The sequence below is a fragment of the Bombina bombina genome, chromosome 3, assembly GCF_027579735.1.
Source record: "Bombina bombina isolate aBomBom1 chromosome 3, aBomBom1.pri, whole genome shotgun sequence".
Classification (NCBI taxonomy): domain Eukaryota; kingdom Metazoa; phylum Chordata; class Amphibia; order Anura; family Bombinatoridae; genus Bombina; species Bombina bombina.
In genome coordinates, this window is record NC_069501.1 from 480046648 (window position 1) to 480116024 (window position 69377).

General features: G+C 40.7%; 1 protein-coding gene across 2 annotated transcripts; it reads right to left on the minus strand.

Moving 5' to 3' along the window:
* Nucleotides 1-27803: 27803 nt before the first annotated feature.
* Nucleotides 27804-59879, minus strand: MRM1 (mitochondrial rRNA methyltransferase 1). Of its 2 annotated transcripts, none has more exons than XM_053706815.1 (6): nucleotides 59782-59879; nucleotides 49606-50439; nucleotides 45733-45826; nucleotides 44650-44767; nucleotides 42529-42648; nucleotides 27804-27943 (listed from the first exon to the last, which is right to left on the minus strand). In XM_053706815.1, exons 2-6 carry the CDS (start codon nucleotides 50403-50405, stop codon nucleotides 27906-27908), a joined length of 1170 nt encoding a protein of 389 aa, XP_053562790.1. In that variant the 5' UTR covers nucleotides 50406-50439; nucleotides 59782-59879; the 3' UTR covers nucleotides 27804-27905. The 2 variants fall into 2 exon arrangements, with proteins under 2 accessions (XP_053562790.1, XP_053562791.1); XM_053706816.1 differs by having other exon boundaries at nucleotides 59795-59806.
* Between the last annotated feature and the right edge of the window lie 9498 nt (nucleotides 59880-69377).

Here is a 69377-nt window from a genome sequence, read left to right on the forward strand (position 1 = left end):
ACTGCCCGCAATTTGTAAGAAAAATGTAGTCAATCAGAAAAAAAGACTAAAACCCCAGGTAAGAAAAAATATTTCTTAATATGTTTATTTTCCCCAAATATGAAACTGACAGTCTGCACAAGGAAATACATGAACCTGACTCATGGCAAATATAAGTACAATACATATATTTAGAACTTTATATAAAAGCATAAAGTGCCAAACCATAGCTGGGATGTCTTAAGTAATAAAAACATACTTACCAAAAGACACCCATCCACATATAGCAGATAGCCAAACCAGTACTGAAACAGTTATCAGTAGAGGTAATGGTATATGAGAGTATATCGTCAATCTGAAAAGGGAGGTAGGAGATGAATCTCTACGACCGATAACAGAGAACCTATGAAATAGACCCCCGTTAGGGAAATCATTGCATCCAATAGGTGATACTCCCTTCGCATTCCTCTGACAGTCGCTGTACTCTGAGAGGAATCGGGCTTCAAAATGCTGAGAAGCGCATGTCAACGTAGAAATCTTAGCACAAACTTGCTTCACCACCTCCATAGGAGGCAAAGTTTGTAAAACTGAATTGTGGGTGTGGTGAGGGGTGTATTTATAGGCATTTTGAGGTTTGGGAAACTTTGCCCCTCCTGGTAGGATTGTATATCCCATACGTCACTAGCTCATGGACTCTTGCCAATTACATGAAAGAAAAAGGGTATTGCAGGATGCCTCAATATCGAGGCATCACTGCAATACCCTGAAAGCGACTGGAAGTGATCACGCTTTTATCATCAAATTTCCTTTGTTCTCTTTGTATTCTTTGTTGAAAGCTTAAACTAGGTAGGCACTTATGGTCATTTCTAAGCCCTTGAAGGCTGCCTTTTTACAGTGTTTCACAGTTAGACAGTGCTAGTTCATGTGTGCCATACACTGTGCTCACTCCCATGGAGTTATGCAGGAGTCAGCACTAGTTAGCATAGAGATAAGGGGGCAGTCTGCAGAGGATTAGATACAAGGTAATCACATAGGTAACAAGTGTATTGATATAAGTGTTGGGTTATGCAAAACTGGGGAATGGGTAATAAAGGGATTATCTATCTTTTTAAACAATAAACATTTTCAAGTAGATGGTCTCTTTGTAAGTCATAGTCAGCAAACATGCACCTAGATTACGAGTTTTTGTCGGTAAGGCTATGCGAGGCTAACGAGCCTTTTTTTCTCACCGCTCACTTAAGCCAACGCTGGTATTACGAGTTTTCTTCAAACCGGCGTTAGCCTCAGAAAAGTGAGTGTTGAGCAAAATTTGGCTCCACATCTCACTGTAATACCAGAGTTGCTTACGGTAGCGGTAAGCTGGCAAAACGTGCTCGTGCACGATTTACCCATAGGAAACAATGGGACTGAGCTGGCTGAAAAAAAACTAACACCTGCAAAAAAGCAGCGTTCAGCTCCTAACGCAGCCCCATTGTTTCCTATGGGGAAATAAATTTTATGTTTGCACCTAACACCATAACATGAACCCCGAGTCTAAACACCCCTAATCTTACACTTATTAACCCCTAATCTGCCGTCCCCGCTATCGCTGACACCTACATTATATTATTAACCCCTAATCTGCCGCTCCGGACACCGCCGCCACCTACATTATACTTATGAACCCCTAATCTACTGCCCCCAACATCGCCGACACCTACATTATAGTTATTAACCCCTAATCTGCCCCCCCAACGTCGCCGCAACTATATTAAATTTATTAACCCCTAATCTGCCGCCGCCAACGTCGCCGCCACTATAATAAATTTATTAACCCCTAAACCTAAGTTTTACACCCCCCTAACTTAAATATAATTTAAATACATCTAAATAAATTTACTACAATTAAATAAATTATTCCTATTTAAAACTAAATACTTACCGATAAAATAAACCCTAAGCTAGCTACAATATAACTAATAGTTACATTGTAGCTAACTTAGGATTTATATTTATTTTACAGGCAACTTTGTATTTATTTTAACTAGGTACAATAGTTATTAAATAGTTATTAACTATTTAATAACTTCCTAGTTAAAATAAATACAAATTTACCTGTAAAATAAACCCTAACCTAAGTTACAATTACACCTAACACTACACTACAATTAAACTAATTACCTAAACTACCTACAATTAATTACAATTAAATTAAACTAAATTACAGAAAATAAAAAAAAATTACAAGAATTTTAAACTAATTACACCTAATCTAATCCCCCTAATAAAATAAAAAAGCCCCCCAAAATAATAAAATTCCCTACCCTATACTAAATTACAAATAGCCCTTAAAAGGGCCTTTTGCGGGGCATTGCCCCAAAGTAATCAGCTCTTTCACCTGTAAAAAAAAATACAATACCCCCCCAACATTAAAACCCACCACCCACACACCCAACCCTACTCTAAAACCCACCCAATCCCCTCTTAAAAAAACCTAACACTACCCCCTTGAAGATTACCCTACCTTGAGACGTCTTCACCCAGCCGGGCACAAGTGGTCCTCCAGAGGGTCCGAAGTCTTCATCCTATCCAGCCAGAAGAGGACCTCCAGACCATCAGAAGTCTTCATCCAGACGGCATCTTCTATCTTCCTCCTTCCGGAGCGGGTCCATCTTCAAGACATCCGATGCGGAGCATCCTCTTCATCCGACGACTGAATGACTGGTCCTTTAAGTGACGTCATCCAAGATGGCGTCCCTTGAATTCCGATTGGCTGATAGAATCCTATCAGCCAATCGGAATTAAGGTAGGAAAAATCCTATTGGCTGATGCAAACAGCCAATAGGATTGACCTCGCATTCTATTGGCTGATTGGAACAGCCAATAGAATGCAAGCTCAATCCTATTGGCTGATTGGATCAGCCAATCGGATTGAACTTCAATCCTATTGGCTGATTGCATCAGCCAATATGATTTTTCCTACCTTAATTCCGATTGGCTGATAGGATTCTATCAGCCAATCGGAATTCAACGGATGCCATCTTGGATGACGTCACTTAAAGGACCAGTCATTCAGTCGTCGGCCGTCGGATGAAGAGGATGCTCCGCGCCGGATGTCTTGAAGATGGACCCTCTCTGGAAGGATGAAGATAGAAGATGCCGCCTGGATGAAGACTTCTGCCGGTCTGGAGGTCCTCTTCTGGCCGGATAGGATGAAGACTTCGGACCCTATGGAGGACCACTTGTGCCCAGCTGGGTGAAGATGTCTCAAGGTAGGGTGATCTTCAAGGGGGTAGTGTTAGGTTTTTTAAGGGGGGATTGGGTGGGTTTTAGAGTGGGGTTGGGTGTGTGGGTGGTGGGTTTTAATGTTGGGGGGGTATTGTATTTTATTTTACAGTTGAAAGAGCTAATTACTTTGGGGCAATGCCCCGCAAAAGGCCCTTTTAAGGGCTATTTGTAATTTAGTATAAGGTAGGGAATTTTATTATTTTGGGGGGCTTTTTTATTTTATTAGGGGGATTAGATTAGGTGTAATTAGTTTAAAATTCTTGTAATTCTTTTTTTATTTTCTATAATTTAGTGTTTTTTTTCGTAATTTAGTTTATTTAATTTAATTGTAATTAATTGTAGGTAGTTTAGGTAATTAGTTTAATTGTAGTGTAGTGTTAGGTGTAATTGTAACTTAGGTTAGGGTTTATTTTACAGGTAAATTGGTACTTATTTTAACTAGGAAGTTATTAAATAGTTAATAACTATTTAATAACTATTGTACCTAGTTAAAATAAATACAAAGTTGCCTGTAAAATAAAAATAAACCCTAAGATGGCTACAATGTAATTATTAATTATATTGTAGCTATATTAGGGTTTATTTTATAGGTAAGTATTTAGTTTTAAATAGGATTAATTTATTTAATTGTAGTAATTTAATTTTGTTTTATTTAAATTATATTTAAGTTAGGGGGGGTTAGGGTTAGATTTAGGTGTTAATAAATTTAATATAGTAGCGGCGATGTTGGGGCGGCAGATTAGGGGTTAATAAATGTAGGTAGGTGTCGGCGATGTTAGGGACGGCAGATTAGGGGTTAATAAAATTTAACTAGTGTTTGCGAGGCGGGAGTGCGGCGGTTTAGGGGTTAATACATTTATTAAAGTAATGGCGATGTCCGGTCGGCAGATTAGGGGTTAAACATTTTAGTTAAGTGTTTGCGATGTGGGGGGGCCTCGGTTTAGGGGTTAATAGGTAGTTTATGGGTGTTAGTGTACTTTTTAGCACTTTAGTTAAGAGTTTTATATTACGGCGTTAGCCCATAAAACTCCTAACTACTGACTTTTAAATGCGGTAGGAGTCTTGCCAGGAGAGGGTCTACCGCTCACTTTTTCAGGCGATCGTAATACCAGCGTTAGGAAAATCCCATTAAAAAGATAGGATACGCAATTGACGTAAGGGGATTTGCGGTAAGCTAAAATCGCGGAAAAAAGTAAGCGGTAATCCCGCTCCTGCCTGACTCGTAATACCAGCGGGCGTTTAAAAGCAGCGTTGGGACCCCTCAACGCTGCTTTTTAAGGCAAACGCAAGACTCGTAATCTAGCCGATGGTTTCCAGAGACATATTTTAATCTCTCCGTTTAAGGACAGATTAATTTGGTCCTGGTCTTGACACTATCAGTTCCACTGTGACTTGAGGAAACATAAGGGAAGAAGTAGAACAAATTGTTTTGTTTTTTCTTCCTTTTGTCAATCTAGGAACATAAAATCTTCCTTGTCCTTACAATGACCTGAATCTTCTTTCCAGATCGCCCTGGAGATTCAATACCAGTTGAAACAAGGCCAAGCAATCTAAACACCTTCCTCCTCTTCCAAATCAGCGTGAAGGTATGACCCCAATCCAGATTCTTTTTTGGTAGGGGGCAGTTTAGTCCTTTCTTAGAAGGTATGGTCACAGTCTGGGTTATAAACATAGTTAACATACAAAGAGAAGCTCACTCACAGGAACGAACAACCAGCTCAATAACATTGTTAGCCTTTTCTATTGCGATTTACCACCTGCAGCTTTTTAGTCCAGTAATGCTTTTTACAGAGTAGAACTTTCCTGTAGTATATCAGTCTGGTCCCACCTATTACACTCAGTCCAGGGTCGAAATACCAGGCAATTCCTCTCTGAACAAGGAACACAGCAACACCAGATAATCATTTTGGCCTTCATTGGGCCTCGTCAGTGAGGTGTAGTTATATTTCTCTAAGCACACTGAGCAAGGAGTCCACGTCTGGTTGCCCTTTTTTCCTTTAGGGAGACTGGAGTTGTCATGTTCCTTGTTCAAATGAGAATTGCCTAGTATTTCGGGGCTGGACTAGCGTTACTCGGCGGGATCAGACTGATATACTGCAGGTTGTATTTCATATACTGACATATTTATGATTAAACATATCATTGTTATAGTCTAATACATATTCATCTAATTTAAGCTTATAGCGCCCCCTATCAAGAGATATCCTTTATTGACTTCTCGATTACTTAGCAATGTAAACACAGCCAGCAGAAGAGATTATACTCCCAGTGGGATGTAGACGAGATAACTGATAAAATTATAATTTCCCATTGTTCTTTGGTTTAAAACAAATATATAGGAATCATGTGTGTGTACACAAAGTGATAACACAATGAGATCTTATTTTACCTGCAAGCTAAACCCATTTAAATAGGCTGTGGTTAATGCATTACAGCCCATTCTACTAGGTCAGTTTTCACTTCTTGGGTGTTTAAAAATGAGCCTTCTATTGCTCAGATTTGCAAAGCAGCAACTTAGTCTTCTTTATATACTTTTACTAAGTTCTACCATTTTAATGTTTTTGCCTCTTCGAAAGCAGCTTTTGTCAGGAAAGTCCTACAGGCTGCAGTGTCTGGTAAATAGCTTACTGCCTTTATTTTTGGACTCAACAGCTTGGATATTAGATCCCAGGATCCTTGTGTACTCTCACCAGGTACTCTCTTCATAGCCTTGGAATAAAAGCCTTTTGAAATTGATGATACCTGGTGTGGCTGCATTCATTTTTCCATTATCTACTATTGATGTTGGCAGACATCTGTGGACTGCACAATAATTTTTCTGTTGAATGTGCTGGATTTTTCTCTTGTTTATCGTGGACTCTCACCACCATAAATTATATTTAATTTATTAGGTAAGAGTGTATATATATACCAGATGAAACAAAAAACTTGTATGGTGCTGGACAGGGACCTATGGGAGCTGAGCGCTGTTACCAGTCGCAGCATGCATATACCAGAAATGTCCTTAGATGCATATTTTGTGGCCCTAAATAAAAGCCTTAATTCATCACATGTGTAGCTTTATATATACATGGGAGGTAGTACGTTGAGCCTTGAAAAAACCACTGTTAGTAATGGTAGCTGAGTGCTATAGAAACTGTGCCAAAATATCTCAATAATACTGCTCAGGTAAACAATCCCATCCGGTGTTCAATTTATTTAACAGTTATACTGCCAAAAGTGTCCAGGTAATCTGTTAACCTGCAATGCACTATTGGCACTAATATATCGAGCGTACCAGGTCTACAATCAACAGGCTATATCCATAGACATACATATACTGATGGAAGTTACTGCAATAAATATTAAGCAGTATCACATATATTCAGCTGTTGACACCGTATATAATATTGTTACTCACTGCACCGGCAAACAATCTCGTCCGTTGTTCAATCCGCTTACATGATAGTTACTGCGGCTGTCCGGGTAATCTGTTTGCCTCCACTACAGTGCGTTCAGTGTGATGCTCCAATGTAAACTTCATGCAGCTCGGTAAGTGATAGACCGCTATACCCTCTTTGAATCCTCTTGTCACTTTTGCTCCAATGTTGATGTCAAGTTGTGCATATCTCAGCTCCTCCAAACGCTACGTAGCTCTGATCTGCGTGTCATGTTCACAGCTATTCATCTGCTATTCTATGCAGTTATTGTATTAACTCACTTGCAAATAGTACTGTTTCTTTAATAGTCTGACATCCAGCCTATAAAAGGCCTCCTCCCACACTACTCTTTGCTTGGTATTGGATTGTAGTTTGCATTGTCTGCACTCCTTCCCAGCCTCCTTTGAAGCATCCTCAGAACTCTCTGTTCAGCTACGGAACTCTAAGCCGCTTGTCAGCTGTTTCACTAATCCCGGAAGTATCAAGAGCGGTGACGTCACACGCGAACCTTTGCCGCATCTCGTGGACTGAGTCTGTTTGCTCGCACTAAGTTCTTTCTCCTGCAGTTAAGCTTTAACTGCCCAGGTACCTCATTCAGCCACTTACCTGTTATATGTTTCAGCAATATACACTTAAATACATTATATTACACTGTGATCGATCTACTCAGTGTCATACTAATTACACCTCAGTTGTTATATTTTTCTCTGTGTTAACACCTTTTTCATTGGTGACTTGTTGTGCTTATGCTGCTGCATTTATTCAGTGATTTATTCACATGTGGCAGCTATAGAATATCCACAGCATCCTTCACCAACTATTAAACTGCATTGATTAACTGTGGGTTCTCACATTACATATATTGTAATTGATGTTACCACCCAAATAACAATCTCTGCAAACACACTTACTAAAATTACATTTATCTCAGCAGCTGTGGTTCACTTAGATACTCACTTTTATTTCAGACATCACAGAATACCAAGCCTGATTAAAAACATGATTCAGACACTCACTCATAAGGTGGAATTGCTGACAGATGGGCTGAATACTTTAAAACAAGAAAATAATGCTCTTAAAGCTTATATAAAGGACTTTGTAGAAACAAAATCACGTTTCCAGGAACCTCAAGTTAGTTTACCTGACGTTTTTACAGGTGACAGGAAAATGTTTAGGGATTTCAAAAATGCCTGTTTGTTGCTTTTTACTTTAAAGCCCTATACTTATCCCACAGACAGAATCAAAGTTATGACTGCTATTTCCTACTTAAGAGCTGAGCCTAGAAGTTGGGCAAATAATTTCCTAGAAAGCAATGATGATATCCTCAATTCTCTGGATTCTTTCTTCTCTGCTTTAGCTCAACTGTATGATGACCCATACAAACAGTTGACGGCTGAAACAGCTATGAGATCTTTAAAGCAGAGGAGAAGGGATGTGGAGGATTATATAGTGGATTTTAAAAAATGGGCAAAAGACACACAATGGAACAATTTAGCATTAAGAAACCAGTTCCGGCTGGGACTTTCAGATGCTATAAAGGATGAACTCTGTCGCTCAGATCTTCCACCAACCTTGGAAGAGTTGATAAATTTAAGTATTAGTATTGACAGGCGTCTAAGAGAGAGACAAAGTGAAAAAACTCCCCATGACAGCAGTACTAGAAAATCACCGTCCACAAGCTCCACCTATACTGCCCAAAAGTCTACCAGTGAGCCTATGGAGATTGGTTTTCTTAAAGGGCCATTAACCAACCAGGAGAAACTCAGAAGACGCACACAAAATTTATGTATGTATTGTGCCTCTGATGAACACCTTGTACACTCCTGTCCAATCCTACAGAGACAAAAACAGGGTAAGGCTTCTCTACCATATCATTCCATTAAAGCTGCTAGTAATTCCTCTTGTTACCTTAACCTATCCCTTTCATTGCAGTGGGACCAGCAACGGGCCAACGTCACAGGGATTCTTGATTCTGGTGCTTCTGCCTCATATATAGGTGTGAACTTCACTAACATAAATAAAATACCACTGATTAAAAAAACGTCTCCTGTACCTTTAAGGGGAATTGATGGGGAGGTATTGCCATCCGGTCCGGTTATATTTGAAACCATTCCACTTCTAGTCTCCACCCTAGACCACCATAGGGAATACATAACATTTGATGTAATTACTTCCCCTGCCTTTCCTGTAATCCTAGGTTTGCAATGGTTACGCTTACATGACCCCCACATATCTTGGTCCACACTTAGTTTACAGTTCACTTCAAAGTACTGCACTACTACCTGTTTCCCTACTCTACTGTTACAACCAGCTTCTTCTACTCAAGAATTTACTATTCCCCAGGAATACATGGACTTTTCGGATGTCTTCAGTAAAAAAGAATCCGAGAATTTACCACCCCATCGCCCATATGACTGCCCAATTGAGATCTTACCAGGTGCAGTCATACCCTGCGGCCATGTATTCCCTTTATCCAAGCCAGAGTTACAACACTTAAAAACTTATCATGATGACAATTTAAAGAAGGGGTTCATACGTCCCCCAACTTCCCCCGCAGCCGCGGGTATGTTCTTTGTCAAGAACAAGGACGGGACTTTAAGACCTATTGTGGATTATAGGCAACTGAATAAAATCACTATACAAAAACGCTATCCCTTACCCCTCATTCCTCAATTAATAGAAAGGCTTGAAGGATCAAACATATTCACTAAGCTAGACCTAAGGGGGGCTTATAATCTCATCCGTATGAGGGCTGGGGACGAATGGCTGACGGCGTTCCATACTCGGTATGGCCTTTACGAGTACACCGTCATGCCATTCGGCCTTTGTAACGCCCCAGCCACCTTCCAACACTTCATTCATGATATATTCAGAGACATTCTGGATGTCTTCATTGTCATTTACCTGGACGACATTCTGATATTTTCAAAAACACCTTCTGAACATGTGAACCATGTCAGACAGGTACTCTCCAGACTACGAAGTCATTCCCTTTATGCAAAAGCAGAAAAATGCATATTTAACTCGCATAACATTACCTTTCTAGGTTATCAGATTTCTGAACATGGCATACAGATGGACAACACAAAAATACAAACCATACTCAATTGGCCCAAACCCACCAACAAAAAACAAGTCCAAAGTTTTCTTGGTTTTGCGAATTTTTATCGCAAGTTTATACACAACTTTGCCTCAGTTGCAAAACCGTTAACTAACCTCACAAAAGATAACAAATTTCTTTGGACACAAGAAACACAATCCTCCTTTGATCTTCTAAAAAAGAAGTTCACATCAGCACCAATACTACGATATCCTAACACTCAACTACAGTTCATACTAGAGGTTGATGCTTCTGACCTGGCAATTGGAGCAGTTTTATCTCAGAGAGAACAGTTACAAAAACCACTTCATCCTGTTGCTTATTTCTCAAGATGTCTAACTATACCCGAGTCACACTACCCAGTTGGCGATAAAGAACTTCTAGCCATAAAGGTAGCCTTTGAACAGTGGCGACATCTACTCGAGGGAGCTACATACCCAACCATAGTTTACACAGATCACCGTAACCTACAATACTTGAAGTCTACCAAAACTCTTACAGCCAGACAGGTTCGTTGGAATCTTTATTTTTCTAGATTCGATTTTCTTATAACCTACAGACCCGCTGCGAAAAATCGGAAAGCAGACGCACTATCACGATTACCACCAAAAGATTGCTACACCCACTCTCCCCAGTCTGTGATACCTGAAGACAAATTTCTACTCTTTCTAATAGATTCCATTCCCTTATTGCGCCGAGAACAACAAAAGGATACAACAAAACCTCTTCATTTATTACAACTAAACTCTGATGCCCTATACCATCACCAGGGTAAATTATATGTACCTTCTTCCATAAGAGCAACTCTGTTGCATTCTGCACACGATTCTCGATTAGCTGGCCACAGTGGCATTGTTAAAACGCAGGAGATGATAAAAAGATCATACTGGTGGCCCAACATGACCAACGACATCTCAGACTATATTAACAGCTGTTCAGTTTGTGCCACTTCAAAACGAACAAAACAGTCACCCTATGGATTGTTGCTACCAATTTCTACACCCAACAGACCATGGCTTGATATCGCAATGGACTACATTGTTGACCTACCCAGATCTTCTAATAACACCACCATAATAGTGGTTGTAGATTTGTTTAGTAAAATGATACATCTCATTCCATATCATAAATTACCAACAGCTGCTGAAACCATACAAGTTCTCCTTACCCATGTTTTCAAGTTACATGGATTACCACAAAGGATTCTCACAGACCGCGGATCGCAATTTACCAGCACTCTTTGGGCAGAATTCTGTAAATCATTTTCGATTGAAAAAAAGCTCTCATCATCATATCATCCTCAGACCAATGGTCAAACCGAAAGGTGTAACCAATGGGTTGAACAATTTCTACGGACTTACTGTCATTACAACCAGGAATCTTGGTCAACTCTACTCCCTTACGCGGAGTTTGTCTTCAATAACACCATCCATGCCACAACTAAGCAAACACCGTTCTTTGTTAACTATGGTTATCATCCATCTTTCCAACTATTACCAGGAAACGACAACTCAGTTCATATCAGCGATTTAACCCAAACTATTGCTTCAAATTTCATCACTGTACGTAATGCAATTGAGGAAGCCAAACGGATACATAAAAAATATGACATGAGAAGAACCCCTGCTCCACATTATTCCCTTGGAGACCTTGTCTGGTTGTCTACCAAGAATCTGCGCATGAACACTCCGTCCAAGAAACTCTCTCCATTATATATAGGACCTTTTCCTATCATCAAAATCATCAATGACAATGCTGTGCGTATTCAACTGCCTATTAACCTCAAAATACATCCGACATTTCATGTCTCCCTCCTGAAACCATACCGGACTGTTCGGGGGGGCTCTTCCCAACAACCTCTACCGCAGGTATCTGTTGACCCTAACATCGAATATGAGGTTCACTCCATTCTAGATTCCAGAATCTACCGTGGCATCCTGCAATATCTTATAAGGTGGAAGGGGTATTCAGAAGAAGATGATTCCTGGGAACCTGCCAGTAATATCTCGGCCCCTCGACTCATTTCTCGGTTCCATCAGAGGAATCCTGATAGACCCCGTTCCTGAGCCCCGGAGTGGCTCCTTGAGGGGGGAGTCCTGTCATGTTCACAGCTATTCATCTGCTATTCTATGCAGTTATTGTATTAACTCACTTGCAAATAGTACTGTTTCTTTAATAGTCTGACATCCAGCCTATAAAAGGCCTCCTCCCACACTACTCTTTGCTTGGTATTGGATTGTAGTTTGCATTGTCTGCACTCCTTCCCAGCCTCCTTTGAAGCATCCTCAGAACTCTCTGTTCAGCTACGGAACTCTAAGCCGCTTGTCAGCTGTTTCACTAATCCCGGAAGTATCAAGAGCGGTGACGTCACACGCGAACCTTTGCCGCATCTCGTGGACTGAGTCTGTTTGCTCGCACTAAGTTCTTTCTCCTGCAGTTAAGCTTTAACTGCCCAGGTACCTCATTCAGCCACTTACCTGTTATATGTTTCAGCAATATACACTTAAATACATTATATTACACTGTGATCGATCTACTCAGTGTCATACTAATTACACCTCAGTTGTTATATTTTTCTCTGTGTTAACACCTTTTTCATTGGTGACTTGTTGTGCTTATGCTGCTGCATTTATTCAGTGATTTATTCACATGTGGCAGCTATAGAATATCCACAGCATCCTTCACCAACTATTAAACTGCATTGATTAACTGTGGGTTCTCACATTACATATATTGTAATTGATGTTACCACCCAAATAACAATCTCTGCAAACACACTTACTAAAATTACATTTATCTCAGCAGCTGTGGTTCACTTAGATACTCACTTTTATTTCAGACATCACACTGCGTGAGAGCACCATAGGTCCCGCCTCCGGATTCCTCAGCTGTGATTTGCGGCTCTCCCTTGCTGTAGCTCAATGAAATAGAAGTGGAGATACAAAAGAACGGGATGGAGTCCCTGTGCTCCACAATAAATATACAAAAAAACAGTCCCACTCCGTTTCTAACAAAGAGCTCAAATGAAAAATAATAAATCCAAGGTGTCCCAATAAAGTTAAAACATAAAAAAGTTTGTTGAGGACATTAAAAGGTAGGCAGACTATATAGAAAAAAGCAGGGGTGAACAGGATGAAACCAAATGATAGTCTGACCGGTTTCGGTCAAAGGGACCGTAATCCTAGACAGACTATCATTTGGTTTCATCCTGTTCACCCCTGCTTTTTTCTATAGAGTCTGCCTACCTTTTAATGTCCTCAATAAACTTTTTTATGTTTTAACTTTATTGGGACACCTTGGATTTATTATTTTTCATATGAGCTCTTTGTTAGAAACGGAGTGGGACTGTTTTTTTGTATAAGAATGTGTATATATATATTTATTTATTTTTTATATATTTATATTAAACAGAACATGTGGATGCTTGTTTACTTCTTTATAATGGCCACCCATAACTCACAGGTGTTTTTTCCTCCTAATTAAAATTTTAACAGATGGTACTTCCACTCACATGCTGTACCACCTGCCTAATATAAAGACAGGTGAGCTTCACTATGGAACATTGACACTACAGAAAAACGAACACCATTATGCGCTGAGCAACCAATTTATTTAAGTAAAGAGGTTTCCACAGGGGATACTAATCAATGCAAAATATTATGTTTTGGACACTGATGAGCCTGCACAACATTGCAGAAGAAAATGTTTAGTGTCCCTTTAAGGTTTTCATAATTGGGCATTACACTTTCGTGAGAAAGAGTAGACAATTCAGAAACTCTTGGGGGGGAAGAAATCGCTAAAAGAAACAAAACCTTCCAAGACAGAAGCTAAATATCTAAACAATGCATAGGTTCAAAAGGAGTAGCTTACAATACTGTTAAAACTAAATTGGTGGGGTGGAGCCAGTCACCAGACCGGTAGGATGCACACTACATGAGCTCCCGGTCCTAACATTGATTTTAGGGGTAATTAGTAGCCTTATATGCTGTTCAGAAGCCCTGCTGAAGACCCCAATATGAATTCTTTCTTACCAGCGCTACAGATTAAGACAGAGTCTAAGCAGTAAATCTACTTCTAAACCAAGATTTTTGAGACGGCCACGAGGATACAAAATTTAGATGCGGCCAATAAAAGCTCAGAGGTAGAACTAATGAGATGTACAGTCCGCAGCACCTAAGCTAGTATCTCTATCCCATATCTAGAGAGCTGAGCAGGTTGAGCTGCTTCGAACATAATATTAAAGGGATACTAAACCAAAAACTTTTCTTTCATGATTCAGAGAGAGCATGTAATTTTAAGCAACTCTCTAATTTACTCCAATTATTAATTTTTCTTTGTTCTCTTGCTATCTTCATTTTAAATAGAAGGCATCTGAGCTGAGCCAGACAATTTTTTGTCTAGTAGCTGGACAGCATTTATCCACCAAACAGCAAGGACAACCCAGGTTGTGAAGCAAAAATGGTCCGGTTTCTAAACTTACATTCTTGCTTTTCAAATAAAGATAGCATGAGACTGAAGAAAAATTGATAATAGGAGTAAATTAGAAAGTTGTTTAAAATTGCAATCTCTATCTGAATCATGAAAGATAAAATTTGAGTTTAGTGTCCCTTAAAAATTGGTTCTGTGTGCCTTAAAAAGCAAAATGGAGGCCGTGGTAGACTGAGAAAAGAAAGTTTTGGGTATTCTTGAGACTTCCTTTCAGCAACTGGAATTGCAGCTGCTCAGTGTGCTAACAGAGCCAAGACCTAGCTGCAAGCCAACTACATGGGATAAACAGGGGCATGGAGTTCAAAGGGATGCAGACTTTACATTAGCTGAGACCGCTGACATTCACACAACCATAATTGAAGACCTGCACTATTCTGCAGAGGAGCACATGCAGACAGTTGCGCAGAGATCGCAGAAGGCGAGACACCAGGTATTTACCTTTTTTCATGCCCCTCAAAACTCCCGGCCGTCTGATCGCAGTGGAGGCGATTTGGTGACATTGAGGCTTGAATTGCAGGGAGGCCCACTGCAGCATTCTTCATATACTCTAGAGGGAGATCCACGTATGCCCCGAAATACTCTCGACAGTGAAATAGCCCTAGGCCTAGTTGCAACTAAGATCATGCCATTACTCACCCTGAAGACAGATTGGGGAGACTGCCCTGGGGCCGCTGAATGGCTTGACTTTCACCTTAAGGGCTCTCCCTCTTCCAGCATTTCTCCCGCTCCTACTACAAGCCGAAGAGGAATAAGCTGTTTCCAACATAGCGGACCTTACCTCCACACCCTCTGGCAGAAAGGTGCGCAAATTGAACCGCTGATCTCAACTTACCTTCCAATACCCTAAACAGTATAAAGGCTATTAGCTGGATCCAAAAGGTGTTCTTTCAAGTTGGTGGTGGACTAATTATATGATACTCTCCATCTTATACAGCCCAGTACAGTTGACTCATGGTTACCTATCAGTTTATATTGTGTGACGTGTGCAGTTGTTTATAGACGATGTTTATTTTAATAGGGACTAATGCACACATTCAGACAGACAGACCTCTCCTATTATTATGATTGAAAACCATTATATATGTAACATATATCTGCATATACCCCTTATATGTTCCTATTTCTACAAAGTAACCTGGGAAAACCTAAATTAGCACTGTGTGTTTTGCTTTAAAGAGATTAGGGGAAGCAGTACGCCTGCTGGTTGACAGTGTAGTGAAAGGATGTTTTCTAGTTAAACTTTGCTAATATAATTTAGGTTTGGATGGTATTAATATGCAATGTAAACTTCAGCTATTCTTTTGGGTCTAAATTAGGTTGTTATAATTAAACCCTTGGCTTTTACATTTATTATAGGTTTGTTACCACGCTGCCAGCAGCTGAGGCAGTGTGAATCCTCAGTCAAGTCAAGGCTTATTTTCCTAAATGCTATAAAAGATAACCATATGAAAAACGGATTATATATCTGACAATTGACCCGCAACATATATACAAAACAATACCAGTCTATTTTATACACTAGCTGAGCACCATTTATACAGATACCACCTAATATATAAGTTGATATTATACCGCTTTCATTAACACCCAAATATCCATCTAATACCCTCACTGAGTGTTACATATAGTCTCAGGGACATAAAACTAGTCTCTAGACTAATAAAAAATAGCTACCTGAGTGCTTGCTACAAGAGGAGAATATAGCTACTGTTATTATTGATACCGTCACGAAACTGTCATAAGTTCAATGGGGTTACTCTCTCTAAATATCACAGGTAATGAACCATATTATAGCATTCTATAGAAGATCTCATTATATAATTGTGAACATTAGCCTAAAAACTCTCCGACCTGCCGAGTGATATCTTACATCATTTAGCTGCTTAACATGTTAGATCCTTGCAGCAAAATCACGAGTTGATAGCTATACAGGTTAGATTTAAAAGGTAAACTAGGAGGTTCTGACTTATCTAGTGGCTGTACTTATTCAGTGTTGGCTTAGGAGATGATTTTGGACGTCAGAGCTGAAATGAGTATTTAATACATTTATAATTCAATCCAATAAGGTATATGCCCCCTACTAGTACTTTATAGTCCAGTTGCTAATATATAGTTATGTCAGCTCCCATAGTGTATGACCATCAACTATATTTCCCCCCACATTGCTTACTGGATAAGCTTAGGAAAATGCATCCTACGAAAATCCTATTTTACTCTTTTCCCTGTCCCCCTTCAATTCCCCCTAACTCAATGTTAAAGTTAGAAAGGTCCACAAGAGATCCTTAACCACTACTCAGGGATAACGTTCTATAAGTTCTTTAGTTATAGTTGAAGGGGATATATGACCATACTTATAACTTGAAAATTAAAAATCTGAGATGCAGCGATACTGGTTTATCTTTTTGCACAGACCTGTATATAATGTGACATCCCTTCCCTCTAATATATTCCATTATTCTAGTACAACTCTGATAGGTTATCCTATTTTGCAATTGTTTTGCTGTACCATGATGTCTGTACATTTGCTGTATGATAAGCTTGAGAAATGTCACAAATTGATTGATTGTTTGTACCATCTCAATAAAAAAAATCTAAAAAAAAAATAATTAGGCGGAGATATGGGTTTAATTACCAGCCTTATCCTGACTAGAGCTTAAACAAAACAAAAGTCTGAATGTCAGGAAATTTAGAAATCATTTTATGATATAAAATCGAAAGAGCTGAAATGTGATCTTTCAGAAAGAACTTGCAGAAAAGCCCTTATCCAAACCATCTTCTAAGAATTGTAAAATTCTTGGATTCTAAAAGAATGCAAGCAAAAAACATGTTTATCACACCAGGAAAGGAAGACTTTCCAGATTTTGCGTAAATCTTTCTTGTTACAGGCTTCCGTGCCTGAATTAAAGTCTCAACTATGGCATAAAAAAACCATCTGTTTTAAGATTAAGCATTCAAGTATGGAGCTACTGAAATAACTTAGCTCTTATCACCAACAAAAGAGTTCCCAGAATCTTTGTAAAAATTCTGGGAGCTGTAGCTAGTCCAAAAGGAAGAGCCACAAACTGAAAGTGTTTGTCCAGAAAGGCAAATCTGATGATCTGGTGGTGGCCTTTGTGGATAGGAATATGAAAGTAAGCATTCTTCTAATCTACTGTGGACATAAATTGACCCAGTGGACTATGGGTAACATGGTATGAATAGTTTCCATTTTAAAAGTAGGAACTCTGAGAAACTTGTTTAAAGTTTTGAGATCCAGAATAGGCCTGACAGTTACCTCTTTCTTAGGAACAATGAAACAACTGGAATAAAATCCTTGACCCCTTTCCAAATTTGGAACTAGAACTATCACACCCATAAGTTCCAGATCAGAGACTGATTGAAAGCAACCACTTGTGTTTACAGGGTCTTTTGGCCCATGAGACAGAAGAAACATTCCCAGAAGCCTATTCTGTAAACCTGGGAAATAATGTTTATAACCTAAGGATCCTGGACAGGCTGTGACCGAGACCTTTGAAAAAGTCTTAACCTGTGCCATACCACAAGTGGATCTGGATCAGGGGTCTACCTTGATGCTGATTTAGAGAAGGATGAAGGCTTCTTACTATGTTTGGTATTTGTTCAATTAGCATTGGGCTTCTAGGAAGATCTGGAAGCTTTTGTGAGGAGAATGATTTTTGATTCCTAGTTTAGCAAAAGGAACCAAATGGCTATTTGGTCTATTTTTTGTCCTGAGGAAGAAAAGCTCCTTTTTTTCCAGTTATAGTAGAAATAATGCAATCCAGACCAGCACAAATAAAGATTTTCCATGGAAAGGAAGATATAAGTTCACACCTTGGAGGCCGTGTCTGCTGACCGCAATTTCAGCCACAGAGCTGTTCTGGTCATTTTTAGCATAAACTTGATTTATAATATATAATAGCGTCACAAATAAAATAATTTACTGTTTTAGAAGCTGCAAACGATTTTGAAGAAACATCTGAAATTAGATTTCACAGAGTATCACACCAAAGTGAAGAAGCAGCAACTACACATGTAATGCCAATAGCCGGTATAAACAAAATAATTTGCTTGTTGGACAGTCTTTCGATGGAAGGACTCCAATTTACAATCCATATGTTCCCTGAAAGATATACTATCCTCTAAGGGAATAGTAGTTATCTTAGCTAAAGTGGAAATTGCCCCATCTACCTTTGGAATAGATCCCCAAAGCTCTACATTAGAAGCTGGTAAAAAAAGAACAAAAATAATAATCTTAGAAGATGGAGTAAAAGGAAATCCTGGTTTTGCCCAGTTCCTTGGAAATAATTTTAAAAAATGGCCTTGTGAACATGTAAAACAGCAAAAGGTTCAAACATCAAATCAATTTGTATGATAGATTTTTCCTCAATTGGTTTAGGGTCTTGGACACCTAAGGAGCTTAAACCTCTCTTAACAATGAATGAACATAATCTTAATCATGACTAGAATCTGTGTCTTGATCAGTAATAGACTCCTGATCATCTGAAATTATCTCATCATCAGAAGATACATCTAAGGTGTCTGAGTAAGATTCTTTAAGGGCATCCTTAGCTGGTCTGATCCTTTGTGTATCAGAATGAAAAGATAAATCAAATGTAGGGCAAAATCTGCAGAACTCCGTTCTACAGTACACAAAGAGAGAGGATATATTCCCTTAGAGGGAACAAAGTAGTATTAGTTTGAATAGAATGCTTCATAAGATCCATACAGGAATTGAAAAGTTTAGCTGGAGGAATAATGTGAATAAGCTTGCAAAATATACACTTTGTTTTGGGATCTACCTGTAAAGTTCCAGAATGCTCTATTTTGTAATAAAAACATAAAACAAACCACCGAAATAATGACTTTACTTTGAAAATATATTGTAAACACAGCGTAAACAGTAATGTGTTTAAAGAATGCAGCAGGATAAATTGCAAGATTAAGTGGAGAGAATTAGAAAATGCTTATGCAGATCCTCATATATATTTGTGTTTGTAAATATATATATACATATATATGTGTATGTATATACATATATATATATACACATTCATATATGTGTGTGTATATATATATATATATATATATACATACATACATATACAGTTGCAAGAAAAAGTATGTGAACCCTTTGGAATGATATGGATTTCTGCACAAATTGGTCATAAAATGTGATCTGATCATCATCTAAGTAACAACAATAGACAATCACAGTCTGCTTAAACTAATAACACACAAAGAATGAAATGTTGCCATGTTTTTATTGAACACACCATGTAAACATTCACAGTGCAGGTGGAAAAAGTATGTGAACCCTTGGATTTAATAACTGGTTGAACCTCCTTTGGCAGCAATAACTTCAACCAAACGTTTCCTGTAGTTGCAGATCAGACGTGCACAACGGTCAGGAGTAATTCTTGACCATTCCTCTTTACAGAAATGTTTCAGTTCAGCAATATTCTTGGGATGTCTGGTGTGAATCGCTTTCTTGAGGTCATGCCACAGCATCTCAATCGGGTTGAGGTCAGGACTATGCTTTGGGTCATTGTCCTGTTGCAACACCCATCTTCTGTTTAGCTTCAGCTGGTAGACAGATGGCCTTAAGTTCTCCTGCAAAATGTCTTGATAAACTTGGGAATTAATTTTTCCTTCGATGATAGCAATCCGTCCAGGCCCTGACGCAGCAAAGCAGCCCCAAACCATGATGCCCCCACCACCATACTTCACAGTGGGGATGAGGTTTTGATGTTGGTGTGCTGTGCCTCTTTTTCGCCACACATAGTGTTGTGTGTTTCTTCCAAACAACTCAACTTTGGTTTCATCTGTCCACAGAACATTTTGCCAGTACTGCTGTGGAACATCCAGGTGCTCTTGTGCAAACTGTAAACGTGCAGCAATGTTTTGTTTGGACAGCAGTGGCTTCCTCTGTGGTATCCACCCATGAAATCCATTCTTGTTTAGTGTTTTACGTATTGTAGATTCGCTAACAGGGATGTTTTGCCAGTGACTTTTGTAAGTCTTTAGCTGACACTCTAGGATTCTTCTTCACCTCATTGAGCAGTCTGCGCTGTGCTCTTGCAGTCATCTTTACAGGACGGCCACTTCTAGAGAGAGTAGCAGCAGTGCTGAACTTTCTCCATTTATAGACAATTTGTCTTACCGTGGACTGATGAACAGCAAGGCTTTTAGAGATACTTTTATAACCCTTTCCAGCTTTATGCAAGTCAACAATTCTTAATCGTAGGTCTTCTGAGAGCTCTTTTGTGCAAGGCATCATTCACATCAGGCAATGCTTCTTGTGAAAAGCAAACCCAGAACTGGTGTGTGTTTTTTATAGGGCAGGGCAGCTGTAACCAACACCTCCAATCTCATCTCATTGATTGGACTCCAGTTGGCTGACATCTCACTCCAATTAGCTCTTGGAGATGTCATTAGTCTAGGGGTTCACATACTTTTTCCACCTGCACTGTGAATGTTTACATGGTGTGTTCAATAAAAACATGGCAACATTTCATTCTTTGTGTGTTATTAGTTTAAGCAGACTGTGATTGTCTATTGTTGTGACTTAGATGATGATCAGATCACATTTTATGACCAATTTGTGCAGAAATCCATATCATTCCAAAGGGTTCACATACTTTTTTCTTGCAACTGTATGTATGTATGTGTATATATATATATATATATATATATATATATATATAGAGTATATACAGTACATACATATATGTATGTGTGTATATATATATATATATATATAAATGTATGTGTGTGTGTGTTGTGACAGAAAGCAAGGCCTTGTTATAAATGGAAAATATGTAAGACCAAGTATTATTATACAGTTCTCCTTGCAGTTAACCCTTTCCTGCCGGGATTAAATGTCTAAATCGGAACAACTGTTCCGATGTAGACAAATTTAAATCACGCGATCGTGCACATGATCGCAAGATTTCAATTATTGGATCGGGTCTGCGGGGCGTCCCTATAACCCTGGGAACACCCTCAAGACCGTGATCAAATCCAGGAAGCGCAGTAGGCTTCAGGACAGCTGTTGGCTATGACGTTCTATTCTGTCATAACGGCTCTAAAGCCCAGTGTAATTATGACGGAATAGAACAGTAAACTGTGTTCTGGGTTCCTGGGGTTGGGATAATTGGGAGAAGGGTGGACCATTATCCAAGACAGCTGTGAAGCTGTCTAGTCCAAGCTTTTGATTAAGCAGCTAATCACAGGTGTGGTTAATTAGAAGCTGTGAGAGTTTAAATAGGAGCCTGACTGATACCTATGAGAGAGTTACCCAGGTAGAAGAGTTGGTGTGTGTGTAAAAAGACCTTTGTTTCTGTGAACTACTAAAAAGGACATTATTCTTGCAAAGCACTGTGAAATGCTGTGAAGTGCTGGGACATAATTGTAAGTACTGCTACTTACTAAAAATACTTTACATTCCTCCAGAGGATTACCCTGTTTTTTTTTTTTAAAACTGAACTGCCTGTTTGTTGTTGCTGTGAAAAATAAAAGCCTTTTAAACTAAAGTGGACTGTCCTGTGCTGCATTTGTGCCCTAGAAGACTGTGGTTAAAAGTGTTCCTGTTACAGTATATATATATATATATATATATATATATATAAAGTTCATAGGTATATGCACTCTCACCAACAATTCACCTGCCAGGGTGCTCTCAAGGGGTATTTAATAGAGCGTAGAACAAAGCACTCTCTAGACTTTAGACATCAAGAGTGAAAAAACTTTTAATGTGACGTTTCGGGACTTCAAACGTCCCTTCCTCTGACAAACAAACGATACAAATAAACAGGCTTATAAAGGCCTACATAACCCTCCCCCAAGTGAAGCTCCAATCATTGGAGATCGTGTGCAAAATTCATAGACAAAACCAAATAATGTTTAGGTGAACTCTCATTCATATACAATGTAAATGACCCTATAATAAACGTGTCAGTAATAAAAATAATATGCAAAAACTTATAATTTATAATGGATCATAGTTGATAAGTGTAAGTAAATGAAAATTATAGTGAATATGCGGTTAAAAATTGATCATGCCCAATGTACATAATCCCAAATCACAATACACCCCTAAGCAAAATATGGAATGTCCCAAATCCGACAATCTCCCACGTCACGCTAAACACCGCCCAACACCTCTAATTGGTTAGAGTGATGTGTTCCTAAGGGCAACGTCACAGCTACCACTAACGTCAATTCATTGTGAATTGGTGTGTATCACATCAAAACCCAGCACAGAGTAGTCAACCTAGCCCCTTTTACTACCTTATACTATCGGAATGAAATCCACTGGCCATCCTTATCACTGATGCCAATTTCTATGTATCACAGACAAAAGACGGCACTTAGACACGCCCCCTCAGATCACAAAGGCTAAGTGTACACATTACCTGGGCAACACGGATCAACAAAAGACCCACACATCCCATTCCAAAACAGCTGTTGCCAATTAGAATATTGCAGATAGATGACGGCACTCGCACACGCCCCCTCAGGTCACACCTCCTCTTCAATAGGCTGAAAATTCATGTTACCTAGGCAACATATATCAACAAACACCGGTACAACCCATCCTGGAGCGATGGCTCTCAACAATAAACATAAGCTCCAAAGCACATTAAAAAAACATAAAAAAGGCTCAGATAACTGCGAACTAGTCGCTAACAGTGAGATCGTTAGGGCCACACCTACCAACTGGTTATAAGTCCCTTCATTTGTATTGCAACCGCAACCTAAGCTTGCCATGAGACAACTATAAATTTATGTGGAAATAAAAAATGATCACTACCTAAGGACTCTATGTAAGCATAATACATGATATGCACCAACCCCCTGGTGTGTATCATACTCCATAATCGACACTCCTCCTTGTATTATCATAGTAGTTGATATATGTATAATCAGCCAATAACACACTTACCTAAAAATTATACAAATTACAAAAACTGAAAGCTAAGGCTCACAGTCAAAATACATATACCCTAAGTGAATAAACACTACAATCAAACATATAAATAAAATGTAAAGAATAAACAAGGGACATATCTATTCACTGACTTCTATCAGACCAGTGCCCAATTTTATTTTATTTTTTGTACCGGTGTTTGTTGATATATGTTGCCTAGGTAACATGAATTTTCAGCCTATTGAAGAGGAGGTGTGACCTGAGGGGGCGTGTGCGAGTGCCGTCATCTATCTGCAATATTCTAATTGGCAACAGCTGTTTTGGAATGGGATGTGTGGGTGTTTTGTTGATCTGTGTTGCCCAGGTAATGTGTACACTTAGCCTTTGTGATCTGAGGGGGCGTGTCTAAGTGCCGTCTTTTGTCTGTGATACATAGAAATTGGCATCAGTGATAAGGATGGCCAGTGCATTTCATTCCGATAGTATAAGGTAGTAAAAGGGGCTAGGTTGACTACTCTGTGCTGGGTTTTGATGTGATACACACCAATTCACAATGAATTGACGTTAGTGGTAGCTGTGACGTTGCCCTTAGGAACACATCACTAATACCATAATGTTGAACAATCTTTGTTTTCAGGTAATTTGAGAGTTGTTTTGAGGCCCCCATGTTGCCACTCTTCAGAGGAGAGTCAAAGAGAGCAACAACTTGCAATTGGCCACCTTAAATAACTTTTCTCATGATTGAATGCACCTGTCTATGAAGTTCAAGGCTTAATGGGCTCACCAAACCAATTGTGTGTTCCAATTAATCAGTGCTAGGTAGTTACAGGTATTCAAATCAACAAAATGACAAGGGTGCTAAAATTTATGCACCTGTCTAATTTCGTTTGGATGCATATTGCACATTTTCTGTTAATCCAATAAACCTTATTTCACTACTGAAACATTACTGTCCTTCAGTTATTTGATAGATCAAAATGAAATTTCCGATCCAAACACCCAATTGTTTATAAATGAAAATCATGGAAATTGTCAGGGGTGCCTAAACTTTTGTATACAAAAAAAAATATATATATATATATATATATATTTATATATAGACCCTGTGGAGGCCAGCCCATGACTGTCAGCTGTTTTTCTATCCAAATATGATTTCACTGCGTTAGCGAGTGTGCTTGGGATCGTTATCATGCTGAAAAATAAAACTATACCCAATCAGGTGCTTTCCAGAAGGAATGGCATGATGAATAATAACCTAACTATTCTTTTCAGCATTCATAATCCCATCAATTCGAACAATATCGCCAACACCACTAGCGGAAATGCAGCCCCAAACCAGGGCAGACCCTGCTCCATGTTTCACTGAAGCCAGCAAGCACTAATTCTTGCATCTTTCTCCAACTCTTCTCACATTTTGTCGACGATTGGACCCAACAATTTCAAACTTGGATTCATCCCTCCATAATATTATTTTTCACTGATCTTCATTCCAATCTTTACGAGTTTTAGCATATCTGTTCCCTTTCTGAAAAAGTGGTTTCTTGGCTGCTACCCTTCCACAAAGACCATTCCTGATCAAGCTTCTTCGCACTGTATAAGGGTAAACTTGGCATCCTGATGAAGCTGCCAGATGCTGAGCCAGACTTCTTCTGGTCTCTCAAAAAAGAAACTCTGAGAAACTACTCATCAGATTTTGAAAGTTTTCTTGGCCTTCCAGACCTTTTTTTCCTTGACCTCTCCTGATTCTTCAAATTTCTTTATAACAGCTTGAATACCACATCTTGAGTATCCAGTTTGTTTGCTGATTTCCCTATGACAGTGCTGATGCAAAAATCTGTCAAAATTCTGTGATCATTGGCATTTTGAATGGAATGATGTGATTGAAAGTTGGTCTTATTAGCAACTTATTATACACACACACACATACATACACTGTAACTGTATATATAGGCCACTTAAGCCTATAGAAGCAGTGTTTTCAGATTTTTTTCTGTTTTTCAATACTGCATACAAATACCCTGTATTTTCTGGTTGTATTCTAATGAAGAGACTAAGAAATAAATATATATGGTCATTACACCATTGCTAAAAACACCAATCTAATGGTGACCTAAGACTTTTGCACAGTACTGTATATATGTGTGTGTATATGAAAAAAAAAATATATATATATATATATATATGTGTGTGTGTGAGAGAGAGATAATACTGTTTATGGAAATTATCTTACCTCCTCCATGTAACTCAAAAAGTGCTGGGAATAGCGCATGCAAAAAATAACTAACCTGTCCACTGCCAAACCACTGCTCAAAGGTTAAGCAAAAGTAATGTAAAAGGACAAGCATGCTAACTGAATTTGGAAGAGCATATTAGTTGCCCGGTCAGAGTAAAAAGAACTGTGCATACTGAGCCAGCATGCACTAACATTCTCACTTTCACGTGGAAAACAAATAATCTGACACTGTAATATTTCCTTTTTTTTTTTTTTTTTTAGCAAATGATGCTACCATAAACCTGCCATTTTAGAAATGTGATGGTCTAAAACCAGCTAAACCTAAATATTTGTGCGTTTATAATTGTCATGTTTTTTTTAAATTATATTTAATATTGGAAAATTGGATCCTCTGTTCTGCATAAAGAACAAATATTCTGATGTTTTGCCATGTACTACATTTGTGGTGTGTGTCATGTTAATTCCTTTAACAATGATGATTTGTTATTACCATAAGTAGGGTTGCACAGATACCATTTTTTTATGACTGAGTACAAGTACCGATACTTGTTTTCAAATACTCGCCGATACCAATTACGATACTTTTTTTTTTTTAATGTCATGTGACAGTTTACCAAACACAATACAGACTAATTATTTAAGATTCCTTCTTTATAATTATAAAGGGCTGTAATTCAAAAAACATTATGAAATAATAAAACAGTTTTATTTGTCACAAAGTTCACTGAACATGTTTATAAATAAAAAATATTACAATAAAATATTAAATTTAAAGGGGTGATGCAATTTGGTTGTAGGGCTGTTATATAACATCAATCTGACATTTGTATGGAGGTTCGGCTCTAAGTTGAACAGTCTTTCACTTTCCACACTACTGCATGGTGCAGAAAGATATTTGTGAGCCATTTTAGCCAGAGCTGGAAATCTGTTTATTAACTGACCAGTACTTCAGGGGTTTGTCTGAACGAGGTACAGTGATCTCTCCTACAATAATACAAATAACAGCATTTTGTATTGGCAGAACAGTAGTAAACAATTTTTAGTTTAGTCTCCACTCCAGTTTAAAATGAACTGGAGCTTTGCAGTTTGCAGTTTGAAAAAACACCACAAGATATCATATGGGTAGGAAGTGGAGGTATCGGTTAAAGTATCGGTGCATTTGCACGAGTACAAGTACTCATGCAAATACTTGGTATCGGTGCAACCCTAACCATAAGTATGTTTTCTATGCGTATATTGGATCTAGTCTATAAATAAAGTTAAAAAAAAACAAAAAACTGTGCACTGCCAAACCACTGCTCAAAGGTTAAGCAAAATTAATATAAAAGGAAAAGCATGTTAACTGCAGTTGGAAGAGTGTCTCAATTGCCCGGTCGGAGTTAAAAGATCTGCGCATACTGAGCCAGCATGCACTACCAATAGCATGCTTCAATAGTGCTAGTGTAAAAATTAAAAGATAAAAAGATAATGTATAAAGAAAGCCTACAAAAAAGCCCCTGAATAAAGTTCTTATAGGTATGCTACACAGTATGATATAAATGTCTAGCTAATGTAGGTGATAATATGTCTGTTAATTAAATATGTCTCCTGGCTATGATGTTTATTAGAGTGTACTTACTGATAGCCTGTGGACGCATAAGTGTTGTAACTTACTTTGAACCTACTCTACAGTGCTTACCAGCTGCAAAAAAAGACTACTTCTTCAAGAGAGCCCATCCAGTACTGTGTAAACATCAGCAGAGGACCTGTCATTGGAGTACAACAACCCAACAGGACGAGCCTAAGGGACTAGTCCCTGTGACACCTGTGGCTGGCATGTCACTATCTCCCATAGGATGTAATTTTGTCACTACCAAGTACTCCATTCTTCCCTCTGTCCTTATAGTAACTCTCTGAGGGGGGAAATGGGTATCAAAATGGTCTGAGAACCCCTTTCAACAAAGAATCTGGAACACAACAATTCTTCACCTTCTCTTGTGGAGGCAAAGATAAGACTGAGATACCAGAGAGGTGTGGTAATATGTCTGTTAATTAAATATGTCTCCTGGCTATGATGTTTATTAGAGTGTCCTTATAGTAACTCTCTGAGGGGGGAAATGGGTCTCAAAACGGTTTGAGAACTCATTTAAACAAAGAATCTGGAACACAACAATTCTTCACCTTCTCCTGTGGAGGCAAAGATAAGACAGAGATACCAGAGAGGTGTGAGGGATTAAAAGCTCTTGGAAAGTTGGTTATTTTTGCCTCCTCCTAGTGGCCAGAAGTTGAATCCCAGGAGTAGTAGCTTGTGGACTCTCACCACCTTATGAAAGAAAAATAGGGATTTAAACAACATTCTTCTATTAAGATGACTTGATTGATTCAAATAAAACAAGAAATATCAGAATAAACATTTTCTTTCAATTTTAATATTTCATTTAGCAACAAGATTATCTGGCTGTTGGTTTACAGGAACATTCTGTAGATCCTTCTTACACCACCGGACTATGTTCAAGTTCTTTGGCTGCATAAGGAGTGCAAAAGAATTCCTGCAAAAGACACAAATTAAATAACAACAGTGACATCTGTTTGCAAAATCTATGGTGCAATATTACAGTCTCATAATAATTTGTGCTTAGTGGGGAAACAGACACAACCTCTTTCATGTTATAAGTTGCTCCACGATAATCACTAAAGGTGTCCATAATAGCTTGATGGTAACAAGTAAAACCAAAGAACAATTTAATTGTATTACTTGTCCACCATAAGTCATGGAAAACCTCAGGCATAAACAAATATAATCTCAATTGATCTAAAACTGAAATACTATAACATTACTGTGTGTGTGTATCTAGGTGTCTAACACAAAATAAAGTCTGCTCAAGAGTTATACGTCAATGCTCCTGAGCAGGACACTTATGTGCAATACGGCTCTTGAGTTTAAGAGGCAACAATTAGTGCGATAATAAAATGCTCTAGAACATGAGCATCTAAAGATTTTTTCCACAGGGAGAAAAAAAAAAAATAATAATAAATAAAACAATATGCCCCAAGCAAGAGAAAATAAGTGACAATTTTGAGAGAGTTACTTGTTGTACTCCCATTTTAAATATGGAAGCTCATTGGTGCCTATAAAGTGAATCAGGTCGGTGTTTATGCTTGAATTTAAAAAGTTCCCCCCATACACTCATGTTCTAGTAGCAACACATGCAGGAATTTCTACTGGAAAGCTTCCTTTAGGCAAGGTTCAAACGCTAAGTCTGTGATATATCCACATGGTACGAAATGAATTCCATAAATATTCTTTTCACAGGCCAGAGACAGAAAGTTCTGCCATCACTTTTTGTGTACTTCGTGAATACATTGCAGGCAAGACTTATTGCATTTATTCTAAATATACCTTCATGCAAACTAATACAACCCACAGAAACTAGATCTGCTTGGCCTGTAACTGGCTTTTACATGGCCTATTTCGGATTGGTCTGTTTGAAAGAGGAAAGGTATATTATTCAAAATACTTATAAAGTTTGAAGCAGTATATATTTGATTTTTTTTTTATTTGTTAGATAATTATAACATCATCATCTTATATAGCACTTTCTCCTGATTGGACTCAAAGTGCTTTATACATGGTACATTTACATGAGAGTGTCCATGGAAGGGGCTTCTTGCACATGTTTTGGGGAGAGTGTTCTATGGATATGTCGCAACATGGCTAAAAGCTCGTACTGTATACCATATTTTTGGTGAAATCCTGACACATTTATCTTAGTAACACTGTACCAACTAAAGACAATGCAGTAGATTCTAGGAGACTCTAATAAAGGGCATTGCAAAGCCCAGACACTATGTCACCAGAGCATGGAAGATCTTCTGCAGAAATCAGGTGCGTGATCCTGGCTATATTCTTAATTGAAAGAATGAGTTTTGGACTAAGGCTGATATATGATGTTTAAGGGAAAGTTCATTTTCAAGCACAACGCCAAGATTTCTTGCTAGTTCTTAGTTTTGATCCTCCTCATTCTAGACCAATTTGTTGATCATGTTGCAGGTTGTCATCATGCAACCTCTTCCCATCACATGTTCTTCAGTATGGTCGGGATTTAGTTTCAACTAACTAGCATTCATGTATCCATCCCAGGAGATCAGAAAGACATTTAGTTTGGCTTGAAAAAGATATTATATTTCCACGTCATTTGCATAACAATGATCACTTAGGTTACTTTGTGATATATCCCACTGGAAGGATATACAATGCAAATAACATGGGATATAAGATGGAGTCCTGTGAGACTGAACACCAAAGAATGAGATGCAGAGAAGCATACTGTGGATTACACTCTCTGGGTTCTGTCAGATACAAATTATTCAAATCAGGACTTTACCACCCAGTACACAGACATCCTCCAAGCCGTTTAATAAAATGGCATTATCCACTGTGCCAAATGCAGCAGGGTCAAGATAATTATTGAGCACTTAACCCTATCTTTTGCTACCAAGACATCAATTAATACCCATACCAGTGCCACTTCAGTACTATGACTTGTCCTGAAACCTGACTGGAATGCATCATAAATGTTGTTTGATGACAACCATGGTTCTAGTTAAGTTGCCACAACTTTCTTAATAACTTTTCCTAGGAAAGGAAGGTTTGAAGTAAACCTGTGAATCGCAATGAAGTCTGAATCTTTTAGGAGAGAATAGAGAACTGTTTTGGTTATGTTGGAAGAGTCTCTGTCTGCAGAGAGCACTGAGTGGTTTTGGTAAAGACTGGTACAAATCGGTCCGTGAACCCTCCAGATTACAGGTTGTGGCACACATCTTCTCCAATATGGAATCTTACTTTTAGCTCATATCTAGGAGTCAAATGGATATAACGAGCAACGTGATGGCTCCACTGAGAGTATTTTGATTAATTTGAAATGCTCTTTATACTAGATTAACATTTCACAAAAGATAGCTGCCATGATCCTTTGTAGATGTCTGCACCAACAAATCCCTTCTCTACGTTCTTAATTTGCTTACAACTTCCAGTCCTTCCCTGTTGCCTGTCGCACACTTTGTGAATCAACATTTTTAACATCAGCTTTGTTTTACCTAACCATTATAGCCTATAAACACACATTATTTAAGGCTCCAAGACCTTTTGCCATTCTCTGTTCTCTCACTGCCATATTTTTTTACTATTGTCTGTAATCCTATATAATAAAAGGCCAGGTATGTTTGTCAGATGCAGTCATGCGCAGTAGAGACTGCATGAGGACAAACGTACCTGGCCTTGAGCAGCAGAGGAGTGCGCACTGTGGAAGCTACCTGGCGGGGGCGTGGCCGGGCGTGCCGTGATGGGGTCCTGGTCAAACATGCAGTGAAGGGGGCGTGTCATGATGGGGGCACGACCGGTGGGTGTGACGAGTGGGGGCGTAGCTGGGCAGGAGCACGCGTGAAGAGGCGTGGGCGACGGGAGCAGCCGTGATAGCAGCAGCATGGTGAGAGAGAAAAACAGAGGGGAGAGCAAAACAGGGGGGAGGGAGAGAGAGCAAAAGAGAGGGGGGAAAGAGAGCAAAAGAGGGGAGGGGGGAGTAAAAGAGAGGGAGAGAGAGCAAAAGAGAGGAGGGAGAGAGCAAAAGAGGGGGGAGAGAGAGAGCAAAAGATGGGGGGAGAGAGAGCAAAAGAGGGGGTGAGAGAGAGAGCAAAAGAGGGGGGGTGTCAGGGTATTTTCCCTGTTTTGTTTGCCATGTGCTGCTGGCAGCCGTTTTACTCACCTCTCTTCCTGACTATGGTGCATTGTGGGGGATGCTACTCATTTCCTGCACTTCCTTTTATGGCCAGACTGGTGTGCATCATCCGTGTGAGAAAGGATGCAGTCTCAGAATTGTGATGTCATCACTTATTATTTAAAGGGCCTCTGTTCAGTATGCTTTGCCTTTGCGTTGTCTCAGACCTGTTTGTGAGAGTTTCTGTGTATTACCTGGCTGCCTGACTTCCTTCCTGGTTCCTGATCCCTGGCTTGTTCCTGATTCCGGCTCGTCTGACTATTCGTTTTGTCTCCTGACTCGGCTCGTCTGACTACCAGCTCTGGTTTTGACTCCTGGCTTCTTATTTGACTTGTGGACTTTTTATTATTTTTTGCCATTAATAAAGGTGTGATTATTTTTGCACTTCTCGTCTCAGTCTGATTCCTGGCACCCTGACATTGCGCAAAGGCCATGAATCCTGATGGTGCTAATTATCCACCTTTACCTGCCATCATTTCCAGGATGGATGTACAGGATCACCGCTTGGATCAATTTGCACTAGCCCTGCAAACCCTGCTGACTCACACTGCACATTTGGACCAAAGTGTCCCGCAAGTTATGGCTGCTCCCGTTTCCACTGCTGCACCTATGCCTACCAGGAGCATGTCCGGTTCTGCACCTCTACCTCAGCGATATGGAGGTGATCCTATTCAGTGAAGAGGGTTTTTGAACCAGGTGGGCATTTACTTTGAGATGTTATCTCAATACAACCACAGGTGCTGCCTAACTCTTCTATCATATACTTTGAGATGTTATCTCAGGCGTTTCCCTCAGACAGAGCTAAGGTGGGATATCTCATCTCGTTACTCTCTGACACAGCTCTTGCCTGGGCTAATCCCTTGTGGGAGACTAATAAACCTGTGATTTCAAATTACCCTGAATTTGTGGCCTCCTTCTGAAGGGTATTTGATGTTTTGGCTCGCTCCTCTTCTGCTGCTTAACGACTGATTAAAGACGAAGTTGCTGCCAGAGATTTACCAGAGGATCTCGAGGCATTGGTGTCTTTTTTTTATCCTAATTGAGATCAGACTCAGAGAGAGGACCTCTTTCAAGGAGCGCTTGCGGAAGCCTCGTTTTCCGTTGTCTCCTACGTGTTCGTTCCCACCCATGCCTCCCTCTCCTCCCATGCCTCCTGGTCCCGAGTCACCAGGTACTGCTGAGCCAATGCAGTTGGGATTCACGCTTCTCTCTGCGGCGGAGAGGGCCTTTAGGAGGAGGGAGGGGCTCTATTGTGGGTTACAGCGCCACCTTTTGAAGTCTTGTCCTACACGGCCGGGAAACTCTCGCATCTAAGGTCCTGTTAGGGGCAGATCTTGGGTGGTTTATCCTCGTCCCCGGAACCGCTTAAGGAGAAACCTGTGGTCACGGTTGTCCTTTCCTGGGTGGACTCCATAGTCACTCAGGCTCTTGTTGACTCCGGTGCTGCGGGCTATTTTATTGACAGTGCTTTTGTATCAAAGCACTCCATTCCTATTTTGCCTCGGTCCGTTCCGCTTGCTATTGAGGCCATTGATGGCAGGCCCCTTCAGCCCGCACTCGTTACTCACGAAACTGCTCCGTTGTCCATGGCTGTTGGGGCTCTTTATTTTGAAACCCTCCAGTTCGAGGTGATAAACTCTCCACATTTTCCGGTTGTTCTGGGTTATCCCTGGCTCTAAAAGCACAATCCCAGTCTCGACTGGCCCAGGTCCGAAATTTTGTCGTGGTCCCCGCAATGTATTTCAATTGTCTTCAGAAACCAGTTAAAGTCTTGTGCACTTCTTCGGTATCTCAATTGCCAGAGGAGTACAGAGAGTACAGAGAGTTCCGAGACGTTTTTGACAAAGTGCGTGCTGCCTCCTCCTCTTACGATTGTGCCATAGACCTGCAACCCGGAGCCATTCCCCCTCGGGACCGGGTGTACCCTCTGTCTGTTGCAGAGAATTGTGCTATGGAGGAGTATGTTGCCGATGCTCTGTTGCGGGGGATCATCCGCAAATCCTGCTCTCCTGCAGGGGCTGGCTTCTTCTTTGTGAAGAAAAAGGGTGGCGAGTTAAGACCATGTATCGATCATAGGGGTCTTAATCGTCTTACCATTAAGAATGCTTACCCTATTCCGCTCATTACGGAACTCTTTGACCGCCTCAAGGGAGCTACGGTCTTTACTAAACTTGATTTGAGAGGAGTGTACAATATCGTTAGGATTAAGGAGGGCCACGAATGGAAAACAGCATTTAACACCAGGAGCGGTCATTATGAGTATCTTGTAATGCCCTTTGGCCTATGTAATGCTCCTACTGTTTTTCAGGAATTTATTAATGATGTCCTACAAGATATGTTGCAACAGTGTGTTGTGGTGTACTTAGACAACATCCTCATACACTCACCCACACTTGAGGCTCATCGTTCTGATGTTACACGGGTTCTTCAGAGACTACGTGAGAAAGGCCTGCTTTGTAAACTCGAGAAATCTGAGTTCCATCAGACTCAAGTAACCTTCCTAGGTTATGTTATCTCCATTGCACGGTTCTTCATGGATCCTGACAAGTTATCTGCAGTGGCCTAGCCCAGTTGGTCTTCGGTCTATTCAACGTTTTTTGGGGTTCGCCAATTACTATAGAAAGTTTATTAAAAACTTTTCTTCCTTGGTCAAACCTATCACAGACATGACCCGTAAAGAGAATGATCCACTCCATTGGTGACCTACTGCCATTAAGGCTTTTGATAGTCTTAAGACTGTCTTTGCTGCCGCTCCAGTTCTGGCTCATCCTAACCCTGTCCTGCCTTTCGTTCTTGAGGTCGGTGCGTCTGAGACTGGAGTAGGGGTCCTCTTGTCTCAACGTCCTACGCCTGATGGTTCCTTGCATCCGTATGGTTTTTTTCTCTAAGAAATTGTCTCCAGCGGAGTGCAATTATGAAATTGGCGACAGGGAATTACTGGCCATAATTTTGGCACTCAAGGAATGGAGGCATCTTCTCGAGTATACTAGCGTGCCAGGGCTCATTCTTACTGACCACAAGAATTTAACTTATCTATCTGAAGCAAAACGTTTGTCGCCCCGACTGGCCAGATGGGCGCTATTTTTGTCTCTGTTTAATTATGTGGTCTCCTACCTGCCTGGTAGTAAGAATGTTAGGGCTGATGCCCTCTCTCGACAATTTTCGCCTCTGTCCAAGGAGGAGTCTGTACCTACTCCTGTTATACCTCCTGACCATATTTTGGCTACCATACGTAGTAATTTAACTTCTCCCTTGGGGGAGGAGATCCTGGCTGCACAAACCAATGCACCTCCTGAGAAACCTAGTGGTAAGTGTTTTGTTCCTGAGAATCCTCGAACTAAACTTTTGCACACTTACCACTATCCTAAAGTCGCAGGTCACCCAGGCAAGAACCAAATGATTTGGTCTGTCACTCGACAATTCTGGTGGCCAGGTCTTCATTCTGATGTTGCTGCGTATGTTGCCTCCTGCTCAGTTTGTGCACAGAATAAGACTCCTCGACGTCTTCCTGTGGGTCTTCTTCAACCTATTGCTAATGGTGAGCGTCCTTGGACACATCTTTCCATGAACTTCATTGTCGAGCTCCCTGTTTCCAATGGCAATACTGTTATCCTTATTGTTACGGTACCAACAGGATACCATGGGTTAATACCAGATGGAAGATGCCCTGAATGTGAGATCAACAACTCACAACCCAGCTAATTCCCCCCTCAAACATGAGACCAGGCTCCACATTGAAGGTTAAAACAGAATGCAATTTATTGAAGGCTATATGCCCAGTATTTATGCAGGTCTGACCCCTAGATGGGGGGTTGAAAGAATATTGTACATTAGATAGAGGGAAAACGCCCTTTGACATGCCACAATAGAATTACATTACTTAAGCAGATAAGCAAGTTAAACACAAGACACAATTGAGCCCCTCTTATCACTTAAACTTAATTACAGTTCACAATAGAGGCTGCCAGAAAACCTGTCTTTAGAAAATAGCTTCTCAAAGCTGAACAAAGTTAACTCTTTCAGTACTGACAGAAGGGTCTGTCACATAGCTCCCCCCTTGTGGAACACTCCGGCAGACCCGGCTTGACCCTTTGGCGGGTCAACCTGGGGATGACCAGACTAGGAGGTGGTAGGCATGTCAGTTTGCCGGGACAATCCATCTGTATTCCCGTTATGAGAGAATTCCTGCCTGTATAAATAAGGGTTCAACTTCTTCAGTGCCCAGACTAGGGCTAAACAGTCCTTCAAAATCTCATCAGCTTCTTTACGAGTTTTGTGTACCTGCTCTTTATAGGTATCCACAATCCCTTCATACTGACATAGGGTGCCCTTGAGTTGCTGCACCTCACTATGAGCCAGCGTCAGCTTCTCCTCCAGTGTCGCTAAGTTCGTCTTTAATGTTTCATGTTCCACTCTCAAGCTGGTGTTGTCTGCAGTCTGTCGGTGCAGCTTGTCTAGCAGAGATTCCCGTTCTAAACGTGCTTTTTCCTCTGCGCTCCTCTTCTCTCCCGCTAGCACTGTTACGTGATTGTTTAACGTGACCATTTTATTCTCTACTTGACTCTTCTCCTTCATCAGCGCATTGTAACAGGACTTCCACGTATCAATAGCGGATAGAGATTTACTGAGCTCAGCGTCCTGGGGCTTAGCAGCAGGTGGGTCAGTCTCTGTGACACGGATCTGGGCACGGGTAGTCACAGGGTTAACATCAGCGGGACCCATAGGAGCGTAGGCAGAAACAAGGGGGGCCAAGTTATTTCCAAGGAGAACATCAGTTGGTAAATCCTTCAAGACCCCCACATTCACAGGTCTAGCGCCCACTCCCCAATCCAAATGTACCCTGGCAACAGGTAGGCGGAACACAGCGCCCCCTGCTACCCTCACAGCCACAGTGTCTCCAGTGTGCTGTTTCTCAGACACCAAGTTCTTTTGAAGCAAGGTCATGGTAGCACCAGTATCCCGTAGACCACTGACCTCCTTCCCATTCACTTTAACCAGTTGCCGGTTATTCCGGTGGGCAGCTTGCACAAGGTCTGTCTCATGTAGGATGCCCCAGCATTCTTGCTCCTCTACGTAGCGGGCCGCAGGCTGAGGATTACGTGGGATTCCGCCGGCGGGTCTTCTCCAGGACTATGCTTGGTTCGCTGTGTTTAGGGGACACTCTGGTCTTTTGTGCCCTAGTTGCTTACATCCAAAGCACCGAATAGGTTGTGAGTAGCCCCGCGAATTGAACCGGGCTCTCTGAGGGTAGTTCGTGGCCGGAGGCCGTGTGGTATAGCGGTGCGCCGGGGTTTGGTAACTGGCAGCTGCTGGGGTGACTGGGGGTCTGTACTCCACTCTAGCAGGGGGCTTAGTGGTAGCAGTGTCCAGTTTGCGGGCATCTGTATACTCATCTGCCAGGTGAGCAGCTTCATGCAGGGTGGAGGGTTTATGGTCCTGAACCCACTCTCTAACTCCTGCTGATAACTTGTCAAAGCAATGTTCCAACAGGAATAGCACCTCTTCCCCAGACACGGCTTGGCACCCCGCTATCCAGTGAGCTGCTGTGCGGTGCACCTTACATGCCCACTCAACGTAGGAATCTCCAGCTAGCTTAACAGTGTCTCTGAACCGTCTCCTGTGTGCCTCCGGTGTAACCGCATACCTGGAGAGCAGAGCCTCTTTTACAGCATTATAATCCCCGACTTCCTCCTCTGGAATGGCACAAAAAGCCTCACTGGCCCGGCCGGATAATTTTCCGGATAATATCATGACCCAGTCCTCTGCGGGTACCTTGTGTAGTGCACATTGCCTCTCAAAATCCGCAAGGTACCCATCAATCTTCTGTTTCCAGGAAGTTTTTAAAAGCTGCAAAATTTACTTTTCTCTTTTCCACTGGGGTTGCTGTGACTTGGGCTGCTGCAGCGCCGCTTTGGCGAAGTAGGTTGGCCTCCACAGCTGCTATGACCCGGTCGATACTTTCCGCAGATGGGTTGGGACCATAATGTGCCAGTCTTATTTTGACAGCCCGGTCAAAGCTTGCTTCTTCGGGGGTTCTGTCTGATATGCTGGGCCCATTGGTTCCTTCGGTCCCTGGTACTCCGTCCATCTCGGTCAGTCTTGTAATAATCTCCCTCTTCCTGAGGTTACTGGCTTGTGTAGTTGCTCTTCTGGGCGATAAGGATCCTCCCGTCGCTTGCCACCAATTGTTACGGTACCAACAGGATACCAAGGGTTAATACCAGATGGAAGATGCCCTGAATGTGAGATCAACAACTCACAACCTAGCTAATTCCCCCCTCAAACATGAGACCAGGCTCCACATTGAAGGTTAAAACAGAATGCAATTTATTGAAGGCTATATGCCCAGTATTTATGCAGGTCTGACCCCTAGATGGGGGGTTGAAAGAATATTGTACATTAGATAGAGGGAAAACGCCCTTTGACATGCCACAATAGAATTACATTACTTAAGCAGATAAGCAAGTTAAACACAAGACACAATTGAGCCCCTCTTATCACTTAAACTTAATTACAGTTCGCAATAGAGGCTGCCAGAAAACCTGTCTTTAGAAAATAGCTTCTCAAAGCTGAACAAAGTTAACTCTTTCAGTACTGACAGAAGGGTCTGTCACACTTATGGTGGTTGACCTACCGCTCAGGAGCTTGCTTCAATTTTTGCCTGGGAGGTCTTCCGTTTACATGGGTTACCCAAGGAGATAGTGTTGGACCAGGGTAGCCAGTTTGTCTCCAGATTTTGGCGTTCTTTTTGTGCTCAAATGGGGATCCAGCTTTCCTTCTCCTCTGCATATCACCCTCAATCCAATGGGGCTGCGGAACGGTCTAATCAAGCTCTGGAACAGTTCCTCCGTTGCTATGTCTCAGATCACCACAATAATTGGTCTGAACTGTTACCTTGGGCAGAGTTTGCTCGTAATAGTGCTATTAATGCTTCCTCCAAGTTATCCCCGTTCATGGCGAATTATGGGTGTCAACCATCCTTGTTGCCCGATTCATTCATGTCTCAGGGTATTCCGGCTTTGGAGGAGCATCTCCGGCAACTCTGTTCCACGTGGGTGCAGATTCAGGGTTGCCTTCATCGTTCTATGCAGCGCCAAAAGTTCCAGGCTGATCGTAGGCGTCTGCCCGCACCTTCCTACCAGGTTGGTGAGAAAGTTTGGCTGTCCTCCCGCAACTTGAACCTTTGTGTGCCTTCCAATAAATTGGCTCCCCGTTATGTTGGTCCTTTTCGAATACTCCGACGGGTTAATCCTGTGGCCTATGCTCTTGACCTTCCTCCTGCTATGCTCATCTCCAATGTTTTTCATGTCTCCCTCTTGAAACCATTGGTTTGTAATCAGTTTACCACTGTGTTGCCTCGTCCCTGTCCTATCTTTGTTGACAACCATGAGGAGTATGAGGTCAGCAGCATTATTGACTCTCGTATGTCCAGGGGCCGTGTACAGTATTTGGTTCACTGGAGGGGGTACGGTCTGGAGGAGCATTCTTGGGTTCCCTCCTCTGATGTTCATGCTCCCGCCCTCCTCCATGCCTTCCATGCCCGTTTCCCCAATAAGCCTTTTGTCCTCCAGCGGGGGAGAGGTCGTTGAGGGGAGGGTACTGTCAGGGTTTTTTTCCCTGTTTTGTTTGCCATGTGCTGCTGGCAGCCATTTTAGTCACCTCCCTTCTTGACTATGGTGCATTGTGGGGGATGCTGCTCATTTCCTGCACTTCCTTTTATGGCCAGACTGGTGTGCATCATCCATGTGAGACAGGATGCAGTCTCAGAATTGTGATGTCATCACTTATTATTTAAAGGGCCTCTGTTCAGTATGCTTTGCCTTTGCGTTGTCTCAGACCTGTTTGTGAGAGTTCCTGTGTATTACCTGGCTGCCAGACGTCCTTCCTGGTTCCTGATCCCTGGCTTGTTCCTGATTCCGGCTCGTCTGACTATTCGCTTTGGCTCCTGACTCGGCTCGTCTGACTACCAGCTCTGGTTTTGACTCCTGGTTTGTTAATTGACTTGTGGACTTTTTATTATTTTTGCCAATAATAAAGGTGTGATTATTTTTGCACTTCTCGTCTCAGTCTGATTCCTGGCACCCTGACAAGAGGGAGAGAGAGATCAAAAGAGGGGGGGGGGGAGAGAGAGCAAAAAAGGGGGTGAGAGAGCAAAAGAGAGGGGGTGAGAGAGCAAAAGAGAGGGGGAGAGAGAGCAAAAGAGAGGGGGAGAGAGAGCAAAAGAGAGGGGGAGAGAGAGCAAAAGAGAGGGGGAGAGAGAGCAAAAGAGAGGGGGAGAGAGAGCAAAAGAGAGGGGGGAGAGAGAACAAAAGAGAGGGGGAGAGAGAGCAAAAGAGAGGGGGAGAGAGAGCAAAAGAGAGGGGGAGAGAGAGCAAAAGAGGGGGGAGAGAGAGCAAAAGAGAGGGGGAGAGAGAGCAAAAGAGAGGGGGAGAGAGAGCAAAAGAGAGGGGGAGAGAGCGTAAAAGAGAGGGGGAGAGAGAGCAAAAGAGAGAGGGGGAGAGAGAGGGAGGGAGAGAGAGAGAGCAAAAGAGAGGGGGGGGAGAGAGAGAGCAAAAGAGAGGGGGAGAGAGAGGGAGCAAGGTACCGCGGTATTTAAAACAATTGGCCCCTGTACAGACTTTTGGACTAGTCAATAATAAAATGTTATTACTGAACATGATGAATGAGGTTTTTGGCTGTCTACCAGAACTATTCTCTCTTTACTCTATACCAACATCTTGCTGTCACTGTTTCAAGTCCTGAAAGATTATATATGTGCCTCTATGTTTCTGACAAGCCAATCTCTGGGTCACATGACCACCTTTGCATTCAGCAGCTGACACTGATTTAATATATTGGCACCATTCTAATGAACAAGCAACTCCCTCTAGCATCCTGTCCAAAAAGCTGATATAGTGTCTGAGTAATACTATACTATTTGACTTTGGTCTACGTTTGCATGTTCCTTTAAAATAATTACGCTCCCTAGCTTGTACTTTGAGGTACTGCTAGTTGACCAGATTTTCAGCTTTAGTACTCACCATGCCTTAACTACAAAATCCAAAGTCCTTACTGTTAAAGGAACATAAAACCCAATTTATTTTCTTTAACAATTTTAAACAACTTTTAAATTTACTTCTGTTATCAAATTTTCTTCGCATTTTGTTATCCTTTGTTGAAAAGCAGGGATGTAAGCTCATGAGTGTGCACGTCTGCAGCACTATATGGAAGCAGTTTTGCAACAATGTTATACATTAGCAGGAGCACTAGATGGCAGCACTATTTCCTATGATGTATTTCTTCAGGCTTGTGCATGCTACCTACCTTGGTATCTCTTCAACACATAATATCATGAGAACAAAGCAAATTTATAATAGAAGTAGATTGGAAACTTTTTTTTTAAATTGTATTCTCTATCTGAATAATGAAAGAATTTTTTTGGGGTTTAATGTCCCTTTAAGTGAAATGCATCAATTGCAGTTACAAATAAAGAGATTGGTTTATTGGATAAGAGTAATCTTGTCCAAAATATCATCACAAAATAAAGATCACTGCTTGAGTAACTTAACAGGGAAGGAAGGAAGAATAGATCACCTAAAAGCAAATTTCACAATGAAACCTTGCAATCTATTGGATTCTTATTGGAGGTACCGTAGTGGATCATTTTGCCAAAACCAGTACCATGGCATCCACCACTGGTGACTCTTAAAACACCAAGACAGATTATGAAATAGGGAGAGGAGAAACATTACAAGTTTTAAAAACATTCATTGCTCTTTAGTTACATCGGAAACCACCACATGAACAGGAAAAAACATTTATGTTGAATTATGCAACTAATTTGTGCTTTGGATAGCAGAATGATATTATATTAGAAAGTATTGCACTGCCCCTACTTGGCTACTTTATAATGCCAGCTGGCTGGAAATCTTTTCTGTGGAGGACACTGCCTCTGTAATTTCCTTTAGATGAATAGACCAGGATCTAAATATTCTAACTGCCTTGCTATTAATGGGATATGAAACCCCAACATTTTCTTTTGTAATTCAGACAGAGCATACCATTTTAAAAAAAAGTTTCAAATTCACTTCTATGATCAAATTTGCTTTATTACCATGATATTCTGTTTTGAAGAGATACCTAGGTAGGCATCTGAAGCACAACATGGCAGGAAATTGTGCTGCCAGCTAGTGCTCCTGCGAATGGATAGTAATGCACTGTGGCTGAGCACTGTAGCAACCTGAGGGTTGCAGGTTCGATCCCCGACGAGGTCCACTCAGCCTTTCATCCTTCCGAGGTTGATAAAATGAGCAGCGCCTTGAGACCCTTACGGGTGATTAGCCGCGCTTTACAAGTACCCCATACATACAGAAATGGGCTTGCATCTAAGAATGTCTGCTTTTAAACAAAAGATACCAAGAGAACAAGGAAAAATTGATAATAGAAGTAAAAGAAAATATTGCTTAAAATTACGTGCTCTATCTGAATCATGAAAGAAGAAATTGTGTGTTTGATATCCCTTTAATACAAATGACTAGTTATCTGCTTCACATAATGTCACAATATACATAAGAAAAATATAATTGTAACAAACAAGGGGACGGATTCTGTACAACTAAAACTATTAATCTAAATTGTTATAGGATACATTTCCTTTGTAGGTAATTTTAAATGAACTGATGGTGTGTATAATTTATCAACATTTATAGACATGTTTTAATGAGATAAGTGGATTACATATGGTACAACTGAGTAAATCCTATTGTGAACAGTAATGGCTTTAAAACATGAATACTGACGAAACTCCATTGCCTCTGTGATAAACAGTTTGACCAATTCTTAATCTTAATACTATGGCATTATATACTGTTCTTTTAAGATTCATTTTAATCCTTTGAGTGCTAACAATGGCTCTGGGCCGCCGCAAATTGTCCCAATCAGGTGCTGACAACGGCTCAGAGCCGTTGCTAGCACTCACCCACCTTGAGGGCATTCTGGGGGCTCCCACCTACTCCCACCCCAGCGATGTGGCCTGAATAGTGAGAGGCATTGCCGAGGTTTCGCGATTCACACGGTGACGTCATGCGCAATGACTTGATGACGTCACCGCGCAACTTTATTTCAAATTAACAATGGACAATATAGGGAAATGGGGGCATGCTGCTTAGAAGCCTGTATCTCAGACCCCCAAGACCCACCGTTGGAAAGGTCCTATCCTTTCCAACGGTAGAAGTCTTGGGGATCTGGAAAAAAAAGTTTAAAAAAAATATATTTAAAAAAAAAAAAGCTCAAATCCAGCTTATCACCAAGGTGGGAAATGGCTTGGTAGCCAAAGGTTCAAAGGAGACATTTGAGAATAAATCAATGTAAAGTCCTCTTACCTGCAGCAACAGATATATTCAATGAATCAATACCAGGTTGCAACACGTTAGCAGACGGTATAGTAAGCATGCTGCTGCACAAATGCTTTAATTCTGTTGGCAAGCCATAGCCTTCGTTACCTGCAAAATAAAACATTGATGAACTGTAATGTGTCTTATTGTACTTCAACAGTTTTATATTTTGGCCCTATAGCCTAAAACGTATTTTCATGACAAAAGGAGACAGATTGAAATCAGATGAAATAATATCCCTTCTCTTCCTGTCTAAGACCATTCTTATGTAAAAAAAACAGTGAACCAAAATATAAACAGATAAGTGAGACATTCTACTGGAAAAAAAATATTTGCTACTTGCTAGAACATGCAAATTTTGCACTAGTGACCCTTAACTCTTTGTGTTTAACCTCTGCAAAGGGTGAGCCAATCAGCAGCCCAGTTGCATAACCTTGCCCCCGCCACTTTGCTGGAGTTTAACACAGACAGTCCTGAGAGTCAGTAGAGAAAAAATTACACACACAATTAATTAGATCAGGCAATTTTTTTCTTCACTGGAATGTCCTTCCAAAAAGTCATAAGACAATGGTTTTATTTACTTTTAAAGGCACATTAAACATCTCTTGATTTTGTGTAACAGTTGCAATTAGTCCTGCACTCCCTAGAAAGGTGAAAAGGCAAAATTTGTAAGCTAGATTTTTTTATTAAATTGCCTAAATCAGCTATTTAATTTGCAGCATTTGCAGGTTACTGAATTTGCTTTTTTGGCTTCTCTATAGAGATTGAGACAAGCAGAATTATTACACAATAGCAAGACGTGTTTAAAGTGATTGTAAACTTGATTGTTATGGGACAAATCATTGTAACTATAATATAAATCTAATCCCACTTTCATTCATGATTTTTTTTTCGCTTCTAAATTAAAGTGTTTTTATAGCTAATCACTCTGATTTTCTCATACCGCATCCTCCTCCTGCAACGATCTACACTCTTTTTTTTCCCAGTGACGTCTCGTCATCTGACCAATTCATTTTGCAATTGATCCATGGGGCCTGCTGTGTAAGGGCTTGGCCATCTAAAGGCCAGAAAATCAATTGGTCAGATGAAGAAACGTCACTGAAAGAAATAAATTGTAGATCGTTGCCGGGAGGAGGAGCTTTTTGAGTAAATCGGAGTGATAAGCTATAAAAGCAATTTTATTTAAGAGCAAAAAAAAAAAAAATCATAAATGAAAGTGAGGTTAGATTTATATCAAAGTTACACTGATTTGTCCCATAACGATCAAGTTATATGTTACAATCAATTTAATGTTGGCTCACTCCAATGAAAAAAATATATATAGTGAAGTAAAAAGATGGAAAACAAAAAACAAAGAACAAGCAAACATGCTAAAAAATAATTTTGTATCGGCTGATGCACGCATATCCAAACTATAGAGCTTCAGGAATGTATAAGACAAATTCTACACCCCTAAAATGTTGCCTGTCTCTGCGGGCAGCTAAAGATCCAAATCAGTCTGCCTCTAGTCTTTTGTCATGTAATTTACAATTCACAAGAGTCTTATCAGTACTAAACAAGTGTAAATACATGTTGTGTTCCTGTATATGGAACAGGTAAAATGTATTAATAGTATAATAATGATCCACGTTTACTACCAATATGGAAGAAATGTTCATGTAAATGAGATTTAGTAAATAAATTATGTTTACAGCATATAAAATGTGTTAATAAAAATGTTCTATGTATATATAGATAACATGAAATAGAAATATTTTTTAATAAATGGGGGTATATTTATCAAGCTTCGTACGGAGCTTGATGCCCGTGTTTGCTCACCGGAAACAGAAGTTTCTAAAGACCGCTGCTCCATAACATTTCCACCTGCTCTGAGGTGATGGACAGAAATCAACCCGATCGAATACGATCAGGTTGATTGACAATCCCTGCTAGCGGTTTGGCCGCGAATCTGCAGGGGGCGGAATTGCACCAGCATTTCACCAGAACTGCTGGTGCAATAATAAATGCCGACAGTGTATGCTGTCGGCATTTATCGATGTGTAGCGGACATGATCCGCAATATCGGATCATGTCCGCTCGCACCATAATAAATCGCCCCATGGTCTTTACCTAAAAGAAGAACAGAAGAAGAATTAATCTGATATTGAGAAACACTGTAGACTGGAACTTCACAATCCTCTGACGGTTTCACAGTCCCAAGAACTTTCCAGCCTTTTTCTAATTTTTCCTGGAAAACAATTAAATACAAAAATGTTATTGCACAAAATGATACACACACATATAATAAAATGAACTACTGGAGTTAAAGACTCACTCTTAAACACAGCTAAGCAGAGAGATCTATAATGCTTGTAGCTTTAACGTTTTTGTGTGTGTGGCTTATAGAGAAATGTATTTGTTCAGGCGTTTTTGAAAAGCTAGTATCTACCAGCGCTACAAATAAAGCCTGCAGCGTATGCCGCACTGAGTGCCTCAGGCCTCCCACAGCAGAACGCTATTTTTAATGAGGTGACGTTTCCACCTCTTATCCACTAGCCAATGAAGCCCCCAATAAGCAAGTGCTATCCAGGGTACTGAACCAAAAATGGGCCAGCTCTTAAAGGGACAGTCAAGTCCAAAAAAACCTTTCATGATTTAAATAGGGCATGCGATTTTAAAGAACTTCCCAATTTACTTTTATCACCAATTTTGCTTTGTTCTCTTGGTATTCTTAGTTGAAAGCTAAACCTAGTAGGTTTATATACTAATTTCTTAGACCTTGAAGACTGCCTCTAATATGAATGCATTTTGACCTCTAGAGGGCATTAGTTCATGTGTTTCATAAAGATAACATTGAGCTCATGCACATGAAGTTACCTAGGAGTGAGCACTGATTGGCTAAAATTCAAGTCTGTCAAAAGAACTGAAATAAGGGGGTAGTCAGCAGAAGCTTAGATACAAGGTAATTACAGAGGTAAAATGGGTATTATTATAACTGTGTTGGTTATGCAAAACTGGGGAATGGGTAATAAAGGGATTCTTTTTTTCAACAACACAAATTCTGGTGTTGGCTATAAAGATAGCAAGAGAACAAAGACAAATGCATAAAAGGAGTAAAATTAGAAAGTTGCTTAAAATTGTATGTTCTTTCTGAATCATGAAGGAAACAATTATGTTTAGTATCCCTTTAAAACTTGTATAGTTGTATATTACCTGAAGAAAAGCTGCCAGGTCTTCAATCCCAAACACTTCAAAGACTTCCATGACACCAGCGCTGGCTTTGCTGACGACTGGAGTGAGGGAACAGCTGCGGTAAAATAATGAAATGAATAAATAAATACATTAACACAAATATATGTAAATTAATAAAACAGAGATTCATAAAAAAGAAGTTTTCAATATTAATAAATATAACCTTTTTTATGATACAGGGCTAGATTACAAGTGGAGCACTAAATTATCGCACACCTGCAAACGGGCAAATTTGCAGGCACGCGATAAATAACCAGCCATTACAAGAGGCTGGTTATTGCTACCACGAGCTTGCAAAAACAATTAGTGCTTTTAAAATGAATCAGAGATCAGATCTCTGGTTTCTTTTATAAATGTGCCCCATATTCCCCCAAAATACTGTGTAGTGTATTTTATTAAAAAATAAAGATAGCAGCACCTTTATGTTTTTATAAAATAACTGCACTAGGCAGTATTTTGGAGGGTAAAGTTGGCAGGTGTGGGGTGATAGAAAAGAAATGGCACTGAAAAGTGCCTTTACAATGTGGTCTATGGGAACTGTGTGTTCCCATTAAATATATATCTATATGACTATATACATATATATTTATTTAATGTGTTAATGTTAATATGTGTATATACACATATTAACATTAATACATAAATATATACATGTATATAAGCATATACAATACATATACAGTATATTAGCGTGCGCTGGTATTACTCAGTGAAGTGATATTTAGCGCTCCACTTGCGATCTGGCCAACAGTGTTTTTGCCTGACTCTTTTTTTTTTTTTAAATATTTTTTATTGAGGTTTACCATTAATAAGAAAGTACAGACGAATAGCGAAATGCTACATAATCATACAAAAAGAAATATATGCAGCATAGTACAGGAATTTCACATGTAGGTATAAACAGCAAAAAAGAAAGTTTATAACACAGATAAATTTATAAATTACAAGCGACCGAGAAGGCTAGCATTAAACCTGTAACTCTTAAAGGGACAGTCTAGTCCAAAACAAACTTTCATTATTCAGCTAGGGCATGTCATTTTAAACAATTTTCCAATTTACTTCCATCATCCAATGTTGCTTTGTTCTCTTGTTATTCTTAGTTGAAAGCTAAATCTAGGCGGTTTATATGCTAATTTCTAAGACCTTGAAGACCGCCTCTTAGCTCAGGGCATTTTGAAAGTTTTTCACCACTAGATGGTGTTAGGTCATGTGTTTCATATAGATAACACTGTGCTCACGCATGTGGAGTTCCTAGGAGCCCACACTAATTGGCTAAAATGCAAGTCTGTCAAAAGAACTGAAATAAGGGGCAGTTTGCAGAGGCTTAGCTACAAGGTAATCACAGAGGTAAAAAGTGTATTAATATAACCGTGTTGGTTATGCTGCAAAACTAGGGAATGGGTAATAAAGGGATTATCTATCTTTTAAAACAATAAATATTCTGGTGTAGACTGTCCCTTTAAGTGGCACTTAAAAAGAAAAACCTCGGATTAATATATTTTTTTTTATATATAGATTCTGTAGCGAAGCCTTCTAACTGGCACATTGGGTCACTTTTGGGCCCTATCTTGATCTTAGTAACTTCAAAGAAGGCAACTGAAAAATAGGGGATCACTTTTGGATCCCAACAGTAGTTTAAAAGTACAAAATAGTGTACAAAGCAAAATTGTAAGTTTGTCTTTTTACATGTGTCGGGTTAGAGCGCAAGTGTAAACAATTAACTTTCAACTTGTAATATGAGTGCAACTTGACGCAAGCAAAAAAAGCTTACTTCTAGCACAGTTAACGCTTGAGCGGGAGCGTTAAAGTGAAGCTCCATTTTGATGAATTAGTGCCCAGTTTTTAATAAACCTATTAAAAACAAGGGCACTTTAATTCATCAAAATTGACATTTCACTGTTTTCTTCAAAAACTTACCTTTTAATCCTGGCAGCCGCTCCAGCACTTCCTCCGCCCATCGCAAGTCGTCTTTGCGGGTCCAAAATGACGAATCCTGCTTCCTCCAATCACAGCGTTGCAGCAGGCCAAGATTCCCCCGGGGGGAAGCTGTGATTGGAGGAAGCCAGATTCGTCATTTCTGACGTCTGCAGAGGATTCCGACAGCCGTGGGAATCGCTGGTGCGGCTGCCAGGATTAAAAGGTAAGTTTTTGAAGTAAACAGTGAAATGTCAATTTTGATGAATTAAAGTGCCCTTGTTTTTAATAGGATTATTAAAAACCGGGCACTAATTCATCAAAATGGCCCTTCACTTTAAATAGCGCTCTACTTGTAATCCAGCCCTTAAAGGGATAGAAAGGTCAAAGATGAAATGTGCATGGATGCATTTCAATTTTAAATAGTATATTTTGCAACATACTTGAATTAGCAAAAATCCTTCTAATAAAAGGCATTACTGTTTTTTTTGAGGTTTACATAGATATATCCGGTGAGAGCCCATGCATCAGTATTCAAACAATAACATTTTTTAGATAGCTAGCAGCTTGTATGACACAAATTACGTCTTCAGAAGCAATACACAGCACAGCCAGCTCTCTGAACAGGCATGGGAGCCCATTTATCAAGCTCCGAAAGGAGCTTGTGGGCCCGTGTTTCTGGCGAGTCTAAAGACCGCTGCTTCATAACCCTGTCCGCCTGCTCTGAGGCGGCGGACAGGAATCGCCGGAATTCAACCCGATCGAGTACGATCGGGTTGATTGACACCTCCCTGCTGGCGTCCGATTGGCCGCGAGTCTGCAGGGGGCGGCGTTGCACCAGCAGCTCTTGTGAGCTGCTGATGCAATGCTGAATACGGAGAGCGTATTGCTCTCCGAATTCAGCAGGTCTTGCGGCCCTGATCCACACTGTCGGATCAGGTCCGCAAGACCTTTGATAAATAGGCCCAATTGTGTTTGAATATTGGAGCACTGGCCCTCAAAGGATATGTGCGTATGCCACTGAAGAAACAGTAATAGCTTTTACTAGAAGCATTTTGATTAGTGAAAGTATATTGCAAAAATGCTAATATTTCAAATTGAAATGCTCCCATGCACATTTAATTTTTAACCTCTCTATCCCTTTAACATTAGTATATTCAGTAGATACATGGTTTTTCCAGACAGAAAAAAAGCCCAACAACTAAAGAAGGGATGAGTGTTTGTCATACTAAGTATCACTTCATTTTCTTTTTATAGTGTGCTTGATAATTATGAAATGATACTGTATTCAGTGCCGCGTTTCTTTCTCATAATAATAGCAATCACATTTAAACCAATTTTCCAGTAATGCTTGTTATAATTAAGACATCAGCACTAACATTATAGAAAATAAAGTTAAAACGAGCAGACTGTGTGTAGCTACAATTCTTTGAGTGGAATGAAGACGCTTCTTTGCACCACATTCAGTGTAAATTACCACAGGTAAAGTTCTTTCACAGCACTATTTTTAGCTTCAAAGTTCCAAAACAGACCCAGCCACAACGTATATGTATCTACACATTTAATGACATGAAAGTGATTCAATTCAAAGAAGAATACCAAATGGGCAGATTACACTAGGTGCAAAACATTCAGGACACTCCAAATTGGTGACTAGTCCAAAATGTGCGCGTCTTGTAAACATCTCCTCATTCCATACCAACTGGGTGACCAACCTTTAAATTAAAATGGATACCTGCTCTTTCATTATACTAATTTGAGTCAATCAGCAATGAGAACACAGAACTGCTAAATATGGACTGCAGGGATAACACATTAAAATTATTTTAAAAGAGGAATGTTACAACATACAAGAACATACAAAGAGGCAGAATTGAGTACATCCATAATGCTTATTTTTTTCTATTTTTTTGTCCTTACCTGTTCTTTTTACTTACAACTACTTTGTTGACTCCCAAAAAATAAGCAGATCTAAGAACTGCCCCGAGATTCATAGGATCATATACTCCATGCAAAGCAAGATACAAAACATGTTTGTCCTGGGAAATACATTCATTTTCTATGTAGTCAGAATATTTTAGAGGTGTTACCTCTAAGCACACACCCTGATGCACACGACCCTCACAGAGGCCGTCAAGTGACTTCCGGGAAACAAAATTAACATGTAATCCTGCAGCCTCAGCTTTCTGACAAATTTCCTGAATTTCTGACCTCTGTTGACTGCGAGTTGACTTCAGAAACAGTTGCAGTATATTTCGCCTACACTTTGTCAGTGCAAGGTAACAAGGAGCAACTCCGAAAAGAATTTCTGAACCTTTGCTTCTTTCAAAAACTTTTCTTCCACTTACTGACTTTCTATTGTATTTGGAGAAGTCATCATCTCTCAGTTTCCTGAATTCTGACCTTACACTTTCCTGGGATGGGTTGGAACCATCATTCACAAACTGTGCACTTTTCTTTGAGAAAAAACTTTTCCTGTCTCTTGGTGATTTTGTGGACTTCGGTGGTTCCTGATAAGGATATTCAGTATCTACATGTTCTTTAGCATTGACCTGATTTGATTTCTCCTTCTTAAGACCCATATAATCATCTGATAATAGTAACGATGGTGAAGAATCTTTTGTAGTAAAATATCTGACCACAGCCAGATAATGCCTCCAATCTAACTGTATCTTCTGAAGAATTTGTTGATGGTAACGTGTTATTCCCACAGGGATCATCCTGTTCCTTATCTTCTGAAAGCGTGTGCATAACCTATATAAAAAAACAATATATTATCATTTTTGTAATAGTGTGAGTCAACACTTCACAACAGAATTCAATCATTTGTCCTGTTTTTTTGTTTTTGTTTCTCTACAGGGGATACATATAGATTAAGGTCCAAAGAAGTCCGCTTTAATTAATTAAGCCTTAGTGGCCGATTTATCAAGCTCTGAATGGAGCTTACTGCCCCTGTTTCCATGCGAGCCTCTTCAGGCTCGCTGGAAACAGAAGTTATGAAGCAGCGGTCTAAAGACATAACTTATCCGCCTGCTCTGAGGCCGCGGTCAGAAATCAACCTGATCGAATACGATCGGGTTGATTGACACTCTCTGCTAGCGGCCGATTGGCTGCAAATCTGCAGGGGGCGGCATTGCATCAGCAGTTCACAAGAACTGCTGGTGCAATGATAAATGCCGACAGCATTTATTGATGTGCAGCAGACATGATACGCTACATAGTATCATGTCCGCTTGCACTATGATAAATATACCCCTTAGGGTGGCTTTATGCATATACCAAGCATTTTTAATTCCATTACAGTCTTTGTTCTTACAAACTCTATTGGAAATTTTTTCCATGAGTCGCAACATCCCTTCTCGCAAATTACTCTGAACCTACTACCCTTCAACTTGAAATCATCATTTGCTCTGGTTTTGCTCTTTTTGTGAAACGTTTCAAACTCAGCTTTATTAAATCTTTCAATATACTTGAAGGTTTCTATCGTATCCCATCTTTCCCTTCTCTCTTCTAACCTAAGAATTAAGGTTATAAAGTCTTTATAAATAAAAAAATAATCAAATCAGTATTTATATTAACACTTATGTCCCTTTAACTGAATTTAAAAAAACTTAACTATTAGGGGTACCAGTGGAGGTACTTTTGGGAACAAAATTATATGCTCTAACGAAATATTGCATGTAATTTTTCGACTGTAATGGTCCTTTTACTTTAAATTTTGACTTTAAAGGGATATGAAACCCAAAATGTTTCTTTAAAGATTTAGATACATCATACAATTGTTGTCTAAGTTACTTCTATTTTCAATTTAGCTTGGTATCCTATACTGAATGTTAGCTGAACACGTCTTTAAAGGGACACTGAACCCAAATTTTTTCTTTCGTGATTCAGAAAGAGCATGCAATTTTAAGCAACTTTCTAATTTACTCCAATTATCACATTTTCTTTATTCTCTTGGTATCTTTATTTGAAATGCAAGAATGTAAGTTTAGATGCCGGCCCGCTTTTGGTGAACAACCTAGGTTGTCCTTGCTGATTGGTGGATAAATTCATCCACCAATCAAAAACTGCTGTCCAGAGTTCTGAACAAAGAAAAAAAAAAAGCTTAGATGCCTTCTTTTTCAAATAAAGATAGCAAGAGAACGAAGAAACATTGATCATAGGAGTAAATTAGAAAATTGCTTAAAATTGCATGCTCTATCTGAATCACAAAAGAAAAAAAATTGGGTTCAGTGTCCCTTTAAGGCAGCCAATGACAACAAGTGTATATGAGCAGCCACCAAAGAGCAGCTAGCTCCCAGCTCTCAAGCCTACCTAGGTATTCTTTTCAACATAAAATACCAAGAGAACAAAGCAAATTAGAGAATAGAAGTAAAAATGTTTAAAATTACATGTGCTATCTGAATCATGAAAGAAGAAACAAATCCTTTTTGTTTTTAGAAACAGACACAAGATAAATATGTTACACAATCCCATGAAAGGTTTATTTACAGTACAGTTTCTAATACAGAATTATCTCCTCTATTGCTGTTTCTTAAAAGGGATATGAAACTTTTTTTATTTAAATGATTCAAATAGAGAATACAATTTTACACAACTTTCAAATGTACTTCATTCTCTTGGTATCTTTTGTTGAAAGAGTAGTAATGCACTACCGGTAGTAAACATACCGGTAAGCCAATGACAAGATGCATATATGTGCAGCCACTAATTAGCAGCTAGCCCCCAGTAGTCCATTGTTACTCCTGAACCTACCTAGGTATGCTTTTTAACAAAGGATATCAAGAAAAGGAAGCAAATAAGATAACAGAAGTGGAAAGTTGTTTAAAATTGTATGCTCTCATCTGAATCATCAAAGAAAAAATTGGGCTACATCTCCCTTTAACTTTGCCAGCACCAAATGGCTGTAATGATTAAAGGGACATTGAACCCAAAATTTTTCTTTCGTGATTCAGATAGAGCATGGAATTTTAAGCAACTTTCTAATTTACTCCTATTATCAAATTTTCTTCATTCTCTTGGTATCTTTATTTGAAATGCAAGAATGTAAGTTTAGATGCCAGCCCATTTTTGGTGAACAACCTGGGTTGTCCTTGCTGATTGGGAAGCATCAATAAACAAGTGCTGTCCATGGTCCTGAACCAAAAATTTGCTGGCTCCTTAGCTGGGATGCCTTCTTTTTCAAATAAAGATAGAAAGAGAATGAAGAAAAATTGATAATAGAAGTAAATTAGAAAGTTGCTTAAAATTGCATGCTCTATCTGAATCACAAAAGAAAAAATTTGGGTTTTTTCTCTACAGGTGAGTTACAGATTCCACTTGCTACATGTTTTTGTCTACATGTGATTAGACCAACAGGATTCCCGCTTCTCTTCAAGTGCTGCTCTGTGCCCTCCAAGTAATATCTAAGGTCCAATATTGAATTATGGTGGGAATTTAGGGTTTCCACCTCGGCCATGTTTTCCTGGATACTTATGAGTTACACATGCTGCAGGGTGTGCAGGAAGGAACATGAATAGTGAAGTCCAGAGTCACTATTTTTGTGCTGTCCAGCAGCACAATTCATGTTCCCCTCTGCGCACGCTGCACCATGTGTAACTCATAAGTGTTGAGGAAAACATGACCAAGGTGGCAACCCTATGGGAATGAGATAGAAACATAGATATTGACGGCAGATAAGAGCCATAGGCCCAGCAAGTCTGCCCGACCTTACCTAACAAATATTAGAGATATTTATCTATTACTGAAAGATGCCAAAAATCTAAATTAGAGAAGATGTGCACAGTTGTTTTTGGATTTATAGCCCATGCTATAGCAAAATATTTCTAGAAAATGACTGAAAATTAATATTGTCCTCAAGCCTCTTTAACAGGCCACATTTTGAGGATAACTGAACTGAGCACAGGTGAAATAATCAGCTGATTAGTTAACCTTATTATTTTCATCCAAGGTAACCCTGAAAACCTGGCCTGTTGGGGGAGGCCTGAGGACAGGTTTGAAAACCAGTGCTATAGATATTATTATAATAATGTTTCTTGTAATGGTACTTATAATAAAAATATTAACATTCAAAATGGGACACGCTCAGAATTAGAAATGACTAAAATTCATATAGCAATTTCTTCCATTCATAAGGAAACTGCCCTAGATTGCTGCAAAGAGACACTGAACCCATTTTTTTTTCCTTTTGTGATTCAGATAGAGCATGCAATTTTAAGCAACTTTATAATTTACTCCTTTTATCAATTTTTCTTTGTTCTCTTGCTATCTTTATTTGGACAGCCCTTGTTTATTGGTGGGTGAATTTATCCACCAATCAGCAAGAACAACCCAGGTTGTTCACCAAAAATGGGCCGGCATCTAAACTTACATTCTTGCTTTTAAAAAAAGATACAAAGAGAATGAAGAAAAATTGATAATAGGAGTAAATTAGAAAGTTGCTTAAAATGTCATGCTCTATCTGAATCACGAAAGAAAAAAATTTGGGTTCAGTGTCCCTTTAACCCCTTAATGACCACAGCACTTTTCCATTTTCTGTCCGTTTGGGACCAAGGCTATTTTTACATTTCTGCTGTGTTTGTGTTTAGCTGTAATTTTCCTCTTACTCATTTACTGTACCCACACATATTATATACAGTTTTTCTCGCCATTAAATGGACTTTCTAAAGATACCATTATTTTCATCATATCTTATAATTTACTATAAAAAATTATAAAATATGAGGGGAAAAAATGGAAAAAAATACACTTTTTCTAACTTTGACCCCCCAAAATCTGTTACACATCTACAACCACCAAAAAACACCCATGCTAAATAGTTTCTAAATTTTGTCCTGTGTTTAGAAATACCCCAATGTTTACATGTTCTTTGCAAGTTATAGGGAAAAAATACAAGTAGCACTTTGCTATTTCCAAACCACTTTTTTCAAAATTAGCGCTAGTTACATTGGAACACTGATATCTTTCAGGAATCCCTGAATATCCCTTGACGTATATATATATATATATATATATATATATATTTATAAGACATCCCAAAGTATTGATCCAGGCCCATTTTGGTATATTTCATGCCACCATTTCACCGCCAAATGCGATCAAATAAAAAAAATGTGTTCACTTTTTCACAAACTTTAGGTTTCTCACTGAAATATTTACAAACAACTTGTGCAATTATGGCATAAATGGTTGTAAATGCTTCTCTGGGATCCCCTTTGTTCAGAAATATCAGACATTTATGGCTTTGGTGTTGCTTTTTGGTAATTAGAAGGCCGCTAAATGTCACTGTGCACCACACGTGTATTATGCCCAGCAGTGAAGGGGTTAATTAGGGAGCATGTAGTGTGATTCTAGTGTTAATTTTAGCTTTAGTGTAGTAGACAACCCAAAGTATTGATCTAGGCCCATTTTGGTATATTTCATGCCACCATTTCACCACCAAATGCGATCAAATAAAAAAATTGTTCCATTTTTCACAAACTTTTTCACAAACTTTAGGTTTCTCACTAAAATTATTTACAAACAGCATGTGCAATTATAGCACAAATGGTTGTAAATGCTTCTCTGGGATCCCCTGTGTTCAGAAATAACAGACATATATGGCTTTGGCATTGCTTTTTGGTAATTAGAAGGCCACTAAATGCCGCTGCACATCACACGTGTATTATGGCTAGCAGTGAAGGGGTTAATTAGGTAGCTTGTAGGGAGCTTGCAGGGTTAATTTTAGCTTTAGTGTAGATATCAGTCTCCCACCTGACACATCAGACCCCCTGATCCCTCCCAAAGAGCTCTCTTCCCTCCCCAACCCCACAATTGTCCCGCCATTTTAAGTACTGACAGAAAGTCTGCCAGTACTAAAATAAAAAGGTATCTTTTATTTTATTTATTTTTTTAAGCATATTTGCATATGCTGCTGTGTAGGATCCCCCTTAGCCTCCAACCTCCCTGATCCCCTCCCCAAACAGCTCTCTAACCCTCCCCCTCTACCTAATTGGGAGCCATCTTGGGTACTGGCAGCTGTCTGCCAGTATCCAGTTTAGAATAAAATACATTTTATTTTTTTCTGTAGTGTAGCTTCCCCCCCCCCCCCCAGATCCCTTAGATCCTTTTTTTATTCATTCCCTCCCCCCTTTCTCCCACTTATTAACATTATGTTTTTCTGTAGTGTAGCGGTTCCCACCTGCTCCCTCCCCGTGCACGAGCCCGCCTGCCGCCCCCCGTGCATGCGTCTGTGCGCGCCCGCCTCTCACTGAAAGAAGCCATCGATGGCCGCCCACCCACCAATGATTGCGGCCATCGATATCCGGTGCAGAGAGGGCCACAGAGTGGCTCTCTCTGCATCGGAGGGGTACAATTTTTTATTGCAGGATGCCTCGATATCGAGGCATCACTGCAATAACAGGAAAGCGGCTGGAAGCGATCAGGATCGCTTCCACCGCTTTCCAAGACCGACGACGTACACTGTACGTCCTCTGTCGTTAACTGTATTTTTTTGGAGGAAGTACGTTATCGGTCCTTAAGGGGTTAAATTAGTGTTTCTCAAATCCAGTCCTAGGGACCCCTAGCAGCCCAACTTTTCATGATATCTGAACTAGAACACAGATTAAATAATCAGCTGATCAGTAACCATGGTTACCAACCTGCTCTCATCCATTAGCTGATTATTTCACCTGTGCTCTAGTTGAAGTATCATGAAAATCTGGTCTGTTAGGGGTACTTGAAGACTGGAATTGTGAAACACTGCCCTGATTGCTGTAAGTGGGGTCAGAATCGGTCAGGTTTCCAAATGACTTATTTGTTTATAGTACAGGTATACTTCGCTCATACAGCAGGTTAGGGACCGGAGCCCCGCTGTAAAGTGAAAACCGCCTTAAAGTGAAACAACACAGTTTTAGCTTTCTTTTCATCTGCCAGTGTATTTAAAAACTTGAAAACATGTTTGAACTAACATATATTAGGGGTGCAATAATGCTATGTTTAGTTTAACACTAGCACAGCACAGTATTCAATTAGTATTCAATAAATACTGTAACTGTAAAATAGTGACAATTACTGTAGCAAAATTTGCCAGACAGATTGCACTGTAATGCTGTAAACAAAGTGAACTGTGCATAACAAAATGGTGCCAGTCACGTTTCTCGCAATATCACGATGATTACAGCACTGTTTCAAAATCCTTGGAGGTTGAACTTCAGTGCCACAAAGCGTTGTATTTAGCGAAGCGCTGTAAAGTGAGGTATACCTGTATGCACAAGGAATATAATTGTTTATGTATGTGTATCATAGTGTACTGTATTTATAGCTACATGTATGACTTTACACATTTTGGCATCCTTCAAAAGCTATTATAGTGAAAAAAACACCTGACTTGTTAGATCATATAATTGTATTACTATTGATGTATGCATGTATATATGTTAGCATGTATATATTCAATGATTCCAACATAATATCAGTGATTGGTTGTTACTGCGATCACGTGACTCCTACAGCGCCAACTGGATCTTAGGGGACTACCTGAGTTGCCAGGCAAGTCCTTGTGTCGGATCCAAGCGGGTAAGTACTTATAACGGGGGGGGGGGAGCATTGGGGCCACAGAACTTAGGACATTCCATGCCATCCTAACGTTGTTACTGTGTTTTCAGGACGACATGAAACAGCCTGTCAATAAGGGGCTAAATACATAGATTTGTAAGGTCAATAATGATAAAATTATGGGGGGTTTTATACTAGCATTATGACCATGGCAAACCTTCTTGCCTGCAGGCTAAAGCCCAGAGTGGCTTCTCCAAATAAGGCAAATGGTAGGTGGAGTTTGGCTATTGAATAATCATTGCAGTAAAAAGGATGTTTATTTGTTTTGAAACGTTTAGACTTGACTTATAAATTATTAAATGGCAACCTGACAGAAATGTTTTATACATACAAGGAAACTCATCAATTAAAAGGACAACAAAGTCACAATTAAATTTCCATGATTCAGATAGAGAATACAGTTTTAAACAACTTTCATATTTACATCTATTATCTAATTTGTTTAGTTCTCTTGGTATCCATTGTTGAAAAGCATACCTAGGTAGGCTCAGGAATCAGCAATGTACTTCTGCTGCTGATTAGTGGCTGCACATATATGCTTCTTACCATTGGTTCACCTGTGTTCAGCTAGCTCCCAGTAATGCATTGCTGCTCCTCCAACAAAGGACATCAAGAAAAGAAGACAAATTTGATCATAGTAGTACATTTCAAAGTTGTTTAAAATCTATATCTGAATCATTAAAGAACCATTTTGGGCTTCATGTCCCTTTAAGTTAAAAGTAATTTAAAGGGACACTGAACCCAAATTTTTTCTTTTGTGATTTAGATAACGCATGCAATTTTAAGCAACTTCTAATTTACTCCTATTATCAATTTTTTTTCATTCTCTTGGTATCTTTATTTGTAATGCAAGAATGTAAGTTTAGATAACGGCCCATTTTTGGTGAACAACCTGGGTTGTTCTTGCTGATTGGTGGATACATTCACCCACCAATAAACAAGCTCTGTCCAGTGTTTTTTAAAATAAAGATAGCAAGAGAACGAAGAAAAATTGATAATAGGAGCAAATTAGAACGTTGCATGCTCTATCTGAATCACGAAAGAAAAACATTTGGGTTAAGTGTCCCTTTAAGTTAAAAATATTTGTCTTGTAGTGTTTCTTGGTCCAGAAAAAGTTGGGAAGCCCTTTCCTAAATGCTTGGAGTGTTTTTCAAATGAAGTCCTCCAGTGCCCTTCTGTGGCAGCTGGTGAAGTTTTCAGATAGTGGGGTATCTAGGCTCCATAAAAACTCCCCATTTACTTTGATACCACACCACCTTTTTTATATTTTAAAGGGACATGATACCAACATTTCTTATTTTGTGATTCATATAGTGCATACCACGTTTAACAATTTTCCAAATTACGTCTATCAACTTTGCTTTATTCTCTTAGAATCCTTTATTGAAGGAGCAGTAATGCACTACTGAGAGCTAGCTTAACACATATGGTGAGCCAATAAGACAAAAAAAACAAACAATCAGCTGCAGCATAGCTGCTGCTGAGAATATGTGCATATGCTTTTAAACAAAGAATAACAAGAGAACAAAGCAAATTAGATTGAAGTAAATTGGAAAGTATTTTAAAATTGCATGTTATATCTAAATCATTAACATTTAATTTTGACGACTTTACTGTCCCTTTAACATGTGCAAACACATACAGGCACCCACACAAATATACATATACTGCTGTACAGTACATGATTACATATACATACATTGATAGTGGTAAAATTACATGCGCTAACAAATTAGAGCGTTTTTTACCCCACTATAATGCATCTTTAAAGGGACATTGTACACTAAATTTTTATTTGCATAAATGTTTTGTAGATGATCTATTTATATAGCCCATCTGAGTGTTTTTGTAACAATGTATAGTTTTGATTATTTCTAAATAATATTGTGCTGAATTTCAGACTCCTAACCAAGTCCCAACGTTTTAGATGTATACTGATGTCTACAGATTCCATTTTGCGTCTTTTCATATGGGGGGAGGGTCTGCTCAGCCCCTTTCAGTGGGTGTCCCAGCCTAGCCTCACCAACAGTGCTAAACTGGGAGCTTCTAAGTACACTTTTAAAAGGTTTCATACTTGATTTTTTATCAGTACCTGTGCATATTCTTCTTTATAGTAGTGTCTATTACATGCAGTTATATGACAATTGGTGTATACTGTCCCTTTAAGGATAACAATATGTGTAAGGCAATAGCTTTTCTGTTGAGGTACCGTGTGTCATGTTGATATCTGTAAATACATTACTATGTGAAGCCTGTTACTCCTTTATCATGTGACATAATAGCCTTTTTTTGTACAGCACTGGACTAATTGCTGTCACCTTCAGAACGATAAGAAAGAAGTGATACTAACAAGTGCTTTGTGTGCTTTAAACTATATGTGTTTTTAAGCACATTTCACATTCCTATTTTAAAATTCAGTGTGCATTGTTTTATGCAACTACCGACAGGATCGGCGATCAAAGATCTTATAATTTAATATATTTAGAAAAAAATCCTACTAACCTCTGTTACTCACGTGTGCACCAAGTTCCACTTCCTGAATAGTATTTAGATCTCTCTCAGCATCACAGAGGCAATACAAAGTAGTGCTGCCCCCTGCTGTTGGAAGAATATTATTTTGCAGCAACTGTTATCCTTGTAATAAACAGAAAATGTTAATATATAAAGCTCTTAAATTTAGTTTAGATTTGGATCATGTTTTGATGGAAACAAATTTTATACCAAACCTGTCAATTTACTTCAAGTGTAAACACAGAATGAAGGAATATTGACCATAGTAATGCAAATATTACTTCACCTTCTCTTCATTTATATTTAAAAGAAAACAGTTGTACATAATAAACGTTTATAATTATGCACAATATTTTTGAGGGATTACAATTTCAAATGGGATGTACTAAAAGGAATGACAAAAGATAATGATAAAATAGAATACCCCTAGACTTTAATGGGATGTAAAATTTAAAATATTCTAGCAATAAAACTACATAAAAAGTTACATATTCTGAAAATAAGATTATGTGGGATTATTGCTGATTTCTATGGAATGACAAGGTTGAATGACAAAATGGAATGCCCATATACTTTATGAGATGTAAAGTTAAAAGTGCTATAGCAACAAACATATGAGACATATAAAGGATATATTTACCAGATATATTCCCCAGATACAGTAACATATTCTGAAAGGTAGATTATTTATGTGGGATTATAGCTACTTTCCATGGAATGACCAGGGTGATTGACAAAATGGAATGCCCATAGACTTTAATGGGATGTAAAGTTTAAAGTATTATAGCAATAAAACTATGAGACATATCAAGAAGATATTTACCAGATATATTCCCTGTGTACAGTAACATATTCTGAAAATAAGATTATGTGAGGTTATTGCTGATTTCTGTGGAATGACAAGGTTGAATGGCAAAATGTAATGCCCATAGATTTTAATGAGATGTAAAGTTAAAAGTGCTATAGCAACAAACCTATGAGACCTATCCTATTATATAAAAGGCCAAGTGTGTTTGTCCGAAGCTGTCATGCGCAGTAGAGACAGCACGAGGACAAAAACACCTGACCTTACCTGACAATCCATGCTGTTTGTGGCGAAAGTGGGCATGGCCGGGCGGGGGTGTGGACGGAACCGTGAAAGTGGCCGGGCGGGACCGGGCATGGTCGGGGGCGTGGCTGGGTGTGGTCGGCGCAACATAGAGGGGAGAGAAATAGAAAAAGAGGGGGAGAGACAAAAAGAGATAGGAAAGAGCAGAAGAGAGGGGAGAGAGACAGAGCAAAAGAGAGGGGGAGAGACAGAGCAAAAGAGAGGGGGAGAGATAGAGCAAAAGAGAGGGGGGAGAGAGAGAGCAAAAGAGAGGGGGAGAGAGCAAAAGAGATGGATGGAGAGAGAGCAAAAGAGAGGGATGGAGAGAGAGAGCAAAAAAAAGGAGAGAGAGACAGAGCAAAAGAGAGGGGGAGAGAGAGAGCGCAAAGGAGAGGGGTGAGAGAGAGCGCAAAAGAGAGGGCGGAGAGAGAGAGAGCAAAAGAGAGGGGGAGAGAGAGCGCAAGAGAAAGGGGGGAGAGAGAGCGCGCAAAAGAGGGGTAGAGAGAGCGCAAAAGAGTGGGAGAGAGCGCAAAAGAGGGGGAGGGGGAGAGAGAGAGAGAGCGCAAAAGAGAGGGGGAGAGAGAGCGCGCAAAAGAGAGGGGGAGAGAGAGCGCGCAAAAGAGGGGGGAGAGAGAGCGCAAAAGAGAGAGAGAACGCAAAAGAGAGGGGGGAGGAGAGAGAGAGAGCGCAAAAGAGAGGGGGGAGAGAGAGCGCAAAAGAGAGGGGAGGGAGAGCGCGCAAAAGAGGGGGGAGAGAGAGCGCAAAAGAGGGGGGGAGAGAGCGCAAAAGAGAGGGGGGAGGAGAGAGAGCACAAAAGAGAGGGGGGAGAGAGAGCGCAAAAGAGAGGGGGGAGAGAAAGCAAAAGAGAGGGGGGAGAGGGAGCAAAAGAGAGGGGGAGAGAGAGAGCAAAAGAGAGGTGGAGCCAGAGAGAGCGCAAAAGAGAGGGGGAGAGAGCAGAAGAGAGGGGGGGAGAGAGCAAAAGAGAGGGGGGGAGAGAGAGCAAAAGAGAGGGGGAGAGAGAGAGAGCAAAAGAGAGGGGGAGAGAGCAAAAGAGAGGGGGGGGAGAGAGCAAAAGAGAGGGGGGAGAGAGCAAAAGAGAGGGGGGAGAGAGAGCAAAAGAGACGGGGGAGAAAGAGAGCAAAAGAGAGGTGCGGGGAGAGAGCGCAAAAGAGAGGGGGAGAGAGCACAAAAGACAGGGGGAGAGAGAGCAAGGGGTGGGACCGCTGTACTGCAAAAAATGACCCGTGTGAACGGGCTTTAGGACTAGTCAAATATATATTTACCAGATATATTCCCCAAATAGAGTAACATATTCTGAAAGGGAGATTATTTATCTGGGATTATAGCTACTTTCCATGGATTGACAAGGGTGATTGACAAAATGGAATGCCCATAGACTTTAAAGGATGTAAAGTTGAAGTGCAATATAGTAACAAAGACATACCAAATAGATATTTACCAGATATATTCCCCAAACACAATAGCAGACTCTGAAAGTGATATTATGTGGAATTATTGCTGTTTTCTATAGAATGACAAGAGTGAATGACAAATGGAATGCCAATAGACATTAATGAGATGTAAAGTTAAACGTACTATAGCAACAAAACAATGAGACATATTACACTGATATTTACAAGGTTTTATGGGATTATAACTGCTTTCTATAAAATGACAAGGGTAATATCCAGAAGCGTAACTAGAAACCACAGGGCCCAGGTGCAAGAATCTAAGAAGGGCCCCCCACCCCCCAAAAAAAGAAGTGAATTTGATACATATCTTTTTTTCTTTTTCTGTTTTTACATTTAACACAGAAAAAAAATGTGAATCAGATTATATGTCTGCAAAAGGAGGTACCCTGTGCCCACAGTCTGTGAGATGGTCTGACCCCCTATTACTGTATATATATATAGTGACAATGTTTAAACCACCAGTACTGTATATAGTGAGTCAGTGACACAGTCTGTAATCTGCCGGTGAGATGGCTGGCCTGACCCTACCCGCCCCAACACTTTATAAAGTGACCACAGTAGTCTGTGACATAGTTCAGCCCCCCCCGTACTGTATATAGTGGTACTGTATAGACTGACACTGTTTACCCCGCCCCCCCATGCTGTAGTAACAAGGTCTGTAATTTGCTGGTTCCACAAACATACACACACACACATACATGCAGAAATACACACACAGTCACATACATACTTACACACACACACATAAACACCAATGGGTAAAACAGAAACACTAACCCCTGTAGTCAGAGACACTAGTGAAGCATCATGTCACACTCACATGATATCAGTGCAGGCAGTGGCAGGTCAACGTTTTTTATTGTAAAAAAAAAATAAAATTTTTTTTTTAAGATGGGCCCCCACCCTTGGGTGCCCAGTCACAATTGCGCCCTCTGCACCCCCTGTAGTTTCGGCCCTGGTAATACCCGTAGACTTTAACGGGATGTAAAATTAAAAGTGCTATAACAGCAAAAGTACAGTAGCAGACTCTAACAGTGAGATTACATGGGATTATAGTTGCTTTCTATGTAACAGTGACGTGCAGTGAGGTCAGAGGCAGGTGAGGCACTGGCTAGGATTTGCCTTCATTCTTTAGATATCCTTTGTTGAGGAAATAACAATGTACATGGGTGAGACAATCACATGAGGTATCTATTGTGCAGCCACCAATCAGCAGCTACTGAGCATATTTAGATATGATTTTCAACAAATGATATCAAGAGAATGAAGGAAATTAGATATTAGACATAAATTGGACAGAGGGGGTGGGAGAGACAGGGAGAGAGAGAGAGACAGAGGGGAAGAGAGAGAGACAAAGAGACAGAGGGGAAGAGAGAGAGACAAAGAGAGACAGAGGAAGAGGCCATGGGGGAGAATGAGACACGTAAGGAGAGAGACAGAGGGGGTGGGAGAGACAGGGAGAGAGAGATGGATAGAGAGAGAGAGAGACAGAAAGAGAGAGAGAGAGAGAGAAGAGAGAGAGACACAGAGGGGGAGAGAGAGCGCAAAAGAGAGGGGGGAGAGAAAGCAAAAGAGAGGGGGGGAGAGGGAGCAAAAGAGAGGGGGAGAGAGAGAGCAAAAGAGAGGTGGAGCCAGAGAGAGCGCAAAAGAGAGGGGGAGAGAGCAAAAGAGAGGGGGGGAGAGAGCAAAAGAGAGGGGGGGAGAGAGAGCAAAAGAGAGGGGGAGAGAGAGAGAGCAAAAGAGAGGGGGGGAGAGAGCAAAAGAGAGGGGGGGGAGAGAGCAAAAGAGAGGGGGGAGAGAGCAAAAGAGAGGGGGGAGAGAGAGCAAAAGAGACGGGGGAGAAAGAGAGCAAAAGAGAGGTGCGGGGAGAGAGCGCAAAAGAGAGGGGGAGAGAGCACAAAAGACAGGGGGAGAGAGAGCAAGGGGTGGGACCGCTGTACTGCAAAAAATGACCCGTGTGAACGGGCTTTAGGACTAGTCAAATATATATTTACCAGATATATTCCCCAAATAGAGTAACATATTCTGAAAGGGAGATTATTTATCTGGGATTATAGCTACTTTCCATGGATTGACAAGGGTGATTGACAAAATGGAATGCCCATAGACTTTAAAGGATGTAAAGTTGAAGTGCAATATAGTAACAAAGACATACCAAATAGATATTTACCAGATATATTCCCCAAACACAATAGCAGACTCTGAAAGTGATATTATGTGGAATTATTGCTGTTTTCTATAGAATGACAAGAGTGAATGACAAATGGAATGCCAATAGACATTAATGAGATGTAAAGTTAAACGCAGTGACGTGCAGTGAGGTCAGAGGCAGGTGAGGCACTGGCTAGGATTTGCCTTCATTCTTTAGATATCCTTTGTTGAGGAAATAACAATGTACATGGGTGAGACAATCACATGAGGTATCTATTGTGCAGCCACCAATCAGCAGCTACTGAGCATATTTAGATATGATTTTCAACAAATGATATCAAGAGAATGAAGGAAATTAGATATTAGACATAAATTGGACAGAGGGGGTGGGAGAGACAGGGAGAGAGAGAGAGACAGAGGGGAAGAGAGAGAGACAAAGAGACAGAGGGGAAGAGAGAGAGACAAAGAGAGACAGAGGAAGAGGCCATGGGGGAGAATGAGACACGTAAGGAGAGAGACAGAGGGGGTGGGAGAGACAGGGAGAGAGAGATGGATAGAGAGAGAGAGAGACAGAAAGAGAGAGAGAGAGAGAGAAGAGAGAGAGACACAGAGGGGGAGAGAGAGCGCAAAAGAGAGGGGGGAGAGAAAGCAAAAGAGAGGGGGGGGAGAGGGAGCAAAAGAGAGGGGGAGAGAGAGAGAGCAAAAGAGAGGTGGAGCCAGAGAGAGCGCAAAAGAGAGGGGGAGAGAGCAGACGAGAGGGGGGAGAGAGCAAAAGAGAGGGGGGGAGAGAGAGCAAAAGAGAGGGGGAGAGAGAGAGAGCAAAAGAGAGGGGGGGAGAGAGCAAAAGAGAGGGGGGGGGGAGAGAGCAAAAGAGAGGGGGGAGAGAGCAAAAGAGAGGGGGGAGAGAGAGCAAAAGAGACGGGGGAGAAAGAGAGCAAAAGAGAGGTGCGGGGAGAGAGCGCAAAAGAGAGGGGGAGAGAGCACAAAAGACAGGGGGAGAGAGAGCAAGGGGTGGGACCGCTGTACTGCAAAAAAATGACCCGTGTGAACGGGCTTTAGGACTAGTCAAATATATATTTACCAGATATATTCCCCAAATAGAGTAACATATTCTGAAAGGGAGATTATTTATCTGGGATTATAGCTACTTTCCATGGATTGACAAGGGTGATTGACAAAATGGAATGCCCATAGACTTTAAAGGATGTAAAGTTGAAGTGCAATATAGTAACAAAGACATACCAAATAGATATTTACCAGATATATTCCCCAAACACAATAGCAGACTCTGAAAGTGATATTATGTGGAATTATTGCTGTTACAGAAGCATTAGTTATTTTGTTGTGAAGAAACTTATTTCCCAGCAGCAATGCCTGAACCAGCCAAGCCAGCGCCTAAGAAGGGCTCCAAGAAAACTGTAACAAGTATCATTTCATAAAGGGTTAACTCTGTTCAGTTTTGAGAAAACTATTTTCTGAGGCAGGTTTCCTAGCATATTGTGTACTGTAATTAAGTTTGTGATAAGCATTCACTGCTAGGTGATAAGAAGGACTCAATTGTTTTCTTGTGTGTACTTGTTATCTGCGGTGGCCTGTCCAAGGGCTTTGTCTAAATGTGTGATGGGGGATTTTATGCTTCCCCCCCTGGGAGTGCCCTGTGTGCATGTAACCTAAATAAAAAGCAGGCTGGGCATCCCAGTCCTCAGTTCTTGGTTGTCCCTCAATCGCAGCGTTGACTCGTTTTGTGGGCAGAAGGGTATCCTAGCTGTACTACAGCTAAGGGGGATTATTCTACATTTGCGAGACTCATATAGAATACTATGGAAAGCAGTTTCTCCCCTCTTCAGCAATAGGAATCCAGGCTACTAAGCGGTCCATCTCTCAGCGAGACTAAGGGTAACCGTAACATTTGGCGGCAGCGGTGGGATCTTTCCTGGATTTCCTAGGAGAGGTACAGAACGGATGGAGAGCGCTTACGAAAAATTGAAGCGTACAACCCTAAAGGATTTACTTGAAAGCAGAGGGGGGTACGCCAGCAACCGGCCGAGGAGAGAGCTGATCGCAGAATTGACCGAACTGGATCAGAGCTTCACAATGGCGGAAACACCGACCACGATTAGTGACGAAAAAACCAGGATTGTTCGGGAGAGGCTCTCACTGTACGGGCCGAACCCCTCCATGGAATTGGTACAGCAGTTGATGGCGGAAGCGGACAAGGATATACGAGAGACTCGAGCCCACGAACTCAACCTAGCGAACGCACACCGCAATGCTGAAGCCCCGCAGGTAATCATCCCTGTCGAAAATGCTGGGAGGCCCAAGATACCCTATGCGGCATTTCGACCCTTCCTAGAGAGCGAGACAGGGATTGATGAATATTTGGCGGACTTCGAAAGGCAATGTGCCCTGCACCAGATTCCCAGCAGGGAGTGGCCCACGATATTGTCTGGGAAACTATCCGGGCGAGCCCTGGAAGCCTTTCGTACTCTGGGTGCTGAGGAAGTGACACAGTATGAGCTAGTTAAGGAGACACTGTTGCGACGGTACGCAGTAACTCCGGACGCGTATCGCCGACAGTTTCGGGGCACGAAAAAGAAGCCTAACGATACCCATATGGAATGGGCGCACCGAATGCGGAGAGCGGCAAATCACTGGATGAGCGGAAGTAAAGCGGTGACTGGTGAGGAAATTTTACAATTGTTTCTCTTAGAACATTTTTATAATGGCATGGAACAGCAAGGGAAGGAATGGCTGCGAGACAGGCGACCTTCTACCTTAGAAGAAGCAGCCAAATTGGCCGATGAACATTATGACTCCCGTCTTCACGAACCCAGAGAGGTTTACCGTGCACCCCCTCGTGCTGAATTCCGAGCCCCGGTGCCCGCAGGGCCCGCCCGACACTCAGGACCACCCAATAACAGCTCTGAGCGTCCCAGACCGACTTGCCACCGATGCAAGCAACCAGGGCATTTCATGGCTAGCTGCCCCCTTAATACGCACCAGACACCCAGGAATTACAATTACCCCTCTGGGGCATATCGTCCGGCCCGGACCCTCTGTGTTAACCAAGAGGCCCCTATGGAGGAATATTTGGGGCCGCTTCACGAGGCGGACCCTGTATATGCTGCCTCAGATAACCGCCAGCACCATCGGCAGAAGGTATGGCTCGAGGGGCGATCTACCGAGGGATTGAGAGACACAGGGGCTACTATCACGCTGGTACAGAGTCATTTGGTGCCGGAGCACAAGCGATCTGGACAGACTGTGGCCGTTAGAGTGGCGGGGGGGGATGTGTACAAAATTCCAACAGCTAAAGTGCATCTTGATTGGGGAGCGGGAAAGGGGGCTGTGAACGTGGGCATAATGGATAATTTACCTGCCGAAGTACTACTGGGCAATGATTTGGGCCCCATGACTTCTGCCTATGCTCCAGTATGCAACAACGAGGCGGACCCAGTGACTACACGGGCCCAAGCCCGGACGGAGCGAGAACTCTCACCAGTGCGGGAGACACAGGTAAGACCTACCCCGACCTTGCCTGACATGTTAGGCCCCATACCCTGGGACACCCCAGATGCTTTCGAGACAGAGTCTAAGACTGACCCGACCTTACAAAAGTACCGGGAACGAGCAGAGACCGGAGGGGGCGGGGCAGATAATGAAACATTCTTATGGGAAAAAGGGAAACTATACCGCTGGACAGAGAAAAGGGGACAGCGTAGGCGACAGCTGGTAGTGCCCCACAAATACCGTCAAGAAATCCTCAAGATAGGCCACGACATCCCCTTAGCAGGCCACCTAGCTGTAACCCGTACCCTACACCGCATTACTCACACGTTCTTTTGGCCAGGGGTACACGCTGACGTTAGAACTTACTGTAACACCTGCGATGTGTGTCAACGAGTAGGAAGGCGAGGCGATCACCCTAAAGCCCATCTAGTAAATATGCCCATTGTAGAGGAACCCTTCAGCCGGGTTGCTATTGACCTAGTGGGACCACTGGCTACCCCTAGTCCCTCCGGTAAGCGCTACATTCTTACCGTAGTGGACTACGCTACCAGGTACCCAGAGGCTGTCGCCCTATCCAACATACAAGCGGATACGGTAGCGAATGCACTAGTACAGGTGTTCTCCCGGGTAGGATTTCCAAAAGAAATCCTATCCGACCGAGGCACCCAATTTACGGCTGAATTGACCCAACAACTCTGGCAGGTTTGCAAAATTAAGTCCCTCCTGAGCTCCCCATACCACCCCCAGACGAACGGGCTGTGTGAGAGGTTCAATGGGACCCTCAAGCAAATGCTCAAGACGTTCACTCAGGAATACCGAGACTGGGAACGCTTCCTGCCGCACCTCCTTTTTGCTTATCGGGAGGTGCCCCAGGAAACGACAGGGTTCTCTCCCTTCGAGTTGCTCTACGGAAGAAAGGTACGGGGACCCCTAAACCTGATCCGGGAGCACTGGGAGGGAGAGATGGAGACTGACGGTGTCCCCATTGTGCCATACGTGCTGGAACTCAGGGACCGAATGGAGCAATTAGCCAAATCCGTGCGGGCTAATCTCCAGTCGGCCCAGAGAAGACAGAAAGTATGGTACGATCGGGGGGCCCGAAAGAGAATCTTTACCATAGGACAAAAGGTGTTAGTACTTAAGCCGGTGAAGACAGACAAATTGCAGGCGTCCTGGCAGGGCCCCTACCAGATCGTAGAGAAAAGGGGAGACACCACTTATGTGATAGCTAGCTGCCACGACAACAATCTTAGAAAGACATTCCATGTAAACATGCTCAAGGAATATTTTGAGCGACCAGAGAACGTGACGGCCGTATGTTGTTCCCCTCAGGAAGACCCCGACAGTCTACCCATTCCAGACCTATT

Excerpts from the sequence above, each read along its gene's own strand:
- MRM1 (XM_053706815.1), bottom strand. The coding sequence starts at position 50,405 with ATGATCCCTGTGGGAATAACACGTTACCATCAACAAATTCTTCAGAAG. Across the intron at positions 45,827-49,605 it reads GTTGTAAGTAAAAAGAACAG|CTGTTCCCTCACTCCAGTCG; the intron begins GTAAGGACAAAA and ends ATTTTACCGCAG. Across the intron at positions 44,768-45,732 it reads ACCTGGCAGCTTTTCTTCAG|GAAAAATTAGAAAAAGGCTG; the intron begins GTAATATACAAC and ends ATTGTTTTCCAG.